At 39.3% G+C, this 72,089-nt stretch overlaps 1 protein-coding gene and 2 long non-coding RNA genes across 3 annotated transcripts; 1 reads left to right on the top strand and 2 right to left on the bottom strand.

Moving 5' to 3' along the window:
* Nucleotides 1-966: 966 nt before the first annotated feature.
* Nucleotides 967-5,988, bottom strand: LOC115759282 (the record flags this gene model as incomplete). Its single annotated transcript, XM_030700184.1, has 1 exon — nucleotides 967-5,988. A coding segment is annotated over one exon (2,733 nt), but the record flags the coding sequence as incomplete, so codon positions are not given.
* Nucleotides 5,989-5,991: 3 nt separating this feature from the next.
* Nucleotides 5,992-43,047, bottom strand: LOC115758720. Its single transcript, XR_004017445.1, has 3 exons — nucleotides 43,007-43,047; nucleotides 21,803-21,837; nucleotides 5,992-6,861 (listed from the first exon to the last, which is right to left on the bottom strand). It is a non-coding gene; the product is annotated as an uncharacterized LOC115758720 (long non-coding RNA).
* LOC115758719 lies at nucleotides 18,232-18,656 on the top strand. The gene is made up of 2 exons (XR_004017444.1): nucleotides 18,232-18,330; nucleotides 18,411-18,656. It is a non-coding gene; the product is annotated as an uncharacterized LOC115758719 (long non-coding RNA).
* Nucleotides 43,048-72,089: the final 29,042 nt, after the last annotated feature.

The following is a 72,089-nucleotide window of genomic DNA, read 5'->3' on the forward strand; positions in this document are numbered from 1 at the left end:
AACAATGAAACGTAGCAGATATTAGCATATTTAGCGCTCTGTAATTAACAATGCATAATTTCATTTTTATTAAATTCTTCAGTTTAATGCATTTTTATTTGGTTTCATTTCTTCTTAATGCTTTTTACAATTTGCTTCTTTTAAATTTATTTTTATAAATTTAACTTAGAAAATTAATTTTTAGCTTAATTTGTGTATGCGTTTATGTTTGAGTGTGTTTCTTTGTGTGTTGTTTAATGTGTTCTCTCTCAATTATTAATTCTCATTGTTGTTTAAATATTTTGTTGCCATTTATGGCCTTTCATATTTATGTATTTATAAACTTTTCCCATTACCTAACACTAGCTTAATGTGTTATTTTTATTTATACACCTAAAATAATCATACTTATAGTTATCCGCCTACTTTTAAAAGTTTTTATTTTCGCACTTGCCTGCAAATTCTTTCTTAAATATTTGTTTGTCTGTGTATATTAGTTACTGTTTTCTATGCTAACATTTTTAATTCTTTTTTCATTTTGTTCTTGTAACCCGGATTTTCGTTTTAAGTTTCGGTGCATTTGCCAACTAACTCACTTGGTGAAATTAAAACTAAATAATTTGCGTATATAGCAACTGTAAGTGTGCGTGTGTGTGTGTGTTTGTGTGTGTGAGTGTTTGTTTGTGTGTGTCTGTGAACAAGTTTTACATCTAATGATTTACTATATTTACTTCATTTACAATATTCAATAGTGTGCTTAAATGATTGCTTCTGCATTCTCAACAGTTTTATGCAGTTTTTTTTTTTTTTTTTTAATTTTTCTATTGCTATTCGTTTTAGTTCTTACAACATATGAAATTTGCTTTCCTTTTGCTCAACTTTCACCTTCATCGTTATTAGTTTCAATCTTGAATTATTATATTTACACAGAATATTTTGAAAATTGCATAAAGACTTGTATTGTAATTAAAACCCAATTTGAAATTAACCCCAAAAATATTTTGAAACCTATTTGGATAATTAAAAATATTTTAGCCTGTTAATATACTCATTTTCGAACAGAACGTTCTTGTTTTGGTTCTCCAAATGTTGTCGAAAATATTTTAAATTATGTTTAATTAAATTTTGAACGAAAGCTTCGGAAGTGCAGCTGCAATATTATTAATAACTGTTTTCAAAACTATATCATATTTAAACTAGTTAAAATAATTCTATGTACAGTTAATTTTTAGAATATTTGAAAATTTTTTAAAAGTTGTTCGGCACTTTCCGCTTGAATCATCCCTTTGCCATTTTTAACACTTGCTGTAACTACATGAACTTACATTGTTTATACATTATGTTATTTGTTAAAATTAAGCAGTTTGTTCTTAAATTTGTATTTTAGTTTACGGCTACTTATTTACGATATCTACTGCTCTGTTACCCGGAAGTACCTGTGCTCTGTGTGGTAAGCGCTTTTTCGAATTGATATAAGACTTGTCCTAGAATTTTTTTGTTTTGTGAGAGTTGCCTTAAAGCTGGGCATAAAAAACCTGGGGAAAATGTGTGTCAAAGTCTTTACTTAGGACAAAAACAAATACAATAAATTATTTAAATACAGCTTGGTGCTTCTGTGGCCCAAATTAAAATTTCATAAACTAGAGCACAATACAAAAGGAAACCCTTAATGCCACTCGCGATTTGGCCGGAACACTTGGCACTTCAGCTACACGGCATCCGCCTTCTGGCTAGGATTCAACAGCACCGTGTAGGCCACTTGAGCTCATTCCCAGTTCGGTCCAGGTTTGAAATCCTTTGTGTCACCAAGCAGGTGTCGTCTCGGCAACAACACACGAGACACTTGAGTCTGGAGTGCGCAGAAGAGTTGCCACTGAATTGGGGCTGCGGGTGGAGCGGGTTTGGGTGGTTGTAACATGTGACATGTGGGCACAGGCAAGTCAATTGTCAGCCAACAACGTCGCCAAAAGCAACTCAATCGGCAAGCAAACAAACCCACAACAAACTCACACAAACACACGCATACACAACACAACAAAAGAATAGTAGGCATAGGCCTAGCATTTCTTTTGCTTTGCTGCTTTCTTTTAAAAAAGAAAATTTTGCGCGGCCCTTTTTTATGGCTTGAGAGCCCGGGCAAGACGCTGAAAAGTTTATATTAAATGAAAAACTTTTTCAATTACATCAACGGAAATAAAATGCTGCCAGCTTGCCACTCGAGGCACGCATAGCCATGGCTGGACGGCCGGGCGGCACGGTGCAGAAGCAGGAGTCGGTCCTAACAACAACAACAACAAACACAACAATAACAAATGCCAAAGCTGAAGTCAGAGCCGGGGCTAGAGCCGGTGCTGGAGTCGGAGCCTTTTGTTTAGCGGCGCGTCTTTGTTTTTCGGCTTTATTAGGTTAGGTCGCCTCTGCCCTTTTGTTATACCCTTGCAGCGGGGACAAGCAACTTGCGCAAAAAGTTTGCTAACAAAAATATTAACCATGGGGTCACAAAATATATATACAATACCATTAACTTTCCCTTTCAAGTTTTTTTCTATAGAGCATTGAACTTTCTAAACAAATAAGCGACTAATTGAACCTTGATCAGTTCCTATACAAAATAAATTACTTTGACTATCGAAATATTTTTAAGAATATATTTTTAAGTCAAAGAGGAAAAAATTGGACGATAAGAATAAAAACGAAATAAAATAATTTATCGGGCTTACTTTTCAGGCAAACAGCAGCAAAACGTTTTAGCCAAGCTCGGTGTACTCTATTCCACTGGTTCATTCTGCCAGGCTTATTAAACTTTTTGTCAATTCGGAATACTCTATTATTAGAGGTTCATTCTGTAAGAGCATATTTAATTCGGTTCACTAAGCTTCTTGTCAATTCAGAATACTCAATTTTAAAGGAATATTCTGCAAGCGCATATTTAATGCGATTCACCAAACTTTTTGTCAATTCGGAATTCTCTATTATTGATGTTCATTCTGCAAGGGCATATTTAATTCGGTTCGCTAAACTTTTTTTTGTTTTCTTCTGCTGTTGTAGTAAGTTTCAGGTTGGGTTGCGTTCTCGTCTTTTGTTTGACTCGGAGACTGTTGTTTCATCAGCTTGTTTGTCGTGGGCTAACTGCACGAAAATATACGGATACGGATACGAACACAAACTAAATCTATATAAGTACGCGCATGTGTGAGTGTGTCATCAGCGCGCGGCTATTTACAGAGCCACTGAATCGTCTAAGGCAGTATCCTGGCCGGCAGCAGCGCCACGTTGTCAAATGTCGCTCGTTTCCTGCGCATCACCCACGTAGCCCTCATCCGGACTATCAGCCAGCGGTCCATTCAGCTGCTTAAGCTTAGATGCATCCGCTGACTCCGTGTTGTTGCCGTTGCTGTTGCTGCGGCCAGCGCAGTCCGCCTCGGCCATGGCCGTATTCGAGCCGCTGGGCGATGTTTCGCTCTCATCCAACTCCGGTATGGTGGCGCTTCCATTGACCGCATTGCTCTCCAACGTGGGTGCAGGCGTCGCAGCTGCTCCTGCTGCTGTCAGCACTGGCGTTGGGGATGGGCTGTGGCCGTAGCGCAGTGGCTGTGCATGATAGCCAGGCAGGCAGCTCGGCCACTGCTGGAAGGCTGGCAACGGCAGATCGCTGCTCTTGTAGCCCTCGGGTGGCGAGGGAAATTGCTGCTGCAGCTGCAACTGTTGCTGTTGTTGCTGCTGCTGCTGCTGGGGATAGCCCTCGGCAGTAAAGCGTACATTCGGTAACTGATACTTCTCGTAGCCAACGGGAGGCGCGCGCTGTACAAACTCCGCCTCCAGGCTGTAGCGCAGGCTGGCATTTTGTGCAGCTGCCGCAGCCGCAAATTGTTGCTGCTGCTGCTGCTGTTGCTTATGGGCGCGATTATGTGGAAGCGTGCGGTAAAAGTTCTGCTGCGGTTGTTGCTGTTGTTGGTTGTGCGGCGTGGCTGCCACCTGTTGCACCAGGTGCGCGCTGCTGTAGTCGTAGGCGTAGCCATCCTGGCCTAAAAAGCAAACCGGATTCAAATGTACATCCACCTGGTGTGGCGATGTGGCTGCTGCTGCTGCAGCTGCTGCTGCGGACGCAGAATTCAGCACCGATTTCAGCTGCATGCCACGTGGCAGGGTCGTCATGGCGGCAGCAAAGCGTGAACCCATTCCCAGCATGGTATGCGCATGGGGCGTGGCCGTGGCCAGCTGATAGCAGCCCTCATACTGCCCACAGTCGCTGGCTGTCTCATAGTCGGCAGCGCCATCCAGCGAGACGGCCGTCTTCAGCTTGTGCTTGACACTCTCCGCATCGTTGACCAGATCTGGGTTCTTCTCCGGGTAGTTGCGCAGCGACGCGGGTGGCGAGCAGTAGGCGGCAGCCAGCCCGTTGCTCAGAAGCAGCGGGGGTGAGCCGGCAGCAGCCGCAGCCGCCGCAGCGTTCATCATGTTCACATTGAGCTGTAGCTGCTGTTGCTGCTGTTGCTGGTGCTGCTGGTGCTGTTGATGCTGCTGGGCATGGGTATGTGAATGAGTATTGGGCGTGGCATAGAGCAGTAGATTCTGTTTCATTTGACCGCCAAGAATGAGGCCGCCAGCGCTGCTAACGCCAACATTGGCAGAACCGCCGGCAGTGCCATTGCTGGCCTTGGTGGGTGTCAGATTGTCGCTGAGCAGCAGCCCGGCGCCGCCGTTAAGGCTATCGCCATCATTGAGTATCGAGGCACACTTCATCATGCCGGTATCCTGGCTGCTGCCATTGGTCGAGTCAGTGGCGCCAGCAATGCTGGTCACCTGGTCGCATTTTTTGCGCTTGGCCGGCTCTGTGCCGCGCTTGCACTTGACCACAATGGTGCAGAGCAGCACGGCAAAGATGATGCCGCCACCAGCACTGCTGGCCACAATGTAGTTCATGTAGTCGCGCGGAAAGGAGACCTCATTCACCACCGGCGGCTCCTTGATGATCACGCGTAGCGTATAATTGCTGAACGTGGTGCCGGCTATGTTTTGGCCCACGCAAGAGAAGGTGCCATTGTCCTCGGCACCCACATTGTAAATGAAGATCTCGCTGCGTTTCTCCTCGGCGCCACTGCCGCCGCTCTCGTCTATATAATAGTACATGTGCAGATTGTCCAGCAGGCTGTCGTTGCTCATCACCTGGCCATTGAATAGCCAGAGCACCTTCGGCTCGGGTATGGCGCGCACCAGACATGTAATGGACATGTTGCGGCCCTCGCTGACCTCCGTGTAGCTCGACTGTGGACTGACCTCGGGCAGGCACGCGAGCTGTGTCCGCTGCAATCCCTTGATTACCTGGCCCTTCAAACGCGCCGGCTCCATGCACTTGGGCTCCTCGGCCAGCGGCGTATTGTGACTAACCAGCCAGCCGTATACGTCCAGCAGGCGGCAGTCGCAGTTCCAGCGATTGCTATGCAGACTGATGCCGTGCAGCGATTTGGGTAGTATATGAGCGCCCTGGATAAAGGCAATGCGATTGCCATCCAGGCGCAGCCACTCCAGATTGTCCATGCCCACAAAGGCCTCGTTCTCGATGCGCTCCACCTGACAGTTGGACAGCTCCAGGGTAGTCAGAAAGGACAAATGCCTAAAGGCCGAAGTCTTTAACTCGCGTATGGGATTGCCGCTGAGCGAGAGGCGCATCAGCGAGCTGTAATCCTGGAACGTTTCGCTGGGCACATGCTGCAACGCATTCTCGCTCAGATCTAGCTCCACCAGATTGGTCAGTCCGCGGAATGCCTTTTCGTGTATGCGTATCAGCTGATTGCGCGACAAATAGATCTTCTGCAGATTGAGCAGGTCCATGCGCAGGAAACGCTCGCTCTGCAATACCTGAAGTCCGTTGCCGCTAAAATTGAGCACCTGTGTGCCCGGATCCATGCCCTCCGGCAGGCTTGACAGTTGCTGTCCGCCGCACTCAACCGTCTGCTTGCCGCCCTTCCATTTGCATACACAAACATCCGGCGGGCAGGCCAGGATGCACTGCAACACCAGCAGCTGCAGCAGCAATAGGAGTTGTAATTGCAATCGGTGTGACATTGTGTTATACAGTTAGTCTATTGGCTTTGTCTAAGCTTTATGAGTTTTTTGTTATTTTTTTTTGTCTTGGCTTTCCTATTTTTAAAAGGTTGTGCGACACTTGGTCACGTTTGCATGTCAAATTAGTAAATGAAGGTGACGTTTTTAGAGTTCCTCTTCCGCGTCACGCAAATATCATTAGCGACATCTAAGCGCAGTCGTTGTAATATAAAGTTGATCTCAGCTTCTCGGCTACTCGGCTTGTCTGTCGTCTCGACTTGGCAACGAATCACGTTGCCTACTCGAGTGTCAGGCAATAAAAGCGCTTCCCGCTAGCCGGCTGCTGGGCCGCCATTATTATCAGAGTGCGAGTGCTCATCATTGTGTCCACGTCGCTGCTGTCATTGCTGATGTGGCGCCCCTTTTTGCCGCAACTGTTCTCAGTGCCACACCCACTGACGCTGCTGTTGTCTGCGTCTTTTGTATTAATTTCATAAAAATGCCAGTCGCTTGATTTTTGCTTGGCCGGGCCTGTGAGTTGGCAACGCTTTTGTTATTGTCGCCTCTTGGGTCCTGCGGCTTTGCTTTACTTTTACTCTACTTTAGTCTACTTAGGCGCTCGTCCTTTTCTTCTTAGCCCTTCAACGTTTTTGCCGTTGACTGAAAAGGTTTTCGTCCTTAATGAAATTATAACGCAATTCATTTGTTGTTGTTGCTGCCGTTGTCTCTGCGGCTGCTGTCGTCGATCCCTTGCCGCATTCTTCGCATTGTGTATGCGACACGTGTACAGATTTTTGTTGCTGTTGCTTTTTCTGCTGCTGCTTTGCTCGTTAGGCGCTGCAAGTAAATTGAAGTAAGCAAAATAAACGGTTAGTTACAGCCATCTTATTCAAGTTTAAATATTTGCTTTTAAAATATCTCAAGCCAATATTAAATTCATTATTGCTAACTGAAATTTGCACTCTTAGCAAGTAAACATATTGAAGAAAGCTCTAGTCGTTGTATTCCGACTTGTTAAACTCTTTCACATATATATAGAGACAGAGTACCAGAGTAGTAAACCCCTACAGGGAACACATTATGTACAAAAAAACCCTCTTTATTAATTATATATTATTGTTCCGTATCTTAAGAGATTAAAGTAGTTTCTTATTTGATATATGTTAAAAGATTTACATCTATTTTAATATTAAATCGTAAATATAATTTGTAAAATAATGTTAAATTTCAAATTTTAGCTTTTCAGATGTTTTTAATGCTCGTAAACAAATAAAAAGTACAATTTTAATTTTAAAAATCTCATTTCATCAATATACTTCGTTTTTTTTGCGTTTTCCCGGACATCCGGCTGCAAGTAAATAGCTTCGTTATCTTTGTTTGAATTTCAACGCAATCCCCAATATAATTCTGTCTATAGCTTCCTTTATTTTTGCCGATATTCAGATAATTACAATTTTTATTTTTTATCGTGGCATGACATGTACAAATAAACGTATTTATATAGGAGTGTATGCACTTGTATTTATGTACTTTATTTCAGGTGATTTATTTTTAATAACTTTTCCAGGCAGTTGGCAAATATTTCATCGCCCGCACTTGATTATTAATGTACTTTCATTTGGCCCACTCGGAGTTCGTATGTTTATGCATAATGAATCCGGGGGATTGATTTCAACTTGAAAGTGAAATGAAAAACATGGACAGGATAAATTCATTCATATCCTATCGCCAATATGCAAATACGAGCAAATGAAAATGAAATCGCACAGCTGTACAAACAAATTCCGTGCAATTTGTTGCCTTTAATTGCATTTCGTGTTTTGTTAATGCTGAAGGGAAAGAAATACACATACCCATAGGCGCGTGTGTGCGTGTGTGGGGGTTTATTATTTCTCGTTGTGCTGATTACCTGCTCATTATGACCCTTATACCATTTGATATATGTATAGCGAGGGCACAGCTGTAGGCTGGCCATTAAATTACCTTTGCCCTTGGCAGCAGCAGCAGCAACAACAAGCTGACATTTATATTTGTCCAAATTAATCAGAGGACATTAAAATGCCAAAAGACAAAGGAAATGACAGGCAAGCAACTTAAACCAGAATGTAAATAAGCAAAAGCACAGACAATCGAATGAAGATGACAGCTATAAATCATGCAACATATTGCACTAAAGCCACTTTAGGTAAATAACATATAAATTACACTGGAAATTGAGCCAAGTGCAAGTGGCCAATAGTCAGGCAGCCAAGCAGCCAAGCAGCCAGTCGCCGGCCAAGTAAATCGGTCGAAAAACAAGCTTTTCCAAAGAGACGCAGCAATTGTGTAATTCGATCCAGCGGATACACGAGCACAGGCAAAGAATTTCAGCAAGCCAGCCACGCGCTTCATGAGCCACCCACAACGGGCGCAACGGACTAACAGTCAAGCTAGACTGACTGACTGACGGACTGACTGACTGACTGAGTGACTGATTGACTGGATGGGTGGGATGGTAAACTTGTGCCGGCTGGCGCCAATGCAAATGCGTAATGGATACTCGGCTATGCCATCATTTTGTTGGCTAACAAATTGACTTGATTTGCTTTTGCCATGGCAGCGGCACCGACTTTCACCTGAACTCAGTTTTTTCGACATTATTAATAACTAGGCATTAATCTTGGTCATGTCGTTGCCAATGCCGCAGCTGGCTTGGCCTTTTAGCCAAATGTTTAGCGCTTAGCTTGTAATTGTAGCTGTGATTCTCTTTTCTGCTAAACAGGTAAACGTGGTCAGGTTTATTTATCGCAGCAAAGCTGCTGAAAAATTCATGAACTGTATAATTAATGAGAGATTATTGTATATCAATGTTTCTCGTATCTAATGTTAATTACCAAAAACCACTTCGAAACAATTGTAATCAGCAAATCGTTTGCAAAATCACGAAAAACAGTTTAAAACCAAATAACGTATTATGCAAACAAGGCCAAATAATTTTTTTAATGCTAATAAATATTTGAAAAGATTTAAATATATATTGATTTTTTTAGTTTTTTTTTTTTTTTTATACCCTAAGCCCATTAAAAATGGTTATGAGGGTATATTGTATTTGTGCGGAATCCAAATGTATTTAACAGGCAGAAGGAAGCATCTCCGACCCCATAAAGTGTATATATTCTTGATCAGCATCAATAGCCGAGTCGATCTAGCAATGTCCGTCTGTCTGTCTGTCCGTCTGTCCGTCTGTCCGTCCGCCCATCTGTCCGTATGTATGAACGCACGGATCTCAGAACCTATAAGAGCTAGATACTTTAGATGTAGGTGCTCCTAGTGCCTGCGCAGATCGAGTGTGTTTCCGATAATCGATAACTTACTCCGTTTCTAAGCAATCGATAAAAGTCGATATCGGTATCCTGTTTTTTTGACAATTTTGGTAAATAATAAGAGCTAGAGTCACCAAACTTGACATATAGCTTCTAAAATAGAATATATATATGCATTTGATGTTGGAAGAGGAGGGTTCAGGGTATCCCCTAGTCGGGAGCTCCCGACTAGAACCTCTTACTCGTTTATTTTGGTAATGCGCTGTGCTCAATAAAATGCGTATATTATTTATTTTAAAATTGCATCTGTCGCAAAGGAGATTTAGTTTGCTTTGGAATACGATTAAAAATATTTGCGATAAAAACAATTTATTTGAAAATAAATGTATAAATTGAAAGATGTATCAAAATATTAGCAAAAACGACTATATTGGCCGTCCATAGTTGATTTGAAATTAGTTTTCACAAACGCATATAAACGGGCCCCCTTTAAATATGCATAAATTTGTATATGGAATTTTGTTGGGAAAAGAAAAGAAAAATCAATTCCCAAATAGACAAAAAATATTTTGTTGTGCTTTGTGCTTCTTTAGAAGTTGTTGCGCAGGACTCTGAGGACGTTTATGAATTGCTGAAAGAAATTTTAATTTAATTTATGCTCGTACAAATACAAGACATTTCTCATTTGGCTGCCTTGGCAGCAGTTTTGTACACATTTTTGACATTTTCATTTGTCAGTTATGAAGCAGCAGCAGACAACACAGGACTCAGGACATTCGACACGGAAGTGTGCCTGGCTGGATGTGTGCGTGCGTCCTTGTGTGCTCGTGTGTTATATCCTTATCACAAAATGATTTGACAGTCGAGAGCAACCGCCAGTTGAACTGTGTTCGTGCGTCTGTGAATCTTAAAAATGTCATGCATTTTATGTTATTTAATAGAACCGAATGAGACGGATGCTGAGTAAAACCAGCGGCAAATCGTTGAGATTTGTACCTTGTAGATCGCCAGCAAGTGGAAATTTTCCAGCTGCCTCTCTAATGTGTGGAAATTTTCCAGCTGCCTCTCTAATAACATTTATTTCATTTTATTTTATTTTATTTTGTTTCATTGATCCCATGACCCGTGTCTGTGCTGTGCATTGGCACGTCTTTTGAACTGCTGTCATTGAAAATAATTTCAATTTCATTTAAGCTCTGGAAATCAATAGACGTTCGCAGCCAATAGGCATTTCACAAAAGACATAAGCAATTGTTTGTTTTATATTTTCTATTGTGCTGCATTTTCTTTCCCATTTTTTATTAGGCGTTAATAGTCGTCGCCTTTTGTTATACGCGGCGTTTACTTAATGCAAAAAGAGCGTGTGTGTTTGTGTGTGGGTGTGTGTTAAATAGGCGAAAAGAGTCGATTGGGCTTTGGCTGCAGAACGAACACCGACACGTGGCGCGCTTTTATCGGTACTGGTTGTGCCTGTACTTAATATATTTTTTATTTGCGAACTGCAAGCAACTTCAAGCTAAGTACTTTATTCGGTGCCGTTCTAATTTCGGTGGAGCAGCGGTTAAGTAATGCCGAGTTTTTGTGGCTTTTATAGATTCCTGTCTAAAGTGCCTGCTAATACGCTTAAACTTAATTAAAAACTTATCAACAGCTGCGGCAAACAATTTGGCTGCCGTATCCAGCCGTTGCCCTTGGCAATCTAACCAACAGGAAGCCGCTCTTTACAGCAACAGCTTGCAAAGACCCCAGCCAAGAAGTGTGGAGCCTTTTCGTCGCCAAAGACGCAGGGAAAACTACGTACAACTATTTTTATTACCGCCTGAAGAAAACTCAACCTATATAAAGCTTGTTACTTGGATCTAAATTGAATTTGAAATGCATAACAAATTGATTAAGCAATTTATAAATGCATTTGATTAAATACATGTACATATGTTTCTTTATTTTAGTTAAATAATTAATTCAAATTTGATCAGGTAATAAAAAAGTATATGTTACTGAGTGCAGGCGGATCTAAGCTTTATAAACAATCTTTTTGACGAACAGCTGTCTGGATTGATGTTGACCAAGTAACTAAAAATATATAAATGTTTGCGTTTATTATTATTTATTACACTGTGCGACGAAAGCAGTTCTAGATCGCCGTGTTGCAAGCACTGCAGCAGTGGCAACTTCAAAGTGGCGTTGCAAACATGTCATAACATGTGAAAATTAAAATGTACATGACAACTTAAGCGGCGTTCTGGCGCAGGCATTCGCAAGCTACCACCCCAACCCACTCGCACGGCACAGCCAGGAGCACTTAATTTGGCATGTTGCCTACTGTGCTGGCCCTGGCCAAGCCAAAGCAGCAACAACAACAACAACAACAACGACAACTGTTAGAGCAACACAAACAGGTACAGGTGCAGCCACAGTGGCGGCAGGACAACTGGCAGGACAACCACAGCGACGAGTGCCATTCTGTAGCGTGCATAAATTTTTTACTACCTTAAAAAAAGGCACAGCGATGGCCATAAAACTTCTACTCGCCAAGCCTGCTACGAACTGGCTGTGCAGCGAACTAACAGCTGCAACAAAAAAAATAAAAAAACATTGCAAAAGGGCGCGGCGGCAAATAAAATTACGCATGCAATGGCAAAATAATAAAATATGCATACAAAAATAAGCTGCAGCAAAATCTGGCCCAAAGGCAAAAAAAAAAACAAAAAAAGAAAAAAATATGCCAAAAAAATAATGTTAAATAAAAGAGAATTCCAGTAGACAGCGTGATGCCCTGTATTAAATGTGTTAAGTATAATGTTGAAGGTGAGATATTTTATACATGCGGTAAATGTTAACAATTTTGTCATAGCAAAAAGTTTATAGAGTGAAGCTTGTTCCTAGAGCAAATGGCTAAGAAAAAGTCCCTAATAAAGTGACTTAAGGCATAAAGTGAAATTTGAGCATGAAATATGAACTGACTAGAGCGAGAGGCATAAATTTGCCAGCTTTAACGAGCTTTATGTTCAAATGGGCTTAATTTAAGTACCATTAATTTTCCAAATACTTGTTTTTAAATTGATAAATGCATGCTGAAAAAAGTTGTTTTTGCAAAATTATTACAAATGGCCACATCCTTTATTGAATCTCATGCAAAGCTCGCATGTCCTTTTAAAGCATAATTCAGACAAGCTTATGTTTATTATTGTAGGAACTAATCATATTATTGACTTACGCCTTAATTGAATCGAAGCAAAGCAAATACTCCTTGGCGGCTTACTGTAGGGTATTCACACAAAACGTTGATGGTAGAACGCAAATAAAATGCCACGTCTTGCGTTCGTTTTATGTTAATTTCTGCCCACTGCACACAAATATGAATTTGAATGCGTTGAGCAACAAGCATTTCCAGCAAAGTGCAAACACGGCGCCCGGCTTTCATTCAAAAAGATGTTTACAACGCGCGGCAGCAGCTGTTGCGAGCTTGAAGAGACCCGCCCGCATCTGCTAAAAAGAAATCAGCTAATTTTCAATTTACGCTGTGCCAAAAATGAAAAAAAAAACCTAACAAATGCCGAACAGAAATACATATTCGAGTGCGGCAGACGCGTACGCGTACGACACATACAGAAACAGGCACAGCCTCTGTAAAATTTTAATAGCTCACACATTATAAACGCAAATAAACGGCAAACGCCGTTGTCGAGGCAGCTGCCATTTTGTTTGAGACTCTCTCAAAGGCACTTTGGACTTGCTTTTAGCAAGCATTTGATGTGTGCCTAAATGTCTGTGTAGGTGTATGTTTGTGCTTATATATATATTTTTTTTATTTGCCTAGCAGCTTAAGTTGTTAGAGCATGTTCCACTTAGAGGAAAAAGTTCGCCGCCAAGTTTCACAGCGTCCGGCCTTGTAGTTGGGGTGAGTTGTCCTTTATATGCTGCTGTTGTTGCTGCTGCTGCTGTTCTTTTTGCTGCCTCGTGCAACTTGAAGGCACTAAAGTTGCACAAAATTAAGCATACTTTTAGGCGCTCGCCGCCTTATTATGATTATCATTACGGCAAGTACCATGAGCTTTAGTATATGTTCTAATGTTCTAATCCATTTGTCCTGCACCTGCTGCTAAAACTTCATTTTTGTTGCCCAAGGCATGTGCCCGGTCTAAAACTTTTTTCATAGAGCAAACAAAAATTATCAAAATCATGACACGGCAAAAAGAAAAAAGAAAACTTTTTAATTGCTTTATAAGTTTGCCTTCACATTATATAAGGTTCATTCACATTCTGTTTAGCTAGCCAGGGTCAGTTGAACGCAGTTTATACGAAATGTGATGATCGATATCATAATTAAGGCCAGAAAGATAAGCTAAGCTCAAATGTTTTGTTTCACTAGATTACAAATTGAAGCACAACTAATTTCAATTAAATTATCTTACTTAATGATAAAGCATATTGCTTAAATATGTTTACTTATATTGCAGCAGAGAACCCGTGCTTCCCAGAGAAAATCGTTCTTTTTACAACTTTTTAAGGTCAATAAATATTTGCTCACGATATTTGCAACCCATTGATTACATTTTTATCCATTAAAAGATATAACAAAGTCATCAAACTGCTTTTAATTTTATTGAAACTTAAAAATAAGAATAAAAATTTGTTTTTAAAGTAAAGCCCTTGCTAATGGCAGCTTCTTCGTCGAGATAAAAACGCTGATAGCAATAATCTTCAATCATTTCCATTTTATTATCGCCGTCTAATGTTTAATTATGCACTGGCTGATGATGTCTGATGGATTTTTCTTTGGCGCATAAACATAACGCAGTTTATATTTTATTTATTTTGTGCTGCTTTCTTTTTTTCTTGCCCCTTTTCTGAAAACCAATCATAAAACCCTCTGGTAACGCAGGCTGCCAAACGTTTTTATTACATGACGACATACACACTCACACACACAAACATACATGCACACACACATGCACAGCCGCCCACATAGACACTCATATGCGGCTGTGTAATTTGCCATAAAAAAGTGGAGCACGGGCTCATAAGTATTTGTGCAATTTCAGAGAAATTGTCAATTTGCGCCCCAAGCTCGTAAGTCTAAGCCAAACGACATCGCCCGTAGATAGGCAGGGAGCAAGGACGCGGTAGCTGTAGCTGGAGCTATAGCTGACACCCGAGACTGGGGCACGCAAATACGCGTTGATATTTTTATGGGCGTGTGTTTGAGTTGCAAAATCGACTGTTAACATTTAACGCTGCAAATTCAACCGCACTTACGTATTTATTTGATTTTCATTTAATTTGGCAAGCAGGCGACGGCGCGCTCTTAAAAATTGGCATAACAATTACGCCGGAAACGGACAGCGTGTCAATGGAGGCGGAGAAGAAGGCGGAGCAGTCGAATCCGGACGGACTCCAGTTGCAATCTGCAGCGCTGACAATGAAACTTCAATGGCACATAATTGCTGTGCACACAGAGACAACAAAGGCCGCGAAACGGTCGACGGGCGACGGACGACAGGCGACGGACGACAGGCGACAGGCGACGGACGAAAGGCAGCGGGGAATTGTGAATTGTGTATGCTGAATGGATGAGTGGAAGGGGAACGGCTATTGTGCACTAGTGCAACATATCCTTGCAACTAACGCTTCCGTTTCCGTGCCGTCAAGGCGACGACTCTTCGACTCTTGTTTTGTTGTTGTTGCTGTTTTTGTTAGAGGCCACTTCTGGCCGCCTTTGTTGCCGCTCATCGTGTGAATGAGTGCAATTAGCAGTGCCAGTTGCACTCGTTTGCTTGTTGCCAATGCAGGGGCCAGAACTGAACCTCAATTCGACGCTGAGCTGTCGTAAGGGGCAGCATTAAAAATGAATTGCTCCGTGTCTGTGCGCACAAACAGCGTTGCGATTGTATTAGTGAATTTTCCAAAAAAAAAAGACCTGCTTTAAGGGCTATGCAAATAATATTCATTTTTTATTTAAACAAAAGTTATGACTCAATTTTATTTTTATACAACTCAAATTCGACTCAGCTATTTTAAGATCCCAAGTGGTTTCCCTTGTCTATTCAAAATGTGCGACAATAAAAATATTTAAATTACTTGACAAAGGTGTTGGGTGCTTTTAAAAGTATATGCTTACTTTCAGGCAACCCACAGAGAATATGAAAAGTTTAATTTAATCTTTAAGGATTAATTTGAAATCTAGCCGAGGCAGCTCGTTGCAAAAGAGTTTGCTGAAATTCGATCTGCATTAATTTATTTTAACATTTACATTGTATTGAAAATTGTGCGCATGGAGAAATTTTGATTAAAATAACATTTCTTGCCTCAAATTGAGTGCCTTTGAAGTGCCTGCGTTCTGCCCGGCAGGAGGCAGCATTTTCCAGCTTAAGTCCCATACGAAGCAGATGCCAAAAAAGTTGAAAAAAGATTGTTGTATAAATTGTGTTTTTGGGCATTTGTGCCTTAGCCTCAAATACTCGGTATCTTTGTGTGACCGCCTACTAAAGCGAATTGTTGGCCCGCCTAAGAGATTTTCGCTTACCTTTTTGGCTGAACTGAAGCCGCTTGGCCCTTTTGACTTTTGGCCGCTTCCCTAATTTAATTTTGTCTAGTCGACCGCGCCATAACCTTGATGGATTGTTTAACTAATTAATTTAGTCAGAATTTTCGAAAATTGTATTTGCCTGGTAAGACTTTAAAGTCTGGAATAAGTCATTCAGGCCAAGGCAAGTGTTATAGGCATCTGCTTAGCATTTAAAGTGCTTTTGGAGCGGATTTGCCTTGGACGCAATTAGGACTTGCTCTGCGTTTCCTTTGAGGCCACAGACAACACCCACCCTCAACTGCCCCGCCCATCTCTATCTTCATTATCCACTCTCCATTTTTTATTGCTCTTTGCTCATGATAAGTGTGCGCTCAATTATTTTGCCATTGATAATTACTGTTGGCTCTGTTCTGCAATGCCTTTTAATGGATTCACTCAGCTTTGTTCTCCCATAAAATGCCATTTAGCCTTGTTGCCAACTAAAATGGCCAATCTTCTAGAGATTTCTCTTTAAATCGATTTTCAAGTGCCACATCAACTTCTGACTGAAGCTTTTCCTCTTTTTTTTTCTATTTACCGTATGAGTTTTATTTCTTTGACCTAACAGGTAAAAGAACTAAGCCCAGCTATAACTTAAATTAAAGAATACGATTAAGAAATAGGGACATCAGTTATTCGAAATTAACTTAAATAGAACGATGTTTTGCGGAGAAAGAGAATTATTATTTAATAATAATATCATCATAAAAATAAATATATATTAATACAAGAGATAAATGTTCTAGGTTAGTTAAATTAATCAAAAATTTTCAACCTCAGTAATAAGTAATTGAATTCTATTGCAGAGCTCCATGAAAACAGGGCTTAGTTCAAAGCCAATGCATAGTATTAAGAATAATAAAATAAAACTTAATAATACATTTATAATAATACGTCTTAAGTAAGTAATTTCTACGAGTAATAACAGATATTATCTTACACCACAGTACTTTTATTCAAGCTATTTTTCCTTTATAAAAAAGCACTCTAACTTCCCAGCAGCAGGGTGTTATCTTTTCACGTGTCACCCATTTGCGTACCACAGAAAATGTTGCCCCCAACCCTCTTGGGTTTTAGCTTCCCCGACCTCAGCGAAAGCAAGGCGTTTTTGCTTGTTCTATTGCCGTAACAAATCCATTTTACCTGTCAGCTTTAACGCGTAAGCAAATGTCAAAACGGCTGCTGACTAGAGCAGAGCTCCACCTAAAGATACCTGCATACCTACTAATACATATACATATAAACATGCAAGCGTGTGTATCTCAGTACTTGTGCACACATACATATACATATGCATATACATTTAGGGAGCTAGCTGTGCGCATTGATATATTGTCAAGTCGCAATTAGAGCGCAGACCGCAGAATGAAACTCTGGCTGCCATGCAAACAAGCCAGAATGAGGACGACGACAGCGAGATATTGTTACTAAACAAAAATCCAAAAAGGGAAATACATTTTCGTGCAAACAAAATCAAGCACACGAATTGGAATACCACTGCAAGAGCGGAATTACGGAATTGCGAGTCTGGTGTAACGAACGCGTATTAAGTCCAATCAAAATGAATGTAGCGATTTCTTTGCTATTTGCTCCTTGGACGTGTGACAACGCAGCGACAAAACTGCAAACCGTGTAATTCGTGCTCCGTTGTCATTCGCAATTCTGTCATGTTGCCGAGCTATTCTCAACCCCGCCGCGCAGCTCGACCAACTAATTAAACGCATGTGCGCTGCATTCCCAGACCCAGGAGTCGGCTGGCATTTTATTCATTCCGGCGCTAATTAGTCTCAGAGTGCGCGTCCAGGTCCGCCAACATGCGTGACAATCGCCTGGGGGCAGATCAAACGTTTGACTTTCCAATCCGTTGTAAAAGCACTTTTTACACTTGCCCCTTGTGTCCCTAGTTAATCCAAGGAGACGCAGCGGTCCTCTGTGTAGCTCTGCTCAGTTGAATGTCAGCATTTGCGCTGGGCCCGCAATTGCTTTGAAAAGGGCTTCTTCACAAACGCTTCGCCTTTTGATTTATATGCGACGATATTACATGCGAACAGAGCATTTCGAGATCAAAGCATTGTCAGTCTTGTCTTTAGGGAGCGCTGTCATGTAAGCTAATTGTCCGCAGAGAAAATGCATTCGTTTGCTTGAAAATCTTTGTGCTATTCACTATTCATGGACCTTGCATAATACTCGTAACATTTGTCAGGTAAATAGCGTACATATTAAATTAGTATTGCTTTATAATGTATGACCAGGTAGAAGTTACCTCGACGGGAATCTGCCCTGTTATATATATAAATGCAGCTTGGATTTATAATTGGAATGTTTTTTAATACCATAAGCAATCTCTATATCAGCTCTTGAACTTTAATATTTAAGCTTCGCGTTTAATTTTCTAAAGCAATAAAACAACCCAGTCAAAATAATATGATTCCCAAGGTATATGCCCGCCCTCATACGAACTCTGCACTATTTCTTTAGACATTTTCAACGCTAACAAAAACACCATCCACTTTCAGCTTTAGTTTATTTGCCTTAAAGAGCTGCGATGAGGTTCAGTACCGGTTACTTGATCGCCTTGATCACATTGTTGATGCATTGTACGACCGCAACAGATATTCATTGTCCGCCATGGCCAAATTGTCACATTCTCGGTGTGTGCTGTCAGCGAACGCGCCTCGAAGCAGAATCAGCTAAAGATTAACACATAACACAGCGAAATGTTATTCCAAATGCACAATAAAAAATAATATTAACCAATGAAAGTAAGAGAAATTATTGAAGTTAGCTTAAACAAATGTTTCTAGAGTCTTAAAAAATAACCCCAATTAAAAGCATTTCATATAATGGACTTACATACTTATGTGCTCATTTGCATTAAAAGGTCACTTAAATTGGCAAAAATCGGGAAATAACTTCTAACGGCCAGTTGATTTGGGAAACAAATTCGTAGCTTGTTTTCTCCTACTAAAAATTCCCATTACCCAAAAGCCTGAGCAAAAATTTGAGACAAAAATGAAGCAACAAACAGAACCTTTACGGTAAATAGGCCAAAAAGCAGAGAAGTACATTTATCTGAAACAAATAAATGGTTGTGTAATATGGAAAATGTACTTGGCTGACAGCGTTGCGGATCAGATAATAACTTTGGTAAATGTAATGTGTAAAATAATAATAAGAATGAAAGCATGCAACAAAAGTGTATAGCATTGTGTGGGTGTATGTGGCGGACCACGCCCATTTTGCATAGTCAGGCCCCAAAACACATTTGAATAATGAGCGTCGAGCGAAGCAGTTTTATAGCTGCTTTTGTTGCAGCTGTTGGTGGTGTTGCTGTTGTTTTTGTTGTTGGTTTTGATGTTGTTGCTACTGCTGTTGGCTGAGGTTGTCCCTTGGCAACCAGCCTGCTGCCGTCTACTGGCGCCCCTACCTCATCTGGTTTCCCTTTTTTTGGTCACTGACATTTTGGGATTTTGTGCGCAAATTTGAGTTTTAGTTTATGCATGCAGCTGGCTTACAACAACCACAATAATAAGAGCAAGCACAGCTGCTAAGTCAGCTTAGCTCATGTTTTGGGCTGCAGCTAAACAAAAGTTTGCGACCCACTGCTAATTATGCCGCCCGGACCTGAAGTCTGAACTCGAAACTCGGTAAGTTAAGATACAGTTACAGATACTCGGCAGCGAGCAGCTTTTTGGCTCGACTGGCAGCTAATTTTTGGCAGCTGTCAGCAGTGCGCCACATAAATCCCTCAAAGTCAACAGCATTTCGCCCAAGTGGCACATCAATTCGCGTGCTTGTCAACCACAACACACAAGCCACATGCACAACTAGTACACGCAAAGATGCTGAACATGCCACCAGGCGAACACACATCATATTGCAATCGTCAGCTGTGTCACCGCATGCAACGTCGCTTATCGCTCAGCTCTGTAATGATTGCAACAGCCCCAATTGCCGCGAAAACCCCCATCTCATATCCACGCATCCCAGTCTCCCAGTACATGTCTGTTATGCATTTTTCATAACGCAATTCATGTTATTCACGCGCTCGCGACAAGTCGAAATCGTTTTTTCACCCCCAAGCAACAAGCATTGACTGCTTAGCACAGTGGAAAGAAGCTCAAAAACATTCTCACGAAAAATTTGTTTGATTTTTGAATCACGAAATCTACAAATTTCGCATTAAATGTCTTTTTACAATGTATCGACAAAAGTTTCGGTTCATTTTGAAAACAGTTTTATCAGAGACGCTTTTAAAGCACATTGGCTACTTCAAGTGAACTTAAATAAATGATCTTAAGTAAGAAACAAATCTCTCCAAATACTCCATCACGTAAATAAAGAGCTTTAAATATATTTAAAGGCTAAATAAGAGTTTTTAAGCGTTTCATAAAAGCTTTGTGAGCACATTAAATGTCTAGAAGAAGCTGGCATCTTTTACTTTAAAGAATTGTAACTAGATCTTCTTGAAACATTCATTCAAACAAATAATAAAATTGTTTTTAATTTAAAATTAGATCTACGCTATTAATCAAAACGGCTTTTTAATTATTTCAGAGCTGTTGACTATTATAACTGAACGCATTTCTGCATTAAATGGCCCCTCATTTAGTTTTTTACCACTGTGCATATGTCATATAGAGTGTCACATTAATCATCAAACTACATGTCGTTCATGTTATTTTTGTATTTTGGTGCTGGCGCAGGAAGCACGAACTTAGTGTGGAAATCCAAAATCCAGCAAGCAATTAAATTGGATGCGCGCATCAATATAGAATATGCAACAACAGCAGCAGCAGCTCCCCCTTCAAGAACAAGTGCAGACCGCATAAATCAAAGTGTAGAGACCCAAGCCCCTTGACTCGGACTCACCCAAACGAGATGCAGCGATTAGGCAAAGTCTCACGCGCCGCCCCAACGGAGGGGTTTATTTTTATCAGACACAGACTCCGACTGCGACTGCGACTGCGATTCCCATTGCAGGCAAGCGTGGCATGTTAAATCGTCTGCGCCATATTTAAAACAGCAGCAAATTAATTTATTTTTTCACGCCATTCTCTGGAAGTGCGCATTAATAAACAATTAAGAGTTTTTAATTGCAGTTAGCCTACAGTCTGCAGGTTTATTTTAAGTGTATTTCAATGGGTAGAGTCGGCTCTGCCAGCTGCTACCCAAAGTTCCTACCAAGCCAAAGGAAGGAACGCTGGCCAAGGAATTTCATTATTGATAGAATTCCGTAAGGCATTTTTCGGCTTAGGCACATGGGAGAGCCAACTGGGAATGTGACACAACCACAGACTACATCATTCAGCCTAACTGCTGGTCCCAGTTGCTGTATCGTATTTATGAGTCACAGCTCGTTGGCACTTCAAGCGAACAGCCTAAGCCGCTTATCTCTGTGCCGGCTGGGAGGGAGCCACCCTCCAAAGCCGCTTGGCAATTCCTGGTATTAAGTATGCTACGAATAGGCGTGAAAATTAGCTACTCTTTGTATGGAGAGATGTGTATGAAAATGTTACATTGCTCCCAGAAAGCGGATATAAATTAAGCTTTGTCTACGCTTAGCCATAGATAACTGCACCTATAATAATCTTAGTCATGTACTAGGCCCCGCTATCAAAGGGCATAATAAATTAAATGTTCTATGTGAATGCATTCATATTGTTACATAACATTTTTCATAATTTATTTATCTTCATACTTTGGCTACAAATTGAATATCTATTCAAATCTTATATGTTCGGGCCATTGAGTGCTTTAATTGACTTCAATGGTAAAGTGAATATGAAATGTATTTTAAATACATAAAAGGTTTTAATATTTGTTGTAAGAATTTGTATTAACGTTATTTCAGTTGAAATGCTTTTGAACTAAATTTGTTGTAATATTTAAAATATTTCATGCATACCTCTTAAATTCTGTTGTACTTTGAATCAACAAGAGCTGAAAGTAAAGGAGAAGAAACATTATTATCTTCTATATCAAATTCATATACAAATTCAATTAGTGTTAAGACTTTGATTTGTATAAAAGCTAGAGGAAATACTCGTATCTAAGAAATAGTTTTGCTGCATGCTGTCAGCAAAGGAAACTTGGTTAAAAGAATGCCACATTAAGCAGGCTTGAACGATGCTGACATGCATGAAGAACGGCTAGATACTCGAGAAATGCGAAAGCGGGGAAAAGCGAGTGAGCTGTGAGATGGGCAGAGGCATGACAAGAGCCAGACATTGAACACGAAAAAGGAAACTGGAGCGAAGACATTAGCCTGAAATGACAGCAACAAGATGCAAGATAGATACTCGGCTTATAGCTCTATTTTCCAACTGTATCAGCGGCAAGACGAGCAGCACAGCGCAAGAAAAAAAACAGGGCAGAGGAAAAATGGAAAATAAAACATGAAAACAAGTAAACAACAAATGACAAGCTGTCGTGAAAGTATACTAAAGACTGCGTTGCAGAGGTGTAGATACTGTGCGTGTGCGCAAACTTGTACTCATTTAAAGTCTTAACAGTCTGAAGTTATAGCTGGCATATATATTGAGAAACGCTATTCTGGCCCAAGGACTGGGGCACACACTCACATCATTCACTCGCCCACTCACCCACTCACTCACGCACTCATTCGACAGCTGTTAGTTGCGCGAGCTACTCGTCTATGCAATATGCAGAGAAGATGGCTTAAATGGAGACTTTCATCATGGCCTCTGCCAGCTGGCAGGGCTTTTATTTTCCATCGCTCGTCTTCTATTAGAGAGAAAGAAAGTCTTGGCCAAATGCTTTTCGTGCCAATGCTTCAACTTAAATATTTATGTAAGCGCGGCATTCATGAGCAATATTTCACAATTGCTGCACAAGCACGAGTATTTTGCTTTTATTATTATTGAAATAGGCCAGCAAACGAGCTTATGCTAAACATTTACCCGTTGCCGTTCGTCCTGCTGCTGCTCCCCCTTCTGCTTCCGCTGCACTCTGGAAATGAAAAAGCAATGCCACTGGGCCAGGCCAAGAAGTTGCTCGAAATACTGGCTGGTGCGATGGAGGTTCCATGGAATTTACGAGTTTGCTTAGCAGTTATTGGATCGTTGATGAAACTGTTAGTGGCGCAGCCAGATGCAGCAAGAAGCCAAATGAATAAACGGCTGATGATATAAAGAGTTAAATGCACTTTTCATAAGAATGAAACATTTGCAAATTTCAATCAAAATACTCTGCCAAATTGGGTTTGCACTCAAAAGTATGCTTTGCCAGGCTGCTGCGGAATTTCAATTTTTATTATGAACCGAAACTAAAATCAAGCCAAACTCGAACAGCATCATATTTTTGCTCACAATTTATGAGAATGACTCAGCCCAATGGCATTAATAGCTCTGAGCCCTCAGTGCACTCATCAAAATATATTTGAGTAGATATTAAATTTAGTGTGTTATTTTAACAGGCATTTAAAAACTATAATTTTAAGAGTTTCATTAAAATTATGATTTATATAGAAGCGAATGTTTTGGATGTGGCAGGGAGTAAGCCGAACCATTTATCTGTTTTTTAACCATATAGAGGATATTATAAATTTGGCATAAAATGTGTTACGCATAGAAAAAGACATCTCCGACCCCATAAAGAATATATATTCTAGATCATAATCAACAGTCAAGTTGATATAGCCTTGCCCGTCCGTCCGTTGGTCTGTCGGTTAGTCGGTTAGTTATTCTCTACTTTCCATATATATTTGCAAATCTTATCACATTATTGCTGGATCTTCAACCTAATAAGGATATATATATATATATATATTAATGATTATTAAAGCCAGGTTCTATATACCCTTTTATTTTTCCAACCTATTACACTTTAGCATTTTAAAAACGTACATTCTAGAATATATTCGTTTTGCTTAATTTATGTAATTTATAATATCGATTTAATCTTTTGGGCCACTTACTTGTTTGGCTCGCTGAAGCAGTAATGCGAAAATGTTCAGGGCTATAAGTCTGGGCAATGTGCTCGGGAGGCGGCATTACTCGGCACATCCGAAAACTCAATTACGCATGCAATGGCTCAAAGGGCTTAACTGCGTATAACATTCAATTTGCGTTAATGGTATTAAATAAAGTCACACGCACAGAAACACACAACCGCCCACCCACACAGAGACACTATCAGAAGGCATTACAAAACATTATGTTACTCGGTTTCACCTTTGAAAACATTTTCATTGGCCGGCCACTTAAAAAAAGGTTGTGCTGCCAGACTTAAGCCTCTCGGCAGGGAAACAAAAAAGAATAAAGAGAAAAAAGCACTGAAATCAACCTGCAATGGCTGTTTTTTGTGATATTCTTAAATCGCATTAAAAATCATTGGCACATGTTGCAAATGTAAGAGGGTGGGGGAGGAAAGCGTCGAGCAGCCAAAGAAACTACAACGAACTTAAAATAAACAACAACAGTTTCATTTTCAGTTTAAAGCGGGTAAAAAAAAAACGTTGCCAAAACAACACAAATTTACCGACAGCAAAGCCCTGCGCGCCCAATGGGGCGTGCCAACAAATCAGGCAAAAAACAGGAAACCGCTTCGGTGCTCGGCTGAGGCGTGTGAGCCAAAAGTTGTACTTTAGATAAAGTTGCTGCTGTTGCTGTTGCTGCTGCTGGCTGTTTTTACCAAACATTCGACATGCAATGCACGTACCCGGTACAACGCACACCACGCACACCACAGACCCCACCCCCAACCGGACTTACACCTGGATAAAGTTTGGTTGTGATAGACGCATTCAATGCGCTTGTTTCTTGCTCTTATCTTATTTTTATTTTTTGGCCTGATTTCTTGAGCTTCTGTACACACTTTGTTCGCACTTTGAGCGATTCGTTGTTTGTGGCAAGTTTATACAAAAAAACAACAAGTGTGAAGAGTTTTCTGCGAGGTGCCGAAACTGAAATACCCTTGTGCCGAATATCTGAGCAAAAAGTCCACTGGTTAATTTGCTAGAGAGCCAAAATGCTTACAAGTACTCGACTGTTGATCAAGCCTCCTTTAAGGCGCATATTTAGTGATAAAATTATAAAACTCTCTCAGCAAGTGTATGAAAAGATGCTCGTATGTTTGAGCATTTGGCAGGACAAGCATCTGCCTAAAAAAGTCCCATGAGAAGGCGTCGAAGTGTGGCAGACTTTTAGGCAAGGCCATCGCAATGGAGAAGAAGAATTTTGTATTTTACTTGCATTTTGCTGTGTGAATTACATACTCACAGGCACACATACTCCCCCACACATACTCACTCGCACACTCACTCACACACACACACACTGCCAGACAGAGTAAAATAAAATAAAGCACAAAAACTTAGGCACTTGGAAACTGTTAGAATCTGTGAGTCCTGTTTTGTGTTCTGGTTTTTTTTTTTTTTTTTTTGTTGCCTGTTTTCCCAGTCTCACTGCAGTAATAATAATAAAGGGAATTGTTATTGTTTTCTATTAATTTGCTTTTGTTATTTGTGTTGTTGTAGTTTGCCGAAAAATTTTCCTACTGCCGCTCCTGACTGCCACTCGACGAAGTCTGCATTTGATTTGATTTGTTTTCTCTTCATATTTAACTCGACTGTGGCATATGCCCAGCCATAGAAATGTTTTTTTTTTTTACTTCTGGCTAAATGTACAAGACTTTTGTGAAACTAAGTAGCTTTACTTTTGAATACTTGAAATATATTTAAAAAATAGATACAAAACCATTCTCAGTCGAATGCCTCTCAAGTCTTTAGCCATAGCTCTGATTGCTTGACATATTGTTCAGTATAATTTTAAGAACCATCCGTTTTCTACACAAAACGGCGGTAACTGGATCTTAAATGAGTTAGCGTCAATAATATGCAAGGCAAAGATAAAGTTAGAGCTCCTCGATTGGCCAAACTAATTAAAGCGCCGCTCAACTTTTGATGAAGATTAATTTCAGTTTAATATCAGCGCAAAGTTGGCGCAAGGCAGGGCAACAGCTGCTTTGTTGAATATTTTATAATCATATTTTGCATAAAATTGAACAAATTCACTAACAAATTTCGTACAAGCCGCATACAATAGACGCGGGCCCCATTTGACGGCATCAGAACCGAAGTAACTATAGTTTTGATGGGGCCATTGACTTGCCAGTATCTGAAAGCTAATGTGCTTAAGTTAACCTTTTTATATTAGAAATGAGAATAGGGTTTGGTAAAAAAAAAATTAACTGAAATAAATAGGAAATAAAGCAGGAAGATCAAACTTACTTTCTTATTCTTTTGACACCTGTAGTTATTTATTATTTCCTTTAACTGCCTGTTTTTCTTTGAGAAATTGTGTCTAAATAAAATTGCAGTTTCTGCAATTGAATGCAATAATAATTGGCCAGATTCAGAAATGGTCTGCATATGTCAACTGTACGCTGTCATAATAAACAAAAGTCACTTGTGCTTTATTTTCAGTTGAAGCATCTGCAAATTCCACTAGCAGTCTCCTATGAATAAAGCAAAGCCAAGCACGCATGTAGAAATAAGTAGTACTTTCTGTGATCCAAGTAAGCCGTAAGCTGCGAATTAAATGCAAGCCATGAGATACCCGAAAGTAAGCCAAGACCAAATGTGGTTATAATGAAAACTAGCTCATCTCGTTCACAGTCACATTCACATATTCAATGGCCACTCTTGCCTGTTAGACAACTCGCATATTCGTCTTTCAGCCAAGGACACTGCCAGCTGCCTTCATCGCCAACACTTTGTCGTGCTGGGGCTAAAAACAGCAGCCACACCAGCAGCCCATTACAACTACTTAAGGTATGTAAATAACGCGATGTGCGCGCGGGCGCTCAAAATAAGCCAAGGCAAATCATAAGCAACCTGGCAGCCAGTACCTCTGGCTAACCCCATTCTTATCCCCAACCTTAACATCTACACCACGCACCCCCTCGCAGAGCATTAGCATAATCGTTATGGTTATGCGCGACGTGTGCATAATGGCTAAGTTGGTAGAGCGGGGGCTGTGAGCTCTAAACCAGCGACACGCACATATAAACTATGTTAAGTGCGCTGACATTGTGATATATAGTTTTTCCTACCCTTACTGTTTGAGTAGAAATACTTGTTAAGCAAGTTTGTATAAGAGTGTGACTTCTTAAGAACAATATACAAATATACACATTAATGGATGCCAAGATACACTATGCTATTTATTCTATTTGGTATTAGTCTCTATATGAATTTATTAATAAGGCTGTCATATTTAATTTATTATATGCCTTTTAAAAAAATAATATTAAATATCAATATCAATATCAATTTTATATATCGTATTAAAATATATTTATTTCCAAATAATTTGTTGCCTTGCAATTTTGTTAAGCAATTTTTGAATATTTTTATTTAATAAGTCAACAAAAAATTGAATGAAGAAAAGTAAAAAGCAATTTTTCCAAAATTGTCTATGTAATTTATTTAAATTTTGATAGTTATAAGAACATAGAAATTAAAGGACTAGTAATAGTATCTAGATTTTTGTTTCATTGATGGGTTACATCAACATTGATTCGCAAAGATTCAAATATTTATCAAAACATTACGAATCAGAATACAATTTTCTAGGTAAGTTACATTTAAAAATATAGGGTATCAAGCGGAACAGTGTGCATAAGTTTTTATTCTGCACGCTTGTTTTTATTTGGATACCCAGTACACCTCAAGTGCGTGGCTTGGCCTTAAAGTTTGGTCCTGGCGTTGTGTTTGCTCAGGTGCGCATATTAAGTAGCCGCCACATGTGACTGTGTGTGTACAAGTGTGTCCTGCCTTTCGAGGGATACTATTAGCGGCGACCGAAATACGAGCACATACACATACTCAGCGAGCACACGTACAAACATAATAAATAACCAGAAAAAGTAACAACAACAAAAACAACTCGATAGCAGCTTAAGAAATCAAGAGGCTGACAGCCGCAGAGCTAAGAGGACAGCTAAAGAGAGCGAGACAGAGAGGCATCCGTGAGATCTCTATGTGGCATGTTTAAGATTCAGCACGCATAACTTATAAAATAAAAATTAAAATTCCAATTGCAAACCTCAATAATAAAACACTTTTAAGTGCTGCCGCCGCCGTCGCCGCCGCAGACATAGCCCGAGCACAGAAATAAAAGGTAGCGACGAGGCGAAAGTCGCCAACGCGTCGTAGGCGCCAGGCCTTGCCTTTTTTCCAGTGTGTCCTGCCAGCTGTATGTGTGTATCCGTGTGTGTGTGTATCTCAAGGAGCCACACAAGTTTATTAAAAATTTCGCCAAAAGGCATCTATCAGTTATGAGGCGAACCCGCACAGACAGTGCGCGACTCATTTCAATGAGTTTCGTGTTTTTCTTGGCCCTTTCTCTCTCTCTTTCTCTCTCTCTCTCTATGCATCTGACCACCCCTCGAGCTTACTCAGCGTCTGTCTCGCTGTTTGTTTTTTTTGTTTGCTATCTCTCTCTCTCTCTGTCCATTTTTCTCTGTTTCTCTGTGGCCGCCAGATCTTGTAATTGGCATTCCGTACGCTGGCCAAAATGAAAATGCTACGTGCTTTCATTTCACGTTACGGCATTGGCAAACGGCAACGGCAAGTCGGATAAGTCAGCACGGCCTGAACGGTCCATTTACCAGGGAACAGTAGGACCTGCAAAATGATGCTTATTTACAGCGCTGGGCTCTTTAATTTTTTACGTTACGGGCATACAACTTACTGTGTGGCACTTCTTAAAGTCAATCTGATGCAGAGCAGGGCAACAAAAATCACAGGACCCGTATATCCTTAAGATATTCGCTTCACTTCGTATGGCATTCTTACAGATGCGCCCCTTCCCACACATGTGCCACGATAAAAGGGTGCGACCCGCCGCCCCATCGCGAAAATCGATAACCCACGCACATATTGAACTCCTGAACCCGCAACGAAAACGTCCCCACCACCCCACCATATTGCGTAATGCATATTCAACGGAATAAATATATATTTTTTTGGCACGCCTGAAATTGACAGCCAGCAAATTTCGCTGTCAACCTCATGCTTCATGCGTCCCTCGATTGGTTGCATGGTATTGCGGTTTCTTTTTCTTTTAATTTGGTTTTTCCTTCTTTTTTTCTGATGGGGCATAGGTGAAAATACGCACAGGTGCTTCTCTTTGAGATGAGTTCAGGGGACCAAGAAATTGTAAACTTTGTTGTTGCCATGGAATGAGTGTGCAGACAGATCGTTGAGTCGCTGTTTTAAATGTACATAAATAAAAAAAATAAAATAGGACTTAAGAAATTGATGAAACAGCGGCCGTAAACACAATTCTTGGCGAAATTTCACTTTGATATACCCTGTAATCTTTTTAAATCGTAATGGTGAGGAAATTGTGGAACCTCGCGGATTTGTTATTATATATAGAACTGAGTGGCAATAAGGAATAACTTTTTTTATTATGTACACTCCATTGAAGCCATTTAGTATTTAACTAACTTTTTCACTCTAGAATACATTAACGATATATTTCAATATGTACACTATATAAAGGCAAAAAATAATAATAACAATAACAAATAGATATGACTTTCAGTAAGAGAGAACTTCTTACTAATTAATATTTGCATACAGGGTATGGCACCGTCGAGTACCCCTGACATGAAGGCTCATGCCATTCACATTTTTGATTTCATGATTTTTAAGTGAAAAGTATAAAAAAGAGCTTTACACCGCCTGCTTTTACAGTCATCTGAATTGCAAATTTCTGTAAAGGTAAAAACACGTTAACTTCTTTGATAAGTTTCCTTTTGCTGATTGTACATATATATTTTGTATTTTTCTTAAACAATTCTTTAATTATATATAATAGAGTGTGCATGATTTATGCACCTCAACATGAACAAGTGTTCATATATGTACTTCACAGCCCATTCATCAAATGGAGACTGGCCCAGTCTATTATATGGCGAGTCTGTTTTATTCAGCTTGTGTACCATCTATCATTCTTTACTGTCACAAACCTTTCAGCCGCTCAATTTATAAGCAACCGATAAAATACTTGTAAATTTTTTGACGAAATTTTACTTAAATATGTTTAAAGGCGGCACGGGGCGCCCGGGTCCCATCAAATTTATGAGCACTCGTCGCACTAACTCATAAAAATCGCATCTATAAAGAAACATTTTGGTAAACGAAAACAGGAGACAACATTTTGCATGCGAAAAGGCTTTCGGCACTGAGAGCCGCACGTGCGGTGGGCGTTGCCATATTGTACATATAAAGGTCGGAGTCTGTAGCTACTCAAGTTGAGTCGGTTGCCTAAGCCGGCTTGGTGGTTAACAGCGGGCTGCTCCCGAATCCGACCACGCACTTAAGCGCCGTTCTTCCGGCTGCTTACACAAACAGAAAGAGAAACAGAGCTCAGAGCACAGACCGGGCCGGGTCTGGACCGAGTTTTGGCTGGATAGGAGCAGTCGTGTATTTACTCGACTAAGAACGCAATAATATATCATCTACAGTTTATCATTGCTATGACGCCAGTCTGAAATTATTATCCAGCAAATTTATTGCCAAACAATAAACGCGAACTGCATGTGAGTGCGAGTCTCTGGCTACTGGCTGTGTGACAATGCTTGGCTCAGTACCAACAACCAGTAGCACCAGCAGGAACAACAATAACAACGACAACAATATCAACAAACAGTAAAAACAACAATAACGGCATCGACGTTCAACAACAACATTTAGAATGACAGCCTTTTTGACGGGCCTCAATGACAACGAACAAAAACCCAACAAACAAAACAGAATAAGATACAGAGAAGGAAGGCAAGAGAAGGAGTGAGAGAGGGAAAGAGGGAGAGAGAGCAAGAGAAAATAAAAAAAACGGGAAAGCATTTGTTATAAAATGGCAGACATTTTATACCCTGTTGTCAATAAGAAATTAATGTTGTTGATAAACTAAGATGCTGAGAATAAATTGTGTCATTTGAAATTGTCAAAATGAAATAACATTTAATAAAATAAAATAATTAAATATAAATTGAGATGCGTGCCATTCTAAATATTTGTATTTACATAACATGCCGAATAATTGAGTTTAAATATTACGTACACGCCCTGTCGAATAATTAAGTACAAATATTACGTATACGCCTTGTCTAATAATAAAACTTTATGAATTATAAGCAAAATTAGGAGTATTTATATATTTATATCTACCAACATTCTTACAGGGAATTTAATATACGTGGATTGTTGTTTTAGTATTTTTTCTGCTGCCCCAGCAACAGTCACACATACTGAAATAAATAAACATACATGCATGATTTTATATATTCATGGCAATCTCGAGAGCTGTCACAGACTGCGTCGAAGTTGACGCGCGCATATTTTTTACTATTACCAATGGCAAAAACAAAAATTTGTCAGCGTCAGGGAGCCGAGCAGCCGGGCAGACGAGCAGACGGGCAGTCGGGCAACTAATGCCAAAATCAAATTGCTCCTGTCCTGTCAAGTTTTTGCGTAACAATTTCTTTTTATTTTATTTTGCATAGCGAGACAAATAACAGAAGTTTGCTAAATTGTCATCTGCTGCTGGCCTCGTTCCGCCTTTCATATGCATATTCCGTACATACCATATATACCATGGACCGTAGATCCCTTTAACATTCTCCATATTCCGTATTCCATGGTCTCGGAACACTTTACGAGTATGTTTTACCCTTTGCCTATGCTTTTATGACAGGCACTCACATCATGTTTTCCAAACGTTCCTCACATAGTTTGTTGGCTTGAGTTTTGAGCATTTGCTGTGCGGGGCGAGGCGGGGCGGAGATTGTGGGAATGGTTGGGCGGTGGAAATTGCCAAACATTTTGCGCATAAATGACAAATGCCTTTGATGGCATAAAATATGACTTTGAAAATTGTTTTGCAGCATATAAAAAGGCGTTGGCGCTGTTGACATCCACATGGACATGTGGACACTTGTGCCCCGCAGCCCCCGGAACCCTCGCCACACTTGCCACAACTTATGTGGCATGAGCGATGGAGGCCACTTTCGTAAATGTGTTGATGGATGTGAATTTTTGTGATTGCAGTCCCATACAAATAGCATACAATTTATTTGCCTCAACTAGCAAATGCGTTTGTTGCCCAGAAAGAGAGTTATTTTTAGTCTAAATTACGGGCATTTGATTGCATTTGATTGCAACTATGAAAAAAAACTAGTCCCTGCAGAACGAGCCAGAGCTGACAAGTTATATGAATGGAGAGTTCCCAGGAAAAGTGTTTTATTTTTGGCATAAGTAATTATAATAAAAAGATGACTTTATTAAAGTATGTATTTACAATAGTAAACGATATATGCAAACTTAAGCTGCATCAGTTTAAGAGTAAGTTTCAATTTCAGTGATTAGAAGATTCCTTAAATACATTTTGTCCCAAGCTAAACGTGCGAAAGCTTTATTTCTCTATATGATGTAAGCACTGACTCAGAGTTTTCCCAACCTCTGGTTCTTTACACCTCGTATGTATATTTCAAAGTGTTTAAATAATTAAACTTTGTTGCTAAATAATTAAACAATATTGCTTTGAAAAGGCATTACTCATTCCAAGAAACCTGTCTCATTCCAATTTGGCACTTTCACGCATGTTTCGCATTAATTTTCCCAGCCCATAGCCAGTAAAGTGACTTTGTTTTCCCTCATTGCCGCTTCCCCCGCTCAATTGACTGACAATTGACTTGTCACGGCATCAATTATAATTGACAGCACCTCATTCTCCGTAGCAGCCACAGCAGCAGCAGAGGCAGCCCCCACGAAAAGCCATTTGCATTTACAGAGCGAACTAATAAGCCGAAATGTAAGTTTCCTGTTACGCTTAACCACAGCCCTACGGCGGCTCCAAAGCGTACATGGAACCAGCAATGTGCATATTGAATTTTACAAACAATGCCAATAAATGCGCTTGTAAATGGACGCGTTAAATATTCAATGGCATAATGCTAATCATTTATTGGGCGCAAAATTCATTAGCAGCGCGTTGCCAGGCCAACTGTCACAAGCTGTCGCTTTTGAAAACCTCAAACTGAAAACCCGGCGAAAAGCCCGCAAGCCGACAGAGCTGCCGAAAAAGGTGACAGCCCAGCGCAGAACTAAAGCGTGCACCCACACACAGACACACACACGCCGAAACAAAACCAACGTGCCACGTAACATGCCCTTGTTGCCCCACCGGCTGCTGGTAAGCAAACATTACACAATTTTGATTGTATTTCCGTTTCGTATGCGAACACAACAGCAACAAAAACGGCAGCGACAGCAACAGGAAGTTGCGCTTATTTCCGTTTGTTTACCTTTACGCTGTACCTTGATTAAATGTCAGCCTGTGGCAGGGGGCATTGGATTTGCGGTAATTTGGTCGCGGCAACGCTCCGCACCGCTCGGTTTTGCCTCAGCAAGACGGCAATTTAATGTTGAGAATGCGCGCATAAAAACCCAAATATAAAAATAAAATAAAAGAGAAAAAATAAATTATTTACGCTTTTATTTCTATTTCGGCAAAGCTGCAAAATGAGCACACATTAAGCTAATCATTGGCACTTTGCCGGCTGTTTTTTTGGTGCTGGCCTCGCCAGGCTGTATGCCTAAGTGTCAGCTACTAGGCAAGTTAGGCCAAGTTAGCGGCAGAGCTAATGTAATACAGGAGAAGAAGCATCTATTTGCCATTAAAGATAGGCTCATTTGGCTTGATGTGCAGCAATAATTACAAGGCATTGTTAAAAGCAAATGCATTAATAGGTAATTTTAATTGTGATATGCTCTTCATTAGCATTTAATAAGTAGCCAGTACAGGAATGTGAATTCAGAATTGTTGATAAATACAATATTTGCCCGGAATATCTGCAAAATAAAAATGTCTTTCACAGAACAATTAATCAGGCCAATTTGAGTACTTGTTGGTGGCAACAAATTGACTTTATTGTCACTTAAATGTCATGCCATATGGCCATAATAAATGTATATGTACATGGAATATGTTATATACAGAAATCAATAAAAAATAAAATTGGGCGCTGTATAAATTGCATTTCACTTTTACCGTATTAAACATATTAATTTGTAAATGTTATTACAACTTGTATTGCACAAGCAGCTGGCAGTTATTTAATAGGTTCTTGTTTGTTGCATGAAAACCATGTAACCTATGAATTCCTGGAAGCATAATTTATGAGAATACTATTTTAAATTTGTCCGTGCAATGCCGGAGAATTTAAGCAGAGCTGAACAATGCCAGAAACTCAATTTATACATAAAGCAGAAAACCGCAGCGACAGCAACCTTGCATATGAAATATATATACAACACTTGGTCAGCTTTACATGCATGTGCACGTGTGTATGTTGTTAATTTGTATTTATTTATTATTAACAGCAATTTTATCACTTATGCAATTGTTGTACGGGGAGAATTCTTAAAGTAATGTTGGCTTTAATTTACATTACAGTTACAACGCTGCAGGCGCGTGCCGCTAATTAATGGCCTGCAATTTGTGTGGACGCGCCCAGAAAAGTATGCTATGGAAATTGTGTGCCAGGCATTTGTAGGTCACCGGGAGAATTCAGCAGCTGCTGTTGCTGTTGTTGTTGTTGTTGTTCGTTGTTGTTGTTGCTCGTTTGTTTGTCAGTTTGGAAATTGTCGTCGTTTGGCTGTGCCAAAAAATGTTTGTTGATTGTGTGTCGGCGCATGCTTTAGCATAATTTATGTTCGCCAAATTCTGTGCAATTTTTTACTTGCCTCCAAGTTGTAATTCTTTTGTTTTCAAATTTCTGTTGCGCATGCATTAAAGGCAGCCATGTGAATGTTTCATTTGTCGTATTTACATGTCTACCGCTCAAACACACATTTGCATAATTGTTACTCACACACACATGCACACACACCGACAGACGTTGTATTAGTCTCGCAATTGGCTTTCAATTTTTCGTATTAGCAACTGACGCGAATTATGTGTGACCATAATTTATTAATGCTTGATGCCTGTAAGCGAACACAATTCCAGTGTTTGATAATTTATAGCTGGAACATGCAGCTGCTCAATTTCAGACCATGTGTTCATTTATTTATGCATACATTTTGGAAGCGAATTAAATAAGTAAAAAGCAAATCCAGTGAAATCGTTAGATTTTTTTCAAATACATTTTTGACATTTTCGAATGGATGCAATCATATTTGATATTAAAAGCCTCTCAAACCATTTAAGCCACTTTAAAAAAGATCTAAGCCCTTTGATGCTGCCAATGACACAATACCAAAAAGTTTAACATTTGGCAGCAGGTTTTATCGTTAAATCAACTATTTTTCGTATTTGAGTACGCTGGCATATACATATATCTATTTCAGTCATATACTATATGAAAACATGCACATAAATGCTCATTCAAGCGTTTCATAATGGAAAAATAGATGTGTGTATCTGGCAAGAGGAGCAGCCAACACATTTGCTTCAGCATCAACTCATTTTCACATTAAAGGACGCCAATGTGGCGCGCTGGCAAAATGCCAAAAATGAGCTCCAAAGCGCACACACACACACACACAAACACACACAATCTATTTATACATATGTGCTGGAAAACTCCATATGAAGCCATCGCTATATAAGTAGCATACAATAAATGAATGCTGCTAGCACTAGAGAGCAACTAAATTATCACTAATATGAGCTGCTACGGGGGCCCAGGATAACACTTCCGCTGTCAGCGTGTGTTTCTGTGTTTGTATGTGTGTGCGTGTGTTGGGCGTGGCAAATAAACACATCAGCTAAAATGCTTTTTACTTAAATTAACAACACTGAGCAGCTTGCTTCGATTTTAGGCTAAGCGGCCCACCAACCAACACCATGTCATTAACTTAAGTATGTTAAGTATGCTGTGTGTGTGTGTGTGGAAATTTGGCTGATTGCAAAGCGCACTGAAAAACACGTATTGACTGACAAAACGCCAAGCGGAAAATCAATAAAATACAAGTGAGTAAATAAACGAGATCCTCCAAAAAAAAAAGGCGAAATTGATATGCTTTTGCAAGCTTAAAGATAAATCGCACGAAATCATCAAAAAAAAAGCGAATAATAAAGAATTGTGGTATGGGAAACACTGTCGCTCTGCTTGTAAGTTAACTTAACGATGATATCTTAAATCGATAAATTAGAGCTAAGTCGTGAAGAGGTACGGAACTAGATCAGAGTTCGGTTCCACAAGCAAGTTGCTCGAGATAGTTGTCGGAATTGTGTAATCATTTTAATTATAATGATTCCTTTTATAATAATAATAATGTGTAATCAAATTGGCAAGTAAATCATCAGGCCTTTTTGAACATTTCTTTAATGGGCATCCTTAAAATATATATAATTTAGAGTTAGCAAACTTATGGGGCGGGCATTCCTACATGTAAATTGTATCAACGCAATGATTCGTATTTCTATCCTAGTTAAAATGCTGGTACTCGACTGTTCTGTGATTCACTTGAGCCTTCAATTGTAGCTCTCAGTTTTCAGTCATTTTCTGCATAGATGTGGAATTAATAATTTTAGTTTTAAGCTAATAGACTTCTCTAAAATGTTTAAGACAAAACTGATTTAAAAACAATAGAAAGAAAAGAATAGAATATAGAAAGTATTCCTGATGCCTTTCTTAAAGGGCTATGAAAACCGCAGCTTCCTAGCGGTCTTCTATAAAGTACACTAAGAAATATAGCAATTTGAAATGCTTTGAACTGATTTGTTATTTATAAACTATGCAAAGTGTATCAACATTCTTGTAGCATCCCAGTTTAGTTCAGTGTTATGTAATGGAAACATAGCCATTGAAAGCGAGTACCCTTCATCGCCAGGGTATACAAATTCGAATGCTGCCTGCGTGCCTCATACTAACTGGTATGGCATACTTAGGCAATCGGAGCAAATGTTTTATCGACACTTTGCCACACACACACACACACACACAAGCACACACATGCATACATATACATACATGTGTATGTATGCTTAGCATACAAAATGGCGCCAGAGTCCTTTTGCCTTTGTATTTGGACTTTGCGTTTGCCTCAGCATCTTTTGCCTCAATCTCAATCGTCTCGATTGGCCATCAATGGAAAGTTTAGGCATGGGATTAAAGAGGCGCAACGAAGGAAGAAAGCGGCATATCATGCTGCTAAAGCAAATATTGAATAAACGTATGAGTATGTGTGTGTGTGTGTGCTGTATTGTAAATTTAATAGGTATTGTACGAATCAAAAATGCGTCAATTATATGGTTACATAATTACCACTGCCTAGCAACCAGTTCAATGGGCCCAAAATAATTCGCCATCGGCTTTCGCAAAACAATCAAATAAATTCAACGGAAAAGAGCAAAACTTTTCCACAAACACAAACACAAACAGATACAGGAACAGAAACAGAAACACAAATGTCGAAAGTTTACAATGCGCAAGTGAAGCCGCCGGCTAAACAAAATTGAGGGCGTCTCCGTGGGCCCGGGCGCGGATTTGGCGCTGGGCATAGTCAAAGTTAAAGCCTCAAAGCCTCGATGGCAACAAAAGGCTCGACGTCACAATGCTGCCATCTTCTAAATTGCCACAAAATTTATTATTATTGTTTTATATAAACAGCAAATGCGCGAAAATAAAGCAGAAGGCGACTGGCGGGTAGCAGGCATGGCAGCAGCCCATTCCACTAGCTGAGCAAATGCTTAGGCTTTGTTGAGTTTGTGTTGCGACCCGCTGAAATCAGGCATCATTATACGCAAATCACATTCCATGCCCCAGTTTAAAAAATTTAAGCAGCACAAAAAAATGTTAACAGCATTAACACTTTATACAAATGGCACAAATATTTGCCAGCCACAGTTATTCGATTGGCATTTCCGCTGTTTGTTGTAGTTTTTCATTTTTGATTGATTTTATTTGCATACGATTTTTTTTATTTTCATGGCATGCGCGCTGAATTTGCATCGTTTTGTTGTGTAGAGTTACACAACTGCAGCTAAAACCTTTTCAAAGTAAATTCTAATGCAAATGTTTAAGATAAATACCGAGCACAGACAACAAATACATTTTTGAGGTCCACGAATCATGTTAAAAATATTATATAAAATGGATTATGGAATTGGCTTATAATTCTTTTTATATATATAATATAATAATATTTAAATTAATATTGATTTAATATTGCATCAAAAGTTGATTTTATTATATTAGTTTTCTCTTTCTTTTTGATCCTTGCCAAACATATATATTTGAAAGCTAGTTTTTCTGGTAAATGCTGCTAACCAGATGTTACAATAAGATGAACTGATTGATGAATAACTAATAGAACTCACAAAAAAATATATATTTATTTATTTAAGTCAAACAATAAAATGCCGTAGTGTATCATTCATGGTTTGTTATTTGCATGCACTGTCGGGCATTCATAAGCACTCGAAGCGATTTATATTTATTGTTTCCGCTTGGCATCAGCTGAATGCAATAAGCGCATGTCCGCCAGCTGTCCATCAGAATGTGATTGTAAATAAAATAAGTAACGCATTTGCGTTTTTAACATTAAATCAATTCGCTTTGACTTAACCCTGGCCAAAAAAGCAGCCACAAAAACTTGCCAAAAGCACAAAAAATAGCACTGTTCAACATCCTGCGCCGCAGGACTCTCATATGAATGGCGTGCAAAAGGACGTGTACAATATTTAATTAAAAAGGCAGACAATACTCATCAGACGCAGCATGTGATTGGTTTTGGCTTGCCAATGGGGGGTGGGGGGAGGATTAGTGAACTTAAGTAAATTAAATGTCATGGGATATGCCGAACTGGTGCTCTTAAGCGCCTCGACGACTTGCCCCACAGAAGCCCCGGCGACGAAAACTGGTCTTTAAACTGGCGACACAAAACGAAGAGCAATAAAAGCTGTGGGATTGTTGTGCGTTGTGTGTGTGTGTGTTTGGAGTGTGTGTGGCTGCGGATAAGGATGTAAGTGGTGCGGAGGGCGGCAGTGGCTGGTTGGGTGGTTAACTCTCAGCTGTAAGAAATTTACATATTTTAAATAACTTGTGGGGCTCACTAAAGAGACTGTGAGGGTTGACGATGGCGACCCCAAGACAACTCCAATTTATTTGCAATTTGTTTGAAATTTATATGAAAGACACTCACAGGGACACGCCCAAACGCATACACACAAACATAGGCACACCCCATGCCACATGCCACATGCCACATAATTGCACTCATAAAATGGGAACAGCTCAGCGCCTCGGCGCTTGCCGATATGTATGCATATCTAACTGCACACAGACAAACAAACAAATTATGTACTCATTTGAATACACATTCTAATTCGAATCACGTTGACAAAAATTCATTGAAGCGTGCAGCATACCCAGGACACACCCTCAATCCCAGTTCTGGCTACCTTGACTTTCGAACTGTGTCTCAGTCATCCAATCAAGTAACATAGAGTCACGGGGCTATATGCGCATGTGTGTGCATCTGTGTGCGTGTATGTATGTGTTTGGCAAGGACACAACTTATTTTGGCACACACACACGCACACAGCCAAAACCGATACCCAGTTAATCTATCAGGACATGGCACAATGTGTAGAAAATTAAATGTGCGCCCCTCCAGAGGGGCAGGCAGTCATGTGTGCGGTTGTCCTTCGAGCTGTTAGTGTGTGTGTGTAATGTAAATGCAAACTAAATACACAACAGGCTGAGCATTAAGTCGATTGCTTCAAGGACCTTAGCGCGCGCTCTAACAGAGATCCTGCCAGCAACAGCTCCAGCTCTAGCTTCAGCTTTAGCTTCAGCTTCAGCTTGGCGCTTTGTCATTACCTCTGGCAGACAGCCCCCCTTCGCATACCGCCTCATATGTTGTCTGCAGCTCCCACTCCCACTCACTTAATTCTCGCTTTTGCTGCCACTTCAAGTGTAAATGAGTGGCTCACTCCTCATGAGGCTACCACCAACCCGCCCCTTAGCCCGTGTGTCTATGCGACTGTGTGTATCTGCGTGTGTAAACGCTGAGGCTGCTTTTTAATAAGCAATTTACTTTTAGCTTAACAACGCTCAAGTGCCGCCGCCTGTAATGAAATACGCGGGCGGCCTAAGCAGGCGGCTTACATAGAAATATATACATACACACACACACACATATATATATATATATATATGTATGCTGTGTGAAAGCTTGCAATGATTTTTCTCTCGCACTGTTTGCCAACGATAATTAATTTTTTGGCCCGCCTGCACCCAAGTTAAGACCTTGAGTTTTTATTCATTAAAAATAAATTACAATGTTTCTATTTACTTATATGCGGCATACTTGTTAACCTTAGAAACGAGCTTAATGTGGGTTCTTGGCTCGCAACAAAAAGACTTTGCCAAATTACTCACAAGTACTTAATTCTATTTTTATCAAGTCTGAGTGGAAGAGTGAAAGAGTTTCTTTATGAAATTTTTTAAACTCGCCGTTTGGCAATGAAATTTGTTGTGCTGTTATTTAATTTAGCCGCTTAAAATAATTAGCTTAATGCACTTGATCTTCATTTGATATGCCTTTATTTCATTTGAAAATTGTCATTCCTGGAAATATTGTTGTTGGCATTTTTCATGCACTTGAAAATATTTCCTAATGAATTACATTTTCACTGGAAATACTCAGACGACAATCTCTTTCCACGAATCGCCCCGCAACAAATAAGCTTTTTTCCAAGCTTCTGTATTTTCTCAAAGTTATAAATTTTGATACGCCCTTAATCACTTATTTTTGCGAGTGATATTTCAACGAAATTACTTGACATTTGAAAACTGTTAAAAAATGCGTAAGAAAAAAAAATAAAACAACAGCAAGACAGCTTTTACATATATTAAGATCTGGGCAGAAACAACAAAAATAGGGTCTATCTATTCACCGAGGTCGCTTTCAGAACAAAATCTCGAAAAATCTTCTGATTGCTTCGGGAAGCATTTAAAAAAATGTCACTAGAAAATGCAAGAAATAGTATACATATTTTATTAATAATAGTTTTGTTTGAATTCATTAAGAAATGTTTTTCTATTAAAAAAATCAATCAAAGTAATAAATTCAAGCAATAAAAAGAAACGAAGGAAGTTAGATCTAATACCCTTGTAGACATTTCCCTTTTGAATACACGAAGGCGCATAGTAAAACTTATACATTCCGAGATTGGTCAAGATATTTTGATAAACAAAAAAGTTTTCCATATAAGAAACTACTTTTCGACTGATCGTTCCTATGGCATATGTACACATGCAGCAGTAAGACAGAACATATGCAAAGTTTCAAGGCGAACGACTTAAGATTGAGAGACTAGTTCTCATAAAAAACATGCAGACGCACAGACATACATATATGGCTATGTCATTTGAAATACCTTCTATAAGGGCTTAAAAGCTAATATATATATAAATTAATAATCAGTCTAGGTAAATAGTCTTTAGCTGCACAAAGCTTAAAATGGCATGCCTCGATATACAACATACGAATCAATTACACATTAAAAGGCAGATTGTATAAGTGAACACTTGCCTTTTATTACGGTATCAAGATGTCGCTACAAATAATGTTTATTTGAAAAAGTCATTGTCTGCGTAGTAAGGAGCACAGCCCAAGACGTTCAAGTAGTTCAACCTCCATTGCGACCTAATTTTAGATGCCAGGACATGTTGCTAGGCTGGTTAAAGTGAATCAAAGTGAAAGAACTTGGCCGCAAATCATTTTAAGTTGCTTTTTATTGCCACTGTCGTGGCGGCAACGTCTCCCCCGCAAAATGTGGCCACATTTGAGCACCTGCTGGGCACGCACGCACCTGAAGTTGGGATATTTTTTTAGGGCCCAGCTTTGGTCAGTTGCTGCCTGGCAGTTGTCAGGTGCGTTGACAAAAAGTGTACTTCATTTTTATATGGCCACAATTGCGGCGTTAACATGGCAGCCATGTTTAAGCTGTTCATAAATCAAATTGGTTTTTATTGTGCTGGCCATTTGTCAGTGCACCTTTTACATGGTCAACGCTTTTTGCCATAATTTCCATGCCGTTGAGTTAATAAACCAAAATCGAAATTCTGTTTGTACCGCCGTTTGCCGTCCCGCAAGTGCATAAATATTATTTTTAAATCTCAATGAAATATGGCAGACAACTTTGACGAATGGTTATTCGCCTCCTGCACATATGCATACGCAATTTTCATAAATAAATAAATGAATTGAATGGCCAAATACCCAAAGCCGTGACGGGCCAGGTAAAACAGGCAAACAGACAGCCATTTATGACCGGGCCAAATGAAAACCTGCCTGAACACCAGCCAACACGAAATGTAAGCGAAAAAATTAAAAGTTACTTCAAAGCTACGACACAGCTTCTGATTAGCATATTTAATGCTATTTGCATAAAGAACGTTCCCCAACTTTCTTTTTTTGAATGAATGGGCATACTTGAAGATTAACATCAATTTGATGGCCAACACATTTCGGAGAGCACATTAATTGTAAGAAATCAAAATATATTGTTATAATTAATGATAAATTAATCTATATATTATTGCGAACCGTTTAAAATTAAATAATACGTTTTTCAGGATATTATAAATAGCCTTAAAAAATCGAAATTAAGACAATGAAAAATTGGTTTCATTTAAATAATAATCAAATAAATGATAGGAAATCCAAATTTATTGAAAACACATAGTTAGTTTGACTAAAAAATATGTAAGAACGATTTACTAGTAAAAAAAAAAAATATTTAATAAAATACAAAAGTTTCATGCAGCATAAAATGAATAGTATATAAAATATTTATATATATTTATATTTTTCAGGATATTGTAAATAATTTTCGAATTAAACGATATATTCAAAAACCAAGAAAGTGGTTTATTTAAATGTATATAGAAGAACTCCGTTCAGAATAAATATGTTGCTTAATAAAAAGGCTTTGTCAGAAAATAATTTTTTGAAGTAATTCAAAATAATTTGATAGGCCAGATACTTTGACAATTCACAGGGTATCTATTGTTTGATCATTAATAAATTATGCACTTCACATTGCTACGGACATACCTTTATCGGTTTAATCAGACTCGGCTTAGTCGTCCTCTGTAACCTGCAATGAAAAAAATGCAAAACAGAGGAAAAGGGTTTCATATTAGAAATGTTTATAACTTTTCGGTTTTCGCATGATTTTGAACGCCTTTTCATAAAAGACAAAAATAATAAAAAGAGACAGGGAAAATTGTCGTTGAGCTTAAATTTTTGGAAGAAGTAAAATGAACAATATGCAAATATGTCCTCGGGATGCTTACGGAATTTTAATTTTTGTAGCTAAGCCTTAAAATATGCGCTCGCTCTCTGAGGCCGACCCTTTGTATGACGTATTTTGGGAAAGGACACGGCAGCGAAAACAATAAAATTAAATATTCTATTTAATGGCATTGTTGTATGCCAGACGCATGGTAACTACTGTCAGAACGAAGGACACTGGCCACAGGACTTAGGACTCGTGCAAGTATTCTGTCCGAACAGGCCCTTGAAGAAACTTTTGCTGCACACCAAAACGTCGCAAGTTAATCTTCTCGCTTCCAGGAAATCGTCGAATTAGCTCGTCGGGTGTCAGGCTCAATGCCTGGTTTTTGAATTTAAAACAAAAAAAAAATATCTACGCATATAGAACGCAAGCAAATTGCATTCACATTATATCAATTTTATGGCCGACCCCATATCTGGGGGCTATTATTCCAGAGCGCCCTTCGTGTCCTCGCCAGGAGCATGCAAATAAAATCTATAAAAAAAGATTTTATTGACGGTCTCGACTTTGGTCCGGCAATGTTGCCCTTTTATTCTAATTTTCGTGTCTCTTATTCTACTTTTTCTTTATTTTTTTGCCCCAGTTTGTTGTTGGGCTTATCTTTTCTCTACATGCAGTAAAAAGACCGAGGGGAGGTTTCATATAAATTAAGCTGATTATATGAGTTAGATAGGATAGGGTGCGTATGTGTGCGTGTGCGTGTAGAAAATGGAAAACCAGATTGGAAAAGGGCAAGTAAGTTACTTTAAAAAACTCACGATCTTTGCAGCTGTTCAGCTCGCCTCGAATCGATGACACAAATAATACCTCAATTAAGCCCCAAAGAAAAGAATTTCGTAGGCGACAACAATTTGGAAATTTTCCTTCAAAAACATAATGAAAAGCAAGCAACATTTTCTCAAGCATTCAGCGCGCCTCAATTTATGCCACAATATTCGACTCAATAGATATTTAATACTCAGCAATTTTTCCACCAAAAACAAAAAAAAAAACTGTAATGGAACGAGGAAAACTCGAGGCCTCGGCAACCGCAGCAGCGGCCGCGTACGCAAACAGCGCGTCGAACTTTTCCTTCTGCCTCGGATCGAAGGTCGTAATGAGTGGCTGGCTGGCTATAGAAGTAGTAGTACGACCAGACCAGATTCTGTCCATGCTCCACATTTTGTTTACATAATATTTTCATGTATATTTTGCCGCTTGTACATACTTTTAAATGATTTTCTTTTTTGGGGCCTGCTTTGCAAAGTTTTAAAGGCGCCTTCGCCATATTACAACTCACTTTGCCAGAGCTTGTTTCAGCTGTTGTGGGTGGCTGGCGGTGTCAAGGGTATACGGGTGTGTGTGCGGGTGTGTGGGTGTGTGGCTTAACTGCCGCCTTGCTGGCCCCATAGCATAATTGCGCTGCTGCCGCCGCCGCGCCGTGGCAAATGAAAAACGCCTCGCAATATTGAAGCTGCGAACTTTTCAAGTGTAAGAAATTTAATTTCGAAATGTAGGTTTAACGAACGGAAATTGCTTTCGCTGCCTCAGAATGGCGTAAGCCCTTGGTGTACATTGTTCTCTATATTCCACATTTTCCACAATGCCATTGTTGTTCCTCTTGGAGCACGGCGTAGCGCAACAGGGAAATGCAAAGAAAAAACAGAAAGTATAAAAAAGAAACATAAATTCAGCTTTTTGCTGCTTGTTTTCATTCTGCAATTTGTTTGCTTAACTTTCTGATTGAGCTGGTGGCTCATTGCGGCGCATTACGTCAAAGAAAATGAAATTATTTAATGTTTTACATTTGTTCGATGGCCCACACAATATTTATTTTTTCACCCTTGGCCCGCTGGCCTCATTTCATTCATTCACTCTCTCTCTCTCTCTCTCCTTCTATTTCTCACTGGGCAGTGCGACGCGTAATTGCGACTGATTTGTTTGGCATTTTGCACGGCCATTTGTTTTCGTCATGGTCAGCTTGAGGCCCACCAGGATGTGGGCAGGAATGTGGCTTAGCGCCGCGTTGAGTGAGCCCGTTGGGATTTAGCCATGGCAAGCAAATGGGTCAAAAGTTTGAGAAGCTGGCGACCCGAAAGCAATACCCAAAATATATTTGCAATTGTTGTCTGCCGAGAAATGCGTTTAACATAAGATTACATTGGGCAGCAAATATTTTTAATAAGTATTGATCATTAGTCTATTCCCCTGTATATATGACTAAATATCATAGTACAATTTTACAGAAATTTGAATCGTAGATAAAACTTTTTTTTAATAGTGGAGCAAATGTTTGAAATAAGTAGAGATGCTACGCTTTATATACAAATATTATATGTATTGAAACAAATTTCAGTTAACTAAATTTTACTTTTTCATTTAAAAAACTAAAATTCTACTGAAAATTAAATCAATATTAAAATTTTATTTATTATTATTTTTTTTAATATTTTAGATTGTCCACATAACATAAATTCATTAAGTATTGATACACTCTTTAGTCTATTTAATATTTACATAAGATTTCTAGAGTCAGAGCTAGCATATTCTGCTACAACTAAATTTTCACATTTTCATAGAAGTTAAACGTTAAAATCAAAAGATTTCCAAAAAGGTATACAAACCTATCAATTTTAAAATTAAATTGTTTCAAAGCTTAACGTTTTTTATACCCTGAACCCATTAAACATGGGTATAAGGGTATATTGTATTTGTGAGAAAGCCAAATGTATGTAACAGGCAGAAGGAAGCAACTCCGACCCCATAAAGTATATATATTCTTGATCAGCATAAATAGCTGAGTCGATCTAGCCATGTCCGTCTGTCTGTACGTCCGTCCGTCCGTATGTATGAACGCAAGGATCTCAGAACCTATAAGAGCTAGAGACTTAAAATTTTAGATGTAGATGCTCCTAGCTTCTGCGCAGATCGAGTTTGCTTCCGATAATTGATAACTTACTCCGTTTCCAAGTAATCGATAAAAATCAATATCGATATCCTGTTTTTTGGGCAATTTTGGTAAATAATAAACACTAGAGTCACCAAACTTGACATATAGCTTCTAGAATATATATATGATATAGGATTTTTCTTCACAGTTTTCCCTCTAGATTAATCTGGCATTCAAATATGAACAGCTTTTTTTTAGTCGAAATTCATGTCCAAATCTTACCCCAAGATTCGTATATAGACATGAGTCAATAGTTACCACCCCCATATCTCGGCCAAATCTCATCCGATTTCCACGAAGTTTAGCTTTTTCTTCATGGTTTTCCATCTAGATTAATGTGGCATTCAAATCTGAACACCGATTTTTTAGTCGAAATTCATGTCCAAATCTTACCCCAAGATTCGTATATAGACATGGGTCAAAAATTACCACCCCTATAACTCGGTCAAATCTCATCCGATTTCCACGAAGTTTGGCTTTTTCTTCATGGTTTTCCATCTAGATTAATGTGGCATTCAAATCTGAACACCGATTTTTTAGTCGAAATTCATGTCCAAATCTTACCCCAAGATTCGTATATAGACATGGGTCAAAAATTACCACCCCCATAACTCGGTCAAATCTCATCCAATTTCCACGAAGTTTTGCTTTTTCTTCATGGTTTTCCCTCTATATTAATCTGGCATTCAAATCTGAACACCGATTTTTTAGTCGAAATTCATGTCCAAATCTTACCCCAAGATTCGTATATAGACATGGGTCAAAAATTACCACCCCCATAACTCGGTCAAATCTCATCCGATTTCCACGAAGTTTTGCTTTTTCTTCATGGTTTTCCCTCTAGATTAATGTGGCATTCAAATCTGAACACCGTTTTTTTAGTCGAAATTCATGTCCAAATCTTACCCCAAGATTCGTATATAGACATGGGTCAAAAATTACCACCCCCTAACTCGGTCAAATCTCATCCGATTTCCACGAAGTTTGGCTTTTTCTTCATGGTTTTCCATCTAGATTAATGTGGCATTCAAATCTGAACACCGATTTTTTAGTCGAAATTCATGTCCAAATCTTACCCCAAGATTCGTATATAGACATGGGTCAAAAATTACCACCCCCATAACTCGGTCAAATCTCAACCGATTTCCACGAAGTTTGGCTTTTTCTTCATGATTTTCCCTCTTGATTAATCTGGCATTCACATCTGACACCGATTTTTTAGTCGAAATTCATGTCCAAATCTTATCCCAAGATTCGTATATAGACATGGGTCAAAAATTACCACCCCCCTAACTCGGTCAAATCTCATCCAATTTCCACGAAGTTTGGCTTTTTCTTCATGGTTTTCCCTCTAGATTAATCTGGAATTCAAATCTGAACACCGATTTCTTAGTCGAAAATTACCACCCTCCTAACTCGGTCAAATCTCATCCGATTTCCACGAAGTTTGGCTTTTTCTTCATGGTTTTCCCTCTAGATTAATCTGGCATTCAAATCTGAGCACCGATTTTTTAGTCGAAATTCATGTCCAAATCTTACCCCAAGATTCGTATATAGACATGGGTCAAAAATTACCACCCCCCTAACTCGGTCAAATCTCATCCGATTTCCACGAAGTTTTGCTTTTTCTTCATGGTTTTCCCTCTAGATTAATCTGGAATTCAAATCTGAACACCGATTTCTTAGTCGAAATTCATGTCCAAATCTTACCCCAAGATTCGTATATAGACATGGGTCAAAAATTACCACCCCTATAACTCGGTCAAATCTCATCCGATTTCCACGAAGTTTGGCTTTTTCTTCATGGTTTTCCATCTAGATTAATGTGGCATTCAAATCTGAACACCGATTTTTTAGTCGAAATTCATGTCCAAATCTTACCCCAAGATTCGTATATAGACATGGGTCAAAAATTACCACCCCCATAACTCGGTCAAATCTCATCCAATTTCCACGAAGTTTTGCTTTTTCTTCATGGTTTTCCCTCTAGATTAATCTGGCATTCAAATCTGAACACCGATTTCTTAGTCGAAATTCATGTCCAAATCTTACCCCAAGATTCGTATATAGACATGGGTCAAAAATTACCACCCCCATAACTCGGTCAAATCTCATCCGATTTCCACGAAGTTTTGCTTTTTCTTCATGGTTTTCCCTCTAGATTAATCTGGCATTCAAATCTGAACACCGATTTTTTAGTCGAAATTCATGTCCAAATCTTACCCCAAGATTCGTATATAGACATGGGTCAAAAATTACCACCCCCATAACTCGGTCAAATCTCATCCGATTTCCACGAAGTTTGGCTTTTTCTTCATGGTTTTCCCTCTATATTAATCTGGCATTCAAATCTGAACACCGATTTTTTAGTCGAAATTCATGTCCAAATCTTACCCCAAGATTCGTATATAGACATGGGTCAAAAATTACCACCCCCATAACTCGGTCAAATCTCATCCGATTTCCACGAAGTTTTGCTTTTTCTTCATGGTTTTCCCTCTAGATTAATGTGGCATTCAAATCTGAACACCGTTTTTTTAGTCGAAATTCATGTCCAAATCTTACCCCAAGATTCGTATATAGACATGGGTCAAAAATTACCACCCCCTAACTCGGTCAAATCTCATCCGATTTCCACGAAGTTTGGCTTTTTCTTCATGGTTTTCCATCTAGATTAATGTGGCATTCAAATCTGAACACCGATTTTTTAGTCGAAATTCATGTCCAAATCTTACCCCAAGATTCGTATATAGACATGGGTCAAAAATTACCACCCCCATAACTCGGTCAAATCTCAACCGATTTCCACGAAGTTTGGCTTTTTCTTCATGATTTTCCCTCTTGATTAATCTGGCATTCACATCTGACACCGATTTTTTAGTCGAAATTCATGTCCAAATCTTATCCCAAGATTCGTATATAGACATGGGTCAAAAATTACCACCCCCCTAACTCGGTCAAATCTCATCCAATTTCCACGAAGTTTGGCTTTTTCTTCATGGTTTTCCCTCTAGATTAATCTGGAATTCAAATCTGAACACCGATTTCTTAGTCGAAAATTACCACCCTCCTAACTCGGTCAAATCTCATCCGATTTCCACGAAGTTTGGCTTTTTCTTCATGGTTTTCCCTCTAGATTAATCTGGCATTCAAATCTGAGCACCGATTTTTTAGTCGAAATTCATGTCCAAATCTTACCCCAAGATTCGTATATAGACATGGGTCAAAAATTACCACCCCCCTAACTCGGTCAAATCTCATCCGATTTCCACGAAGTTTTGCTTTTTCTTCATGGTTTTCCCTCTAGATTAATCTGGAATTCAAATCTGAACACCGATTTCTTAGTCGAAATTCATGTCCAAATCTTACCCCAAGATTCGTATATAGACATGGGTCAAAAATTACCACCCCATAACTCGGTCAAATCTCATCCGATTTCCACGAAGTTTTGCTTTTTCTTCATGGTTTTCCCTCTAGATTAATCTGGCATTCAAATCTGAACACCGATTTTTTAGTCGAAATTCATGTCCAAATCTTACCCCAAGATTCGTATATAGACATGGGTCAAAAATTACCACCCCTATAACTCGGTCAAATCTCATCCGATTTCCACGAAGTTTGGCTTTTTCTTCATGGTTTTCCATCTAGATTAATGTGGCATTCAAATCTGAACACCGATTTTTTAGTCGAAATTCATGTCCAAATCTTACCCCAAGATTCGTATATAGACATGGGTCAAAAATTACCACCCCCATAACTCGGTCAAATCTCATCCAATTTCCACGAAGTTTTGCTTTTTCTTCATGGTTTTCCCTCTAGATTAATCTGGCATTCAAATCTGAACACCGATTTCTTAGTCGAAATTCATGTCCAAATCTTACCCCAAGATTCGTATATAGACATGGGTCAAAAATTACCACCCCCATAACTCGGTCAAATCTCATCCGATTTCCACGAAGTTTTGCTTTTTCTTCATGGTTTTCCCTCTAGATTAATCTGGCATTCAAATCTGAACACCGATTTTTTAGTCGAAATTCATGTCCAAATCTTACCCCAAGATTCGTATATAGACATGGGTCAAAAATTACCACCCCCATAACTCGGTCAAATCTCATCCGATTTCCACGAAGTTTGGCTTTTTCTTCATGGTTTTCCCTCTATATTAATCTGGCATTCAAATCTGAACACCGATTTTTTAGTCGAAATTCATGTCCAAATCTTACCCCAAGATTCGTATATAGACATGGGTCAAAAATTACCACCCCCATAACTCGGTCAAATCTCATCCGATTTCCACGAAGTTTTGCTTTTTCTTCATGGTTTTCCCTCTAGATTAATGTGGCATTCAAATCTGAACACCGTTTTTTTAGTCGAAATTCATGTCCAAATCTTACCCCAAGATTCGTATATAGACATGGGTCAAAAATTACCACCCCCTAACTCGGTCAAATCTCATCCGATTTCCACGAAGTTTGGCTTTTTCTTCATGGTTTTCCATCTAGATTAATGTGGCATTCAAATCTGAACACCGATTTTTTAGTCGAAATTCATGTCCAAATCTTACCCCAAGATTCGTATATAGACATGGGTCAAAAATTACCACCCCCATAACTCGGTCAAATCTCAACCGATTTCCACGAAGTTTGGCTTTTTCTTCATGATTTTCCCTCTTGATTAATCTGGCATTCACATCTGACACCGATTTTTTAGTCGAAATTCATGTCCAAATCTTATCCCAAGATTCGTATATAGACATGGGTCAAAAATTACCACCCCCCTAACTCGGTCAAATCTCATCCAATTTCCACGAAGTTTGGCTTTTTCTTCATGGTTTTCCCTCTAGATTAATCTGGAATTCAAATCTGAACACCGATTTCTTAGTCGAAAATTACCACCCTCCTAACTCGGTCAAATCTCATCCGATTTCCACGAAGTTTGGCTTTTTCTTCATGGTTTTCCCTCTAGATTAATCTGGCATTCAAATCTGAGCACCGATTTTTTAGTCGAAATTCATGTCCAAATCTTACCCCAAGATTCGTATATAGACATGGGTCAAAAATTACCACCCCCCTAACTCGGTCAAATCTCATCCGATTTCCACGAAGTTTTGCTTTTTCTTCATGGTTTTCCCTCTAGATTAATCTGGAATTCAAATCTGAACACCGATTTCTTAGTCGAAATTCATGTCCAAATCTTACCCCAAGATTCGTATATAGACATGGGTCAAAAATTACCACCCCATAACTCGGTCAAATCTCATCCGATTTCCACGAAGTTTTGCTTTTTCTTCATGGTTTTCCCTCTAGATTAATCTGGCATTCAAATCTGAACACCGATTTTTTAGTCGAAATTCATGTCCAAATCTTACCCCAAGATTCGTATATAGACATGGGTCAAAAATTACCACCCCCATAACTCGGTCAAATCTCATCCGATTTCCACGAAGTTTGCCTTTTTCTTCATGGTTTTCCCTCTAGATTAATGTGGCATTCAAATCTGAACACCGTTTTTTTAGTCGAAATTCATGTCCAAATCTTACCCCAAGATTCGTATATAGACATGGGTCAAAAATTACCACCCCCATAACTCGGTCAAATCTCATCCGATTTCCACGAAGTTTGCCTTTTTCTTCATGGTTTTCCCTCTAGATTAATGTGGCAGTCAAATCTGAACACCGTTTTTTTAGTCGAAATTCATGTCCAAATCTTACCCCAAGATTCGTATATAGACATGGGTCAAAATTTACCACCCCCATAACTCGGCCAAATCTCATCCGATTTTCTCGAAGTTTGGCTTTTTCCATCTAGATTAATGTGGCATTCAAATCCGAACATCGATTTTTAGTCGAAATTCATGTCCAAATCTTACCCCAAGATTCGTATATAGACATGGGTCAAAAATTACCACCCCCATAACTCGGTCAAATCTCATCCGATTTCCACGAAGTTTGCCTTTTTCTTCATGGTTTTCCCTCTAGATTAATGTGGCATTCAAATCTGAACACCGTTTTTTTAGTCGAAATTCATGTCCAAATCTTACCCCAAGATTCGTATATAGACATGGGTCAAAAATTACCACCCCCATAACTCGGTCAAATCTCATCCGATTTCCACGAAATTTGGCTTTTTCTTCATGGTTTTCCATCTAGATTAATGTGGCATTCAAATCTGAACACCGTTTTTTTAGTCGAAATTCATGTCCAAATCTTACCCCAAGATTCGTATATAGACATGGGTCAAAATTTACCACCCCCATAACTCGACCAAATCTCATCCGATTTTCACGAAGTTTGGCTTTTTATACCCTGAACCCATTAAAAATGGGTATAAGGGTATATTGTATTTGTACAAAAGCCAAATGTATGTAACAGGCAGAGGGAAGCAACTCCGACCCCATAAAGTATGTATATTCTTGATCAGCATAAATAGCTGCGTCGATCTAGCCATGTCCGTCTGTCTGTCCGTCCGTCTGTCCGTCCGTATGTATGAACGCAAGGATCTCAGAACCTATAAGAGCTAGAGACTTGAACTTTTAGATGTAGATGCTCCTAGCTCCCGCGCAGATCGAGTTTGTTTCCGATAATCGATAAATTACTCCGTTTCCAAGCAATCGATAAAAATCGATATCGATATCCTGTTTTTTGGGCAATTTTGGTAAATAATAAGAACTAGAGTCACCAAACTTGACATATAGCTTCTAAAATAGAATATATATATGCATTTAATGTTGGAAGAAGAGGGTTCAGGGTATCCCCTAGTCGGGAGCTCCCGACTAAAACCTCTTACTTGTTTGTACATATTTGTATAATTTCACTTTGAACATGGAGGTTTTTAATTTCATGTCATTTGTATTTATATAAGCCTCAACAATTTCGTTTAAATTTAATGAGCCAGCTGTAAATTATTTACACTTAAATTAATTGTAAAAAACACACACATATACATATATATATAGTATACATTTTTATGCATTTTAAAGCGAAAAAAAAAAAATAGCGAGCAACAATTAAGTGGCGAGCCGCCATTTAAGCCCATTATTAAAATGTTGCATGCCATTACGTTCGAGTTGCTTTAAATGTCAGTTAGTCAGCGGAAAATGCCAAATATTTGGCCACATTATTGACCGATTTGCAGTGCATTTATTGGCCAATTACCAAGCCCACTGCCAAGGTTAAGCCAAAGCACTTTGCAGCCACTTTTGGCTTATTAAGCCGTCAAACTCGACCTCCACTCCGCCCAACCTTTACCCTTGGCTGCTGTCAAAGTGCAGCTGCAGCACATTGCGCATGCAAAAGGCCAAAAATGCCAAGAAGTGGAAAATTAATGGCTGCTCCATTAGCCATTTGGCTGGATTTTGGGCAAGTGTAACGCGAATAGCACTCACAAAATTTGCACCGCAAAGTTTTCCGAAGGCAAAGCGCAAACTTTGCCAAATATTGTAGCTACAATTGGCAATAGAATAAACGTTGACAGGGCGGCTATTGGCGGCGATAAGACCTTGGAAAAGCTAGTATAAAAACATTAATAACATTAGACGCAATCCACCCCGCACACACACACACACACACAGAGAGAGAAACAGCACGCACACATGCAAAACAAACTAATCAAACTTAGGCTAGCAACAAAACAGGCAACAAAAACAAAAAGCTAGAAAACCAAATCAACTCGAAAATGCGCAAAACAAATTGCTTCATTTTCAAATGCTGCTGCTTGGACTTCATCCACAGCTCTGCCTGTTTCTTGATATTTTAGAAAATTAACCCGGAAAACGTGCGGCGCCAACTCGTCAGAGTCAGCCGAAGCAGCAGCAGCAGCTGAGCACCCCAATACGCAGCCTTCCTTCTCCTGGCAAAAAAAATCGAAAATCAATTTTGGTTAATGTGCCCGGGCAAGTTGTCTGCTGGCTGCCCGGAGCTCCATTGCCAGCCTCTGGCACGCACACATGTGCCAGTTACGCCCCTTTCGAGATCTATCTGTGCAAATCTGAATGCGTTGCTAGCTGCTTCTGCTCCGGGCTCCTGCTGCTGCTGCTGCTGCTGCCGCCGGTGTCCATAGCATATTTTTGCATAGTATATGTAGTTTATGCAAACATTTTTACTCGCACAGCCCGCCCGCATAAATTATGGCATTCTCGACACTTTGCAACACTGCGAAACTGTCTCGGCCATAAAATTAGATGCGCATATAAAGGGTGTGGCCCAGAAAGTGGCCCGGCAATCGCTGTTTACTCTGCATGTCATTTGTGGGCAAAAAGCTGGTTAAGACACTCCAATAAATGGACGTGCTTATTTGGAGGTATTTAAATAAGTACAGTGGTCCGCATGCTTATTTTGACGCATACTTTTTTAGTCCAGTTCATATGCTTCGTATAGAGGAACTTTTATCCCATTGTATCGTAAAAAAACAAAGTTAATTTCAACTAATTGTGAAATCAGTATTGCATAAACTTTTTAAAATTGAAAAAAAAAAAAATATAAAACATCATCACAACTATGTACAAATATATATACACATATGTACATATGTTTTGGATGCATATATTTTATAAGCCCCTAAGTTCTTTAAGTGCTTCATATTTATTTATAGAAAATTGGTGAATGAACATGGGCTAATAATTTTTTAAATTTTTTAAATCCGCCAGATGCTACCAAGCATTGACCATAAAATAAATTTTGATTTCCACGTCTAAGCTCAGCTTCTTTAAAACAAAACTATGGTTAAACTATGAAGCACCTGATCCTCGCTCTGCTAAAAGTTTCAAGATCTTTTCATTTTATATAAAAAAAAGAGGCTTTAGCACAAAAAAAAACTCTTGAAGTCAAGTTAAAAATTTTAATCATGTTTTCTTCTTTTCAATTGAGCGTTAACTTTTCCTTTACTTAATTTATTGAAAACAGAAATTTAAATTTCCAATTATCTCAGCCAAAAAATATGAATTTCCACAAATTCAATATATATATATTTTTATTCTTTTCTGGCAATTTTTTTTTTCAACTAGTCAAACATGTTTTTGTTCAATTATTTGTTTCCCAATTTATTATTTGAAATCATATTTGTCTTTCGTGTTATTTACATTTATGTGATTTGGCTGCCTCTGGGGCTTAAGCTGGCCTTTACATTGCAAAACTATTGAAAAATAGAGAATATATAGTTTACCAAATTGTTGTTAAAACATTTTTATTTCTGAAATAAATGGAAAATGTGTGACTCGTTTCATTTTATGTTTAGTTGTAAAATATGTGTTGTACACGTAAAAACTCTTTCAAAGGTCTTTACAACACTTTATTTTCGCTGCTGAGCTCAAATCATTGGAATTTATTTTTTAAACCAATTAAAAGGAGCAAAGCTACCCAACAAAGCTGCCCAATGTTGAGTAAGATAAGGAGATATTTCAGATATTTCTATTCATAATTAAAATAGTCAGTTTTAACGTATACTCGACTAAGAACTGGGAAAGTTAATCTCTGGATAAAAAAATATGTTGGACTTCAATTATGTAGCACATGATTCTTTAATTTCCTTCAATATTCATAAGATATATTTATATGATAATACCTAATATTGCGAAAATTGCGAATACGATTCTTCCTGTATATATCGATTTCTGTACTACTATAGAAAATATGTATCGAAAATATATCAGCTTTGTACATACTATCGAAAAGATGTATCGAAAAACGATTAACTTCTTTCATACCATCGGAAAGATGCATCCCAAAATAAATATTTTGTATGTTGTCGAAGAGATGTATCGAAAAACGATTTATTTCCTACGACAAGATGTATCATAACAACATTTTAATTTTTACTATCGAAAATATGAAATTAATAGCAATTCATATTTCCTACTATCTTTTAATATGTCATAGGATAAAGATAAATTCTTGCAGGCTGGCGCTTATAGGGTATCTGCCAGGCAGAGTACTCTTTACCAGATCTGTTCACTTTGCCCCATGCTTCTGTCAATGTAGCTGGTCTCTATTGATGTAAGCTTAGCATTGCAAAATGTTTGGTATTGTTTACTTGGTTAACCGAACGACGGCTTCCCAGCTGCCAAGTTTGACTCTGTGCTTTTCTGGCTGCTTCCGTTTCCGGCATAGTTTTCGCCAGCTTGGCATAAATATGCACAGTTTTCGCTGCTTTCCCACGCACACATCAGCCGCTGTGGCAACTGTGGCCTGAGTCCCCACGAATCTGCTCAGTTGCCACTCTTCACCTGGGCCCCAACGCACCTTGGGGAGGTGGGTTCGTCTGTCTGGCAGAAGCATTCCGTGTTGATTTTATTGTATGAGTACATTTGCCAGCAGCAGCTCCGGTGAGCCGTTAACGGCGTGTCGTCATTATCATCGCCATCATCACACTCCCCGTCCTCATTGTCCTCGTCAACAACATCATCATCATCATCATCATCGTCGTGAACACTGTCCGCCCATCATCAGCGCTGTGTGTTTTTCATATGTGCACTAAAGTTCTAACGTGTGGGAAGTGAAACCCCCCTCCCGTCATAGAGAGGAGACAAGGATGAGACGCCATTTTGGCTTTGTTATTGTTGTTGGTTTTGGTTACCTTTTTAACGTGCGCCTCTCATGCTATTTACTTAACAATTTACTGAATAATTTAAACGAGCTCTGCGCTGCAGTCTTGTTAATGTTGTTGTTCTTCTTGCTATTACTCGTACACTTCCTGTTCGCACCGTTGCCCCCCTCTCAATGGTCCCTGAATTATGAACATGTGCTTTTCCCCCATCGCATAGCTGTGACTTTTCATGGCGGATAGTTGTCCACCCACGTGTCTCTCTCGCTGACATTTAATATGGAGTATCTGTGTCTGTATCTGCGTCTGTGTATGTGTGTATGTGTGTCGGCCGCGCTCTGTGTTGATAATGTGCATAATAAGCCTTAATTAATGTTAAATAATGAATTTTCTCATTTACACGCCCAGTCAATGCGGAAAAGTGAATGCCCCGGGAAACCTGCCAGCCGCCTTTCTTCTACTTCTTGTGCGTATAAGTTTTCTGTGGGCTTCCAAATATTTACAGGTGCCGCTGAAAAAGCCACTCCAGATATCACAGCCTCTCAGGCTTACCGCCTCCCCCCTCCCTTCCAGCGTTGCCTTTGTTGCGGTTACTTTTTGGGCGTGCTCCAGTTTAAAATTTACACAGCCGCAACAAAAACATTTAAAACTGTGCAAGTTCTTTATTTTTGTTATACTTTTCCATTTTTTATTTTCATTTTTTTTTTTTATGTGAGTGAGTTCGGCTTGTTGTTAATTAAAATTGCCATGAAAAGGGTTTGTTTGCCTTTTATTGGGCTGTGGGGCCAAAGGGCGAGTTTTAATTTGTCAGAAGGTCGGAATAGGTGTCTGTGCCCTGACCCCAAACGTATTTGTTAAACTATCAATCAGAGCTAAGCGCTAAACTAAATTTCTATTTAACTTAATTAATCGCCCAATTAAATATTAAATAACTGCGTGGCTTTTTCTTCTGCTAAAATAGAATATAATTGTAAATAAAATAAAAGCTGTTAATTGCCCAAATTAGTAATTCATTAATTTTACACGGTTCTAACAATTATAAGATTTGGCATTGCAAACATCTGGATTATCAGAATGATTCTTTAATGTGGGTTATTTTTGTTTATTTTAGATATTTAGTAATTATTTTTGAATGTAAGCCTGCCGAGTCAAAAAAGGAGTGGAAAATGGTTTAGTTTTAAAATAATTAAAAAGAAGAGCATATGGCAAAAAAATGATCATTAGCTATATCGGAGTTTTATTGTGATTATTCAATTATTTTTCTTGTTGTCAACTTTCAGCAGCAGGTTAAAGTTGAATAAACTACAAATATGCATTCCATAAACCCAAAAACAAATACTAATTTCCATTTGCGACACAATTAGACAAGCCAAATGCCGCGCAAATACAAATACAAACGGAAACGCAAATACAAATCCATATTCAGATAGAAATAGATATGGATGGGCAGATGGATATATTGTGGTTGGGCGGGCAAACTTGAAACATTATCCCCGAGGTTGCGCACAAAAAGTTCAAAACTCTCGAAATTGCGAAAGCAATATTGTTCAGTTTTATGCACACAGGCAAACAGACGGACAGACGGACGGACTGACGGACGGACGGACGGAAGGACGATTAGTATTAATGTTGGGTAGAAATTAGAAATAACATACCCGGAGACCAGCAAAATGAGTGTCCAAAACTTTCGATGTGCTCTGAACTTTTAGTCGATGTGGTTGTTAGAGTTGTCGTTAAAGTTGTCGTTAAAGTTGCTGTTGTTGTTGTTGTTGCTGTTGTTGTTGCTGCTGTTGAACCGCTTTGTTGATGTCACATTTGCGATGGGAGAAAATCAATGCGGCAATATTATATCCTTTTTATGTGGCAGCACACACACACCGTCACCCACACACACACACACAGACACACACCCACACACTGCACAGCACATGCGGAAAATGAGCACAAAAAAAAGTGAGCGACAGTCGCCGCAAAAAAGGGAAAACGGAAAAACTCAGAAGAAAAAGTTGCTTAGCTGGACGCTTTTGTTGTGCGCAGCAGTTGATTAGCCGTCGCCCAACTTTTTATATATATGTATATAGTATATATCTTTTATGATTGCAATCTTACTTTTTATATGAGCTTGGATTTTATTGGATTTTGTTTTTTGCACTCTGGCATTCCTTTCGTCGATGTGTGGACTGTGTTTGATTATAATTGAAAGTATTTCAGTTTTTACTGCTGCAGATCTTTGCGTAAGCCTAAAACACTCTGCTCACATATATATATATAAATTTTTTGTTAGTTTTCTTTTCGTTATGCTGTTTTCCACTCGTATTTCACTTGACTGCTTCTGGGTGGCCACAGCTGCTGAGTGCCATGTCAATCAAAATCAATCAAATTGCGTTACACTTGTCAACGTTTGCTGCTGCCCCTCACCAACACTGGCTGCACTTACACGCTCGTTAGCATTTACACATGTTCCATCTTGTCGTTGTTGTCGTTGTTGTTGTTGTTGTTGCTGTTGTTGTGCTTGTTGTCGCCGCGTGGTTAGCTCAATTTGCGGGCTTGGAATTCACGTGCTAAATGCATTAACGGCGCAAGTTTGTCACAAATTTACGACGTGCTCGCTGTTGGCCGGCAAATCGCGTACCGTCTACCGTTTATCGTTAGAACGCGACTTTTTCAACTCATTCAAAGGCAAATCCTGGCCTGCTGGCGTTGCCACTCCACTGCACTTTGTTTAGTTTAATTTATTTAACTTTCTTCCTTATTCTTTTTTTTTTTTTTGCTGTGGTTTGACCTAGTGGCCGCTTTTTTTATTGGTTGCTTTGTTTAACATTTGCACTGTAACGGTAAATGCAACGGGAATTTGATAGCTTTCAAGAACTGCGCCACGCACGACGCCAGCACACCCCGTCCGTCTGCGTGAATGACTATGTCCGCTGTGTCTGTTGTTAACGGCGTACGCTGTGAGACTGCTTGGCCGCAACGCTCCGACGACTTTCAGCAGGCACTCGCCTGCCGGGCAGAGCTCAGCGCCAACGTCAACGTCGTCATCGTCATGGTCGTCGGCATCGTCGTTGTCGTCGACATTGGCATCGGCGTCGGCGTCGGCGTCGGCGTCGACGTCGTTGTGTTCTTCGCGTTCGTGTCTCGGAAACTGTTATACGTGCAGGCGCAGACACAGTTGGCAGCTGCGTCGCCCGAGAGCGTCCAAGAGAGCCGCTCAGCAAGAGCGAGCTTCGCTGCGTCTGGTCCATGGGCCAACGAAATTCCATTTTCATTTTCGTTTCGTTTCATTCTCGGTTTGGTTCTGGTTTTTATTTTTATTTTGATTTGTATTTTTATTTTTAGTGCTTTTGCGGTATGTGATTTATATGTCGCCCGTAAAAATGCATAATAAATGCGGGTTACCAAATTAAAATTAAGCAACTAAATAAAGAAAGCGCCGCAGCCAAAAGTAATCGCTGGCTAAATGTGCCCCAAATAACACTCATTTATTTAATATGCCAGGCCTGCTGGGTACAGTTTTTGCCATAAAGCATACTTTTTCGTAATGGCAGAAATTATGGGAATTGGCAAACATTATTTTATGAATAAAGCTAAAGATTTACGTAGCAAAAACAATAAAGTGACGAATAATGAAATTAATTGATAAAACAGGAAAAAAAGCAACGCACAGTCGCTAAATATATGTACATATTTATTATGAAGTATTTTGACCAGAAATTAAACAATAGAAATCAGAATTAAAATAGACAACATTTATAAGAAATATGTACAATATACAATACAACATAATAAAATACAAATTTAACCAAAAATCAAATTGTTTAAATAAAAAATAATATGCAGCTGTTTGGAGCTTTTTTCTATATTTAATAATTGAGCAAAATAATTAATAAATAATAATAATAATAATAAATAATTTAGGCAGAATAAGTAATATATTTTCATTCCTTTATTTAACATGTGTCTCTTCCGAATTTAAAATCATATTAATTTCAATTAACGGCAAACTATATTCAAAATTTTAAAATCGTTGGCTGCGCAGTCTATAAATGATATAAATTACCGTTCATTATGTTTAACTCTCTGAAATGTGGTTTCATTACTCAAGTGTCGCTCGTCTTCGTCTTATACGAGCAGCTAACACCCAGTTATCACTAGCTTCTCGCTTTCCACTCAGCGGGTGTGTATTTTTATACAGCTGCTGTCTTGATAAGCACTATCAATGCCATTTTGTTTACATATTTGTTTCCGCTTTCCCACACACACACGCATACACACACAAACTTAACAGTTAGGTGAAATTATAAGAGCCACTGTTCCCAGTATTACTAATGGCAGGCACCCAGTATAAGTGCATTTGCGTGCTTGTATAACAGCCTGAAACTGTGCTAACGTGCCTACTCTCTTAGGCAGCGAGTCGGCGCTCTGTTCGAATATGGAAACTCAACACACAGCTGACTGCCGCCAGCGACTTCACCACAAAATGCACAGCTCAAAGCTGCGGCTGCAGCGCGTAGCGCCAGGACCTGCCGGGACACGGGGACACGGGGACATGGGCACATGGCCGTCGACTAGAAGAAATCAACAAACACTGCAGGCCAAAAATATTGATTCGCTGCGATTCGATTGGATTGCTTCACTGTTTGCCGAGTGGGCGGTGTGCCTGGTGCCCCACCCACTTAAGCAACTGCTCGCAAATATATATTGCTTTATAAGCAGCCTCTGTCGGCGCCTTCCCTTGGCGGTTGCCTTTTTAAAATTTGGTTTTGCTCGCAGTTCTGCTGTTTTGCTTGTTGGCCACAAATAACAACAACAACAACAAAAAGTAAAACAAATAACCAATGAAGCAGCTAGCAATGTTTATTGTTATCCTTGGCAGCCGCCCCTGCGGCCATTCAAATCAATTCGCTGGCCGAGCAGCAGCAGCAGGAGTAGCAGGAGCAGCCGCAGCTCCTGCTGTTATCCTTATTTAAATTTCTGGACAAAGGCAGCGCAAAACAAGCCAAGCATTGCATATTATAAATGTCAAATATGCGGCAGGCAGTAATCGCAGCAGTTAAGTGATGAAGGAGGGGGGGGCACTCTCCCTGCTAATCAGAGGACTTTAGCGACCGCATTAAGTATACGCACCGTGGTGCTAACTAGCGCATTGTGCACGTCTCTGCGCCTGCATATTTTTGCAGGCGAATTAAAAGTATTTAAGTTTTTAATGCCCCAACAGAAATGATCTTGTGCACGGCATATAAATTACCGAGCAGCTTCACGAGGCGCCGCGCCGCGCCGCGCCGCCCCGCGCTGAATTGGGCCAACTTCAAAGGCCTCGCACGTCGTTGTCAACGACGACAAGGATGAGGATAAGAACGTGCTGCAGCGGGGCGGGGTCTAGGGGCGGACGCTGAGCACTTTGCCAAAGTTTTTACTTGGCTCGTTGGCAATTTTTTACTTTGTTGCTTTATAGGGATTTATGTTTAATCGGCCAAAGGTTGCGCGCACACACGCAGCCATGTTAAAAGCTCTTTTGTTTCACCCGCAAGCAGGCAAGCGAGAAAGCCAGCGAGTCGCGTGGAGAGTAGAAGAGGGGAAGAGGGGAAGAGCGCCTCTCTGGCGAGAGAAATGATTTTGGCCCCTGCGTATCTCGACGCAAGTGTGAAATGTTGATAAACATTTACCAGACTTGAATAAATTGCCAGCGGGCTCCTTGCGATTCATGTGAGTCCTGCCTAAGTGGGCCAATACCATATGCCATTCCGAGCTGCACGTAACCCGTTCCTCTAAATACCAAAACTCCAGATGCATAGCTTCTAGTTGCACAATTCCTGCGTAGGAGAAAATGCTGAGTCTGAGGAAATGCATGCGAGAGCACGGATGATAATATCTATAAAATTTGACAAAAAAAAACTATATACAGCTCTGCCAATGCTGCCCTTATGAGTTTTCCAACACTGTATTTTTAGGCTGAAATAAATTTAGTTTAATTTTAAAGCTAACAATTCGAGAAAAAACTAAGTGAAATGCAACAATTCTTGTGAAAGAAATCGCTTCGAGCCATCATAATTAGTCGTAAGAAACTGTTTACAACATTGGCGATCGCTTAGAGCATTTACCAGCACTATTGTACGCAAATCAGATAGTTTAGCTAGAATTGAATGAAGATCATTAAAATTGAAATTGAAAGCTAACAATTCCAGGAATTTTAGTACTGGAGAAAATGCTGATGATCTAAATATGCCTCGAGCGAATAATACCGATAACAATTTGCAACACTGCCAATTATACAATGAATTTCCCAACACCATATTAAAGGCCCTTACACACTTTACATAGTACATATTACTGATTTGGTAAATAAATTTCTTTGCTTTATTCTTAAATTTTTCTTTTGCCGCAAACCTGACTTCCCAACAGTATTCAATAGTTAAAGCCAGCACATTACCAAAGCCCTTTGAACGTTTTTTTTCGCTGGTTCGCTGATTTGCTAAGTCAATACCCTTTTTGGCAAAGTTTCCTGTTGGCCAAGTTTCTTGACCCTTTGCAGTCTCGACTCGGGGTTTGGGCAAATACACAAACTGTTCGTGGTCTTCAATTAGGCAAGTGGCCGGCACTCACGAGCGCAATCAAAACAAGTTAATTGAAGTCACACGGAGTCATGGATACGCCCACGAGCAACTAGTTATGTGTCCATGGCTGTAACTATGATCTGCCTCGGGGGCTACCGCAACATTGATTGCGTTCAGGGCTGGGCCGCACTTTTTGCGAGTGTATCAAAGCGTAGCATACAATTCGGGGCAGGCCTTTGACTCAAGTCTAGACAATTGCAAAGGACGCACAGAGAAAAACCCAAACTAGCTGTGCTTTCTACTTTTGCAGGAACTTGCAAGAAAGCAACACGAGCTGCTTTTTCTTTTGTTTGGCGTCTGGTATCTGGCTGCTGTTTGCTCCTTGACGCAGCTAGAATTTTAATTTCCGCACGTGGCCGACATGCCAAGGAAGTTGCTTGACAAACGGCATAGAATTTGTGGGCTGCGAGGCTGTGGGGGCTTCTGCCAGCTATTTTGAATTAAACGCTAGTGTCGCGCAGTGACATTTGTGTAGCTGCACCTGTAATTACCTGTGCCGTGCTCTAATTGAAAGCCAGTCAAATGGTACAAATTTCGACCTTGCCGCTAGGATTCATTGGCATTCAGCTACTTTCTAGCCGCAGTTCAAGTACAGCTTCGAGCACAGTACAGTCTGCACTGGCTGCGCACGAACAAATGAACGAGCGGAGGCATTGTTCAATGCACTTCAAATATTTGTACAAATATTTGCCAGCTCTCGCGTTCTGTTCCAGTTGTTAACGTTATTGTTCTACAACTTTTTATGTCAAATATTTTACGCCCCTTCTCAATATTTGTTCGCCTGCAAACAACTATTGGCTGGCAGCCATCGCATAAAGCCTCTTTTTCCCCAACATTTATTTTGGGCTTTTGTTTCGATTTTCAGTCTAGATTTCTATTACCAAACTTTCCATGCGCTCTACAAAAAGGGTTACAGCCTCGGAAATACTCTATAAAAGTACTCTTAAATAAATTACATTTATAAGTATATAGAAGCATATAGTCAAAAAAGTCCTTGTCTCTTTCTGTTTATGAAAATGTGTTTTATCTTCTACAACTTAGCAACTTTTATCAGCCAGAGTGGCTTTTGTGTGCTTTAGTTTATGTTTATATTTTCTCTACATTTCCCAGTTAGAGCATTTGTTAGTCACATTGCGGGCATTCTGAAAATTGCATTCTTATTAATACTTAAAATGCGCTGCGTTGTCAGCCTGAGATTTGTCTCTGACTGCAGCCAAATGGGAAAACTGTGCGCTCAGCCGATTTTTGGCACGGCTTGCATACCAAATGGGCGCAACTTACAAAATAAAGCAACTATTCGCTGAATTTGTCAGCCGAGCCGCTATCATATCGAATGTGCATTTTAAATTGAACATTTTGATGCTGTCACAAAATACTCAAGCAGCAGCTAGAACATGTTCTATTAAGTTTCATCAGCTATGCAATTAATCTCTAACTAGACTTTAATTCACTTTAATTGGCCATAATTCACAGCTATTTCTTACTTAATTATGCGTTCATTTTTGCCTACGTTCTATGCTTATTTTGTAATTCAAAATAATCAGAAATGAAATCTGATATGGAAACTTTTGCCCAAGCACACAGGCTGCCATAAACTCCCCAAACAATATATATTCTCGTCTAACTATTTTTAGCTCCTGTGTGATTCGATTTCAGTTCAATACATTTTTAATGGGTTACATGTGAATATTATTGTTGTCGTTATTTCAGCGTGTTTCTCACTATTTGCAGTCCAATTGGACATGAGCTTTAAGTCGAATACAATTAAAATGAATTATTTTTAATTATAATTATAAATTATAGTTATAAGTTATCAGCTCGAGTTCATTTTTGGTCATTATATTTTTGTATAAATAATATTTTGGTAAAAACTTCTTAACTTGTTGGAAATTACAAGAACAATGCAAAGAATAGCCAGTAAAATTTGAAAGGTTTTGCTTAGAGAACCAATGAATTTTGAGTCTTGGACCGTGTCCAGGTTCCGACTTCCGACTTGAATCTGATGTAACTTAATGCAAAATACTAATTGGTCGACTGCTTCATATTTGCATTCACTAAGCTCGCAAAATGGGCGGCTCTCAACCGAAATTCTGGCGCTGCAATTTTAACCAAATATTTAGAGCATAAGCCGCAACAAGTGCTGTAAACAAGGGGCATGCCACATATGCAACTATAGATGCATGCAGCCTGAATCTGGGTTCAGTTGCTGATCTTCTGGCGGGCCACTTGGAATGCGGCTTGAAGTGTGCAATTAGCAGACCTTTGCTGGCTAAAACACAACTGAGAAGTTAACAGTGGCTGAGCCAGAAATAAAATTGCAGCTAATTGCGAGCAATTGAGAAACTGCCACAGCAAAAGTGCAACTCGGGGGCGGTGGGCCAAAAGAGAGTGAGACTGCGAGAGGGGTTTACAACTTTATGTTGCTGGAGTGGCAACAATAAATGCTGCAAAACATTTCAATGGGCAACCATTTAAAGCAAACACACACACACACACACACATACACACATATCAAAGTACATATACTTATACACATACTTGTGCTTGAGCGTAGATATAATTTGAAGATTTTCACAAGTGGCCCACAACTGCCAAAAAGACATGAAGGTTAATTGCGTTGCTCTATAGCCAACAGCAGAGTTTCTATCTGCATCTGCATTTGAGTATACGTGTGTGTGTGTGTGTGTATCTGTGTGTATGCCTTGCAAAATAAATTACATTTGTGCTGGCTGCCAAGAAAATTGAAAAATTCTGCATGGCTGGCAAACGTTTGGCTTGCAGCTGCAGTCACAGTTGCTGTCGCAGTCGCAGTCGCAGTCACAGTCGCATTCAGTACAAAAAATGGCGTACATACAAAGACACACCCACACACACACACATACGCACATGCATAATACATAGACAGTTAGGTAACTAAATGCATATGCATTTTGCATGAATTCAACTTGAAACCTGAAACTGTGGGGAGTCTCTTCTCATCAAGCACTTACACACACACACACGTCCACACACACACACACACACGCACATCTGCCCAGAATACTTGACCAATTTCTATTAACTTTAAAAACAAATTCCACATTTATTTTTTATTTCTTAATTAATGTCATTTTAGCTGCTTGTATCGTTTGAAAGTTAAGCTTAAGACAAATTGGAAACAATTATCAATATCTGCATATGAAATGCATTTTCTTGAATTTATTTCAAAAAATAAATCCATCAGCTTATTCATTAAGAGTAAGCAATACATCAATAACAAAATGGGCATTATATTTGAAAAGAATCCTGTTTATGTGGAAATATATAACAATAATATTTGAATGCATATCATAGCTCGTATGTCCTAAATGTGCAAGCGATTGAGTATTTGTACCCCACAACAAATATGCATATCTGAAATGGTATCTAAAAATGAGAACAATTTAATAACATTTTATATCAATTTCAATTGGAATGTTTTACGAAATAGTTTAGTTTGACCTCGTAAAACCGCATGCACATTCTTTCGTATAGGGAAAACGCAGCCGAAGCACGCAAAATTGTTTATTAAATAACTTCTGTTCAGTTTTTTTTTTCAAATGTTCATTAAATGTATCGACGCAGCAGCTTAGCTGGTATTCCAGGTTACATTTTCACATTGAATCCACAGAAAGAGGTTATTTAAAGGGATCTCCTTGGACTTAAATATGATATGATATAAAAGATTATATATTACCTTACTCAGTATTTTTTAATGCATATTTATTATTTTTAATTTAATTATTTATTATTATTTATATATTTTTTATTTAAATTTTTTTTTTTTTTTTTTATTGAGAGCTCTTTAATTTGAGTTTTTCTTATTTCAAACTGAAAGTTTCCAGGGCTACCAAATATTTTATTTTATTTTGCATTGGGCATACCTCAGCCATGCCCGTGGTACGTTCCGAACCATGTGAAAATCAAATGAGATTTAGCCGAGTTATGGGGGTTCGGAAATTTTGACCTATTTCTAGCAGGATAACAGGATATGATAACAGCGGGCTTACAAACAGCTCGCAAACATCTATAAAAATGAGTTTTAAGCCGATTTACAGTATTCCTAAAATTTTTAATTAATATGTGTTTATATTCTAATTTGTTCTTAATCAACAATAACATATTCCAATATTATCTAATATTCATATTTAAATTTTAAAACTTGTCCTCATCTTCATTAAATATTTTCGAGTATTACCAAAAATTCAATTTTATTTATAAAAGTTACCCAGCACAGAACTCAATGTATTTTCGATTGTACTAAACGCTTACTCGACTTGTCGAGTAATAATACCCTGTAATTTATGCTCTTGCGTGGCAAAATGCATGAACTATGCGATTGTTCGAAGTCAGTGGCCAGTGGCCAGAGTGGTTTACATGTCACTGAGGGATCCGGGCGGGAGCACAGCGAAATGTGGCAGAGTTGCGTGGCCATATTGTACATGTTGCAACATTATGTATTTTGGTGAAATGAAATGCATTGTCTTTTAAGACCCCATTCACATGCCACACACATAAATTATACTTAACAGATACTTATTTTTTTGGGGTTGCTGTGCTACTCAAAGCTACTCACGGTTTGGTCGGGCGGGGCATGCCCCTGGCCGACCCTATGCAGGTTGCACGTTGCACGTCGCTTTGCTGGCCATTTGGGGCTGGGTTGGGGGCAACTACTCTGCACTTTGCACTTTGCACTGGGCGCCAAAGTTTTATGGCACTTTTATCTGGCAACGCGTAAATATTCGTTAAAAGTTGAAATTTAATTTTATACCCTGGGGCAAGTTGCTGTTGCTACTACTTTTGCTGCTGCTGCTGCTGCTGCATCTTGGCTGCAACTGTGGCCGCCATTTCGTCAAGTGCAGCGTCGAAAAAGCGTGAGAGAAGAGCAGCAGCAGTAGCAGAAGAAGAGGAAGATAAAGATGCTGCAGCCAAATAAATTTCACGCGCACCTTGACGCTGTCTCAACTCTAACTAGGGGCGGGGCAACGAGGGCGCATCTGTTTCTGGTTGCTTGTTAGCATTAAATTTATGTCTTAACATAAATAAAGCTTTTCTAAATAGTTTGCGTTTTACGTGTACTGTATTACATATAAGGACGTTAGCGAGCGCCGGCACGGGATTAGTTCGTCCACGCGGCGCATCTTCATCTGGCTCGCCGGGCGCCGAGTTATATAAAAGCGGCAGGCGTAATTTTTCGGGACACGCAATTGAATTCACGATTACGTCGTTTAGATAATTTCGCCTCAGCTAAATTCACAGCGCCTGTAATGGCATTTAATATTTATTATTATTATTAATCCGCATGCGCCGCAGCTACGTATTTGGAATTCCTACTTCCTGCTTCCGTTTTGGCCCTGTTTGTCTCTCTCTCTCTCTCGCTCTCTGTTAATTCTTTTGGCCAGTTCAATGACTTCATCTTCATCTTCGGCCTCTGCCAGACTGAGGCAAAAATAACATTTTATTATTGATGTCTTTATGTTGTTTATGTGTCAACAGCAAGCGAACTCGCATAAGCAGAAATTTCATTAAGTACATAATAAAAATTGCCCAGCGGCATAATGGCCAACAACGCAGTCCGGGCCCGCACGATAGGCACTATTATTAACAAAAAGTGCTGGAACTTTAGTTGTGGCTTTAATACAATTCGGAATGTAGGCCGAAAGCCAAAACAGCGAAAGTTTTCTTGGTATGTTTTGTCTGTGTGGGTGTGAGTGTGTGTGTGTGTGTGTGCGGCTATTTTGGCCAAACAATACTCAGTCGAGTTGTTTGTACATTTCCCAACTAGTTATTTTACTTGACTTCTGCGTTAAGCTAAAAGAATTTTTCTCATTCAAAGGCTAAAAGTTTTTATCGCTATTTATGAGATTCTTGAGGAACCAACAAATTCTTAGAATTCAACATAAATGTGAAACTAAATGATGCACATGTATTTGTATATACAAAAAAGGTGATGCTGCCGTTAAAGGAAAGCCAAAATCGTATTGTCTTGAATATCTATAGTTAAAACTGTTCATTCCGAATGACTGACCGATTGGTGATCAACGCACAGCCCAAGCCGTAAGTTCTAGAAAGCTGAAGTTTTTACTGTGGATATGTTAGGTCGGGGTTTTGCTAAATCCCAGCCGCATGTGAGCTCAAATCCCGAAAAACTGTTGCTTGAAAGATTTGGTTTACCATCCGATCGGCTTCAAAATGATTGTTTTTAAATATCACACCCTTTATGAAAAATCCATTCCTTCTTGGTGAGAACGGGTGTCAAAGATTTGGTTGCCAAAGTTCTGGGTTAATATTTCGACGGGAAATATTTATAGGCACGGACAAGCACGACTATATTCTATATATATATATTGCCTTCTTTTTGCATTTAAGAACTATATGTGTCTTACATTTACCTTTATTCTAAATGCATATGACCTCTTATAACACTTGTCTTGTCCAGCAAAAGTCAAAAAGTGCTCGCAGACAACATCGCGGACATGTCATGCAGAGGGTCCTGTACGATGCTAAACATAATTTTAATGGTTAGTGAAATTAGGGCAAAGTCAGACAATACTGCTTTGAGAACTGCCTGTTTTAGGCTTTAAAATGTAAAAGACAATCAATTTGTATAATTAATAAGCTTTGCAATGCTATGCATAATTCAGCGTAATTGACTTGAAAGCGAACTTTCCTCAATTTTTACAATCATATAGCGCCGTATTGTTTGCGCTCGTTTTAAATCAGTTAAGTTGATGATGATAATTATACGTCACTCAATCGCGCGCTGCTGTCGCATTCTTTCATTAATTATATATAAGTACTGTTCTCCCTACCTGCCGGCGCCCTCTCCCCTGCTCGAGCAGGTTAATTATGGACTGGCCACAAGCTGTATTTTAATCGAAAAATTGTCACAGTTGATTGTCAATTCGGTGATTGGCGCGTTAATGTTACCGGTTCTCATACTCTTAACAATTTGTACATTTCCATTTTGATTTCCATTAGCCTCATTATGTTTATTTCAAGTGTCGCTAATTTATATTAAAAACAACTGCCAACTGTTTCAGCTGTCAAAGTTTGTGCAATTTATATTAAATTACGATCCAAGTCTCAAGTGAAAATCAATTAGAAAACATTCCATAAAGCGGCTGCCCACAATTTCCGTATTACTGAGGGGAGGAGGACGCATTAATAAATGCCACTGGGCGACAGAGGGCGCTTGTAGTGAATTATTTTATACTTTGGCTGGAAAACATTTTTCAAAACCTTTCAGCAAACAGCAGCAACAACAACGACAGCAACAGCAACAAGAAAACAAGTGCAAAAATATTTTTATAATTTACAGTTGACAGCTACAACAATGCGGAGGGGCACACAGCACTGGCTCGAAAATGTTTTGAAAGAAAAGCTGGCAACGCCGATGCTCATGACGCGACGCGGCAGCGCTGCCAGGCTAAATAAATAGTTGTGCAGGTGGTGTTAATTGAAAAACTTTTGCAACACTAATTAAAAGTTTCTAAACAAAATTGCCATGACTATGGATATTGCGTATGGCGCTCTGTAAGCCGTCGGTCGTCCCATCATCCACGCTAGGGTGCATCATGTCGCGAGTGCTGTGGACCAGCTTGGTAACTGATCCAGTTGAAAGTGCTGTGCTCCTGCCACACTTTGTCAATTGGGCAATAATAAACAAGAAGGTGCGAGTTTCTATTGTCCGTCGAGCGCAATTTATGAAATGTCAAATGTGACAATCGAATTCGATTGACTCGTTTGTCAAGTGCTGCACAGGGCAAAAGGTAAACAAGCAAAGTAAAGTTTCTAAAAGTTAATTTTCATTGTAATTGTGGATTAATGAGGACAAGTTATGTTGGAAGTTGTAAAATTAAATTTGTTGCACGCATAAATTGGTATAAGCTGTTGATTTTAAATTATTAACAACAAATAAGAGGCTCTAGTCGAGGTGACCGGCTAACATAGCCAAACATAGCATAGGCCTTGGGCCTAATAAAGTCAAATAAGTACTTAGATTAGAAAATTACTCCCAAATATAAAGCTTGGGATTTACGAGTCCATATACAATCCTGGTCGGTGGATATTCTCCAGAATATAAACTCTATGGGGTCGGAAAGGCTTCTTTCTGCCTTTTATATAAATAAATTAAATATAAGTTAGATACTTAAAATACATACTTAAGAGCTTCAGTAAATATCATATTTCATACACGCTTAAAACAGGTCAGGATTTCATTAAATATTGTTGTTACTGCTTACTACTATTAATTACTTAAATGTTTTCAGATCTAAGACATAAAAATCTTTTCTGCTTACCACAAAAATAAAGGGACTAAAGGGACTAACAGCGCCAAATCTTCGTCAGCTAAAAATCTCATCAAGGCGGCCGTTACAGAAAAAAATGTAAGTGGTTGTTACAATGCGTTTAATTTCCGTGACAACGTCCTGCACCTTGCCGGCACATCCCCAGCTAACGCTGGTCACTCTTCCTCTGGCTCAGCTGTCATATTTTGCATGCCAATGTTACGCGCTGGCAGCTAACTTTTGGCACAGGATAGTAACACAAGAGGGGAAAAAAAACATTAAAACACGCAAATATTTTGTGGAAAGCGGCGATGTTGTCCGTGACCCACGTCTCAAATTTAAAATAACTTAAAAGACTTGAAGTAACTGCGACTGGTACTGTTTGTTGTTGTTGTTGTTGTTGTTTTTGTTGTAGCTGCTGCGTCACGGCACGCCGGAAGTCTTTGGCAATAATA

Source organism: Drosophila novamexicana, unplaced genomic scaffold (genome assembly GCF_003285875.2).
Source record: "Drosophila novamexicana strain 15010-1031.04,08,12 unplaced genomic scaffold, DnovRS2.1 tig00000193-arrow-pilon, whole genome shotgun sequence".
Classification (NCBI taxonomy): Eukaryota; Metazoa; Arthropoda; class Insecta; order Diptera; family Drosophilidae; genus Drosophila; species Drosophila novamexicana.